Source organism: Heptranchias perlo, chromosome 14 (assembly GCF_035084215.1).
Source record: "Heptranchias perlo isolate sHepPer1 chromosome 14, sHepPer1.hap1, whole genome shotgun sequence".
NCBI classification, from domain to species: domain Eukaryota; kingdom Metazoa; phylum Chordata; class Chondrichthyes; order Hexanchiformes; family Hexanchidae; genus Heptranchias; species Heptranchias perlo.
Window position 1 is genome coordinate 46,129,306 of NC_090338.1, and position 72,089 is coordinate 46,201,394.

Genomic DNA, 72,089 nt, shown 5'->3' on the forward strand with positions numbered 1-72,089 from the left:
GAGAGGAGAAATGGATCCTGTATGCACTGGAGTGCCAGAAGGAGACTGAAAGCACAGAGCACTTTGACAGGGAGTGGGTGAAAGGCACCACAGAAAGAGCAACTGAAGAGGCTGTGAAGAGATAAAATTCTGCTGGAAGAGGTTTTAAGATGGTGAATGTTATTAAAATGTTGTCACTCCATCTCAGGAGGAGCGGAGTGAGCTGGTGTACGCCGTTGCTTCAAAAAAATATCAGGAGGGAAGATCTGGCTGAAAAAGGAAGCCCTAGGAAAGAAACAAACCTCCAGCCTCAGGCCCTTGAGAGAGCCTAGGGCAATGAGGGCAAAACTTATTGTATGAAATTCAATGTGTTAGTTGTGAAATATTTAAGCTTTTATGATGGTTGTTGGTTTTTGTTTGGTTTTATTTTTTATTATTATTATAATAGTTTGTATTCAGTCAATTGGATATCTGAGCCAATCGGCATGTTTAGTTTAGCAAATTGTTATTATTTGAGCAAATCATGTGTGATGCCTTTCAAACATGACACCATAGATGCAATCTTGGTGCAAGATGTAATGATACGTACAAAATATATTGTATAACTGCAACTGATATTATGGAACATGCATGCATGTTAATGTGGCCAGCACTTAACAAAGTATTTATTGCTGTAGAACAAGTTAATTTGGAACATTATTATATCACATTTAAATACTATTCACACAGGGCTGTGCCTTACATAAAGTAAGATATTATCCCAAACTGATTTTGTCAACAAACCTTTGGCACAAATTACAAATGTCCTGTTCTAATTCTCTTGAGAATATCCCATTTTACTCAGACAGATTTTGCAATGAAAGTGAGCAAGACTGACACAAGATGGCAGCAAAAAGCAAACTAGAAATACTTACGTAATGGTTATTAGTGTAGGCGTTTAGGAAACAAGGCAGATACTATTCTTAATCAGTTAAAATATAAATAATATAATGTTGAATTTATGTAAACAGTGCCTGGATAGTTGTGTCTTGCCTCTGGTAGACATTTCTATTTTTGGTTTTGATTTTTAACAAACTTTTCTGGAATGTTCCATGTTTATTTGTTAGTTTGGGTTGACTTAGTTACACAGTTCTAATGGAGAGATGGGGAAAATTAAATTTGATACTCAAGTTTATTTCCCCAAAGATTAGATCACATCTCTGAATACTGTAATTCCAAATATAGTCTGTATGTAGACTAGTTTTAACAATTTCTTTTTAACTGGTGCGTGTATTGATTTTAGGAATTAGAAATTGTCAGAAGAAACAAATGGTTATTTTAATGTAAATAATGCAATATTTTCAGAAAAAAAATTTAGTAATCACAGAATTCTGTTTAATTTGAAAGGTCTGTTATTGGTAGTTATTTTATGTGTCGGCTTTAAATTAGTGCTGAAGCATTGTTGAAGTCTGCAAAATCCTCAACAATAAAATCGAGATTTTCGGATGCCAGTTTACAACACATCTCCTGTAAAATAAGTAACAGCCTGTTCACAAATTGAAGACAGCACAGTGTATATTGCAGAAAATATTCATAAGTCATAATGATAACACATTTTGTGTGTTGTTTACAAAAATATCCTAAGCTTATATTTTATGCAGTTCAGTTTTTTTTGGCGGGGTGGGGGAGGAATTAAAGCCTGTTTCACAAAATCACGTTGAAACAAAACTCTATATTTCATGTGGTCAGGTTAACTCAAATGACATTAAAATTTCTTTTAGAAATTAACTGAAACCCTGTACTGCACATGTTCAGGCTAACACATGATGAAATTGCTCAATCATATATGGCAAGTGCATCTGGGTATGATTATTTTACTGATAAAGTATGTTTGTAACCAAATTAAAAAAGCACAATTTTTCCCACTGCAAATGGTGCATGAATGGATCAATTCACATTATTCCCACTGTCGGGACCTTTTTTAAAACTCATAACAAAACTTACTGACCTCAGAAACGAAAATCCAGAAATATCTTTGTAACCTCAATCTGACACTAGTCCAGTTTCCAAGGCGAACCTGTGTTCTACATGAATCAAAACTTATGAATTTTATGTACCTGCCATTTTTAACAGTAGTCAGTTCAAAATCAATCACATTACCTGAAATATAATTGAAGCAATGGAGAAGTAAAATAAAATGTTACAACACAGAAATCGAGCATAAGGCCATGTCGTAACCACCTCAGTTGCAGATAAAAATATTATGATTTCATAACTTGCAGCTGGGCAAAATTTTATCTCCATTGCAAAACTTATACCAGTTTTGACATGTTTTAATTCACTTCAGTGGTTACATAGGCCCGATTTTGATCTAACCCACCCAGTGAGAACTGGGCAAGTTCGGGTCAGAAGCCCTATTTACAACCCGTCCGATTTTACCCACCATTGAACTCAATGGGGCATAAAATCAGGCAGTAAATCAAGCATCCGGCCTGAACCCGCCCTGTTCTTGCCAGGCAGGTTAGGTTAAAATTGGGGCTATAGATGCTGGGACCTTTAGAAGGGGATGTTTCCCCTTGTGGGAGAGACTAGAACTAGGGGCCACAGTTTAAAAAATAAGGGGTCTCCCATTTAAGACGGAGATGAGGAGAAATTTTTTCTCTGAGGGTCGTGAGTCTGTGGAACTCCCTTCCCCAGAGAGCGGTGGAGGCAGGGTCATTGAATATTTTTAAGGTTGAGTTAGATAGATTCCTGATTAACAAGGGAGTCCAAAGTTATAGTAGGTAGTCGGGAAAGTAGGGTTGAGGTCACAATCAGATCAGCCATGATCTTATCAAATGGCAGAGCAGGCTCGAGGGGCCGAATGGCTAACTCCTGCTCTTAATTCGTATGTTTGTATGTTCGTAAGATGGCAATTGAGGGAAAAGTTACTTTTCGAGAACAGAAGTCCTATAAAACATCTTCAACTTTATTAGATTCAAAAATTGGATCCTGAACTCCCCCGTTGAACTCGGTCAGTAAATGCACTGTGTTGTAGTGAACTGTACATGCCACAACCATCCTGAATTCAGTCCCTAATCTGTGCTGAGTCACCATAGCTGATCGCAACAGTGCAAATGCTATAATTGGCTTGTGTATCTCCAGGCTAGGGAGGGGAAAAGTTGGCCAGAGTTCCAATTACCAATTCCATATGCAAAGTGCTCATGTGTGGACTTCAGGTAAGGCACAATTGTGATGGGCCTCCACAATTGAGAAGCCTTCTTGTTTACATCAAAAATAGCCATTGAAGTTACTGGAAACTGCTGGCACCTATGGAACCATACCCCAGTACATGTCATCTTCAAGAAAGAAAAGGGGATATAATATGGAAAATATTGGGACCAAAGATATTTTGGTACTTTAAGGCCAACATTTAGCCACTGTCTGCATCATGGTTTACTGATAAATGGAAGGAAAATCAGGCAGGTTCTGTAAAGGGTGTTTGAACCTCCCCACCAGATCTTCCTTTCAGCACTCTACCCTGGCAATGCTTAGAGGCCAGGCAGTAAAGATGAAAATCAACCCTATAAACTTGCAAGTAATTCCTTTATTCTTCTATCTGAAGGTGGATGCATGAAGGGATGGGAAAATTAAAATTAAGTTGTGTTTGTTTGTCTTGCAAGCATGGTACCCTATAATCACTTGTTTAGTCTTAATTGCCATGACATCCCTCAAAATGCTGGGTAAAGTGATAAGGTTGACCACTGATGCTTCCTGTTTAAAATCTACTTCCATGTTGCTATTCCTACCTAAGAATGATGTCTCAAGGGCTGGCTTAGTACAAAACGTATTGGTGCTAAGTGTTATCACTTCACCCAAATTTCTGAACAACAAAGGGATCTCAAGTCAAAGCAGGAGGCCTAACTATGAAGAAATACTTGTGTTCATGCACGTTTTCACATATATTTCAGCAATATCTCAAAGCACTTCACATATAAAGAATTATTTCACTGTGATAAGCAAATGATTACAAAGTATAATGGCTAGACAATAAGAGAAAACATACAAGTAAAAAGCTAGAACAAAATGAACAACACTACTGACTTCGCTCTTAGATCTTTTTTCTCCTTTAAGGCAAAACAGTGGAATATAAAACAATTTTTATTAATACAACTCTGTTTTGATTTCGGCTTTTCCAGATATCTTTTCCTATGCCCAACATAAAGTACAGCTCTTACAGGCAAGTCTATGCTTTCCATGAACTAAAGTGAGATTTTATGTACAAAATAATCTACAATAGTGTGCCCAGGGTGTACAATAGGTCCTTTTATTGCCTCTGGAATACATGTAGGATTGCCACTACATGCTCATCAGACGATGATTCTGATCAGTCACACTGGGCACTTTCATGACATTAAACTACTAGACAGATTTATTCACGGATAGTCATTTAAACAGTAACAGCGAGTTGTTGAAATCAGTGCAATCAATGCAGCAAGGATGTTAAGGCCTTGGAGAGGGTTCAAAGGAGATTTACCAGAATGGTACCAGGGATAAGGGACTTCAGTTATGTGGAGAGACTGGAGAAGCTGAGATTGTTCTCCTTAGAGCAGAGAAGGTTAAGGCGAGATTTAATAGAGGTGCTCAAAATTATGAGGGGTTTTGATAGAGTAGATAGGGAGAAACTGTTTCCACTGGCAGGAGGATCAGTAACCAGAGGACACAGATTTAAGGTAATTGGCAAAAAATCCAGGGAGGAAATGAGGAGAATTTTTTTTAATGCAGTAATCTGGAATGCATTGCCTGAAAGGGTGGCGGAAGCAGATTCAGTAGTAACTTTCAAAGGGAACTGGATATATACTTTAAAAGGAGAAACTTGCAGGGCTATGGGGGAAGAGCAGGAGAGTGGGATTAATTGGATAGCTCTTTCAAAGAGCCGGCATAGGCAAGATGGGCCGAATGGCCTCCTTCTGTACTGCATGATTCTAACTGTGAACCAGTTCATGAAAGGGTTAAATAGATAAAACCTCAGTTAGGTCTAAACTTTAGCTAACTGGTACACCAAAGTGTTAGATTCTATATCCATAACATCCTTCTTAAATAAAACTATTTTTGAAAATTACATGAAAAAGAAAACTCCAAACTACAGAGAGACTCAATTTTGTCACAAACTCTATTTTCTAAATTTTGTTTAAAATACATAGTACATTATCTTATGTCATAGTCATAACATAGTCTGGTATCCATAAATACAGTAGGAAGTTTTACTTATGCATTAGAAAAATTTCGAGGAATTCTGTGAATGCAGCAAATTATGTAGTTTTGATCTTTTTTTGGTGAAACGGGAAATACAATATGTGAAAGATGGCCAAGTTAGACAAGGCAAGTTTTAGACATTTCCAAATTCTCCACCTGCCTATAACCACAACAAATATCCAAAAGAGGACATGGAAAAGCCTTGCTTACATGCAAGAATGACGCATTCATTGTGAGTTTTTACAGGCATGTTTTGCAGTAACTGTACTATTTGATAATTTGTCCTTGGCCTCCACTTTTGCAATTAGATTTGACAAGTGATTCTCATTAGAAATAAACAAAATACTGTATGCCCTACTGAACTATCAATTGTCATTTGTTGGTGGACCTGTTTCCTGTAACACCTTAAAATTACTCTGTGTGAACATGAATGTGCGTACTTAATGTCTGTGCTGAGCACTTGGCTTCCCCAAACAAAGAAACTCATACCAGGTACAGCTGGAGTCTTGGCAAATTAGTGTATGCAATTCTTTCACTATTTTTAAGGAGACGTTAAGCCATTTAAAGTAGACCTTAAAAATCCCACAAATATACAGAGTCAACTAGAAACTAACATCTCCATTAAAATATCAGAAAAGGATTTGCATATAAATACACTAAATATTTAGGCATTAATGTCCATATAACATAATTTCAAGGCCAAATGGTTTACAATTTCCAGTTGTTACAAAATTCAGTCTCAGACTCATCCTAATTTTTTACTTCGCCAAACATATCAGTGAAATAAAACAGGAAAAATCTTTTTATTAATATGTAGAAAGAAACCACAAACAGCTTTGCTGCAGTTGTGTTTTTGTGTCCTTGCATCGTAACATTTCAAAGATCGTAATGAACATCGTCTGTAAGATTTTAAACGTTTTCTGCATGCTTGGATTTTCAAATGTGACTTGAAAAAAATGTCAAAAGTAGTTTAGAATATGGATCTGCATAAATCAAAGTGTTCAATTTGGATGTATAAAACCAATATCATATCCTGTCCAGTCAGTGTTTCCCCAAAGGAAAGGTTTGAGGGAGTGCACATTTTGTCTAAGTCGATGTACTAACTCATCTAATCAGCATACATAGTAGGCAACAACCCTTAGGTTTTCAATTAAAATTAGTGTCAGCTTCAGCAGATATCCTACCACTTAAAAAAAAATAAACTCACCAAGAACAAGTAATACAGTTCCTACCGGTTATATCAGGCATGCTGATGCTCACGCGGTTTGCCTAGGACACCCAACTCTATGATTTTACTTTTGCTAAATAAACTGCTATAAAATCTAGTACTTCTAAATTTAGGAAAATAACTTGCACTGTTCAACTTCTAAGGTTTCCAATAGGACAAGCCTTAAAAATGAAGGGGCGCCTTAAAACTCTTGGCTTTGCAATAGATGAAGTGGTAACAAAAAAAAACTGAATACATGGCAGTTTACTTTTACACAAAATAGGTTTCCTTTAACTGGTCTTGTACTTTTTTCTAAAAATCCTGTTATGCACAAGCAAAGGCACTCAACTACGGGGCCCCCAACCTTTATAAGGTAAAAGCAAAAACATTTGAAAAATGCAGGCATTTGTTACACGATCAAATGTCACATGATCAAATCTCGAGGAATACGCCCAACCAGAGTTGGCAACCCTAGGTTTGCCCGCTAAATGAGGTAGGTTAAAACCCTAATAGGTTGTTTCATACTGTAGTTTACTAAGAAAATTGCATTGAGTATTTTTATATTGCACTCAGAACTTCAGATGTTGGAAAGAGCACTCTTGCTCTGGGGGCTGGTTATGAAATGCAAAAATGTGTAGCCAAGGTAACCTTAATGAGGTCCGAGGAGTTGACTGAACAGCTGCTTCAAGACCTCAGTTTGCCCGATATAATTGGAGCTTTTAAATCGGTATAAGTGATGCCTTTGTAATTAAAGTCTCACAGAAGTGGCTACCGCTAGTTGGCTGGTATAAATGGTTAACCGCAATAACCATGGGTGGTATAAGAAGGGGACTGTAATATATTTGGGCTTTTTGCAAAATTAGCTAATCATTATGTCATGGGGGCGATATCAGTCTTTGATGGGAGTACAAAATGGACAATAATGAATCGGGAGCCCATTTTACGGCCTGTCCAATTTTCTTTGCTAGACTTTCTCCTGGCAGATGATTGTTCACAGGGTGTCTCTGCGGGTGGGGTTGACGGATGGCTCTATGTTCAGACAGAGAAATATAGCCTGTAATCTGGGTTTGGTTGTTCAGATTCTGTTAATGTGGCTGAGAACACGAAAAGGCTCCATGGGGGTAGATTCATCTTCAAGTATATGTTTTGGTTCAGGTTCAGCGTTATTAGGCGAGTAAGTGAAGTGATGCAATTTTATTATTTTGTGAATTGAGGAGGTGTAAGGCAAGTGTTTTAAGTCAATGAAATCTGCTGTCTTGATCATTTGCTGCCATTTAATTTCTAGTTTCAATAAATCCAATCCATGGATTATAGTTTAAATCACATATTCTGATAGAATGGTATTTCTTCTGTATTCTGAAGAGCAAGGAAGACATGCATCACTTGTCCTATGAGGAGAGATTGAGTAGAATGGACCTATATTCTCTGGAGTTTGGAGGAATGAGAGGTGATCTCATTGAAACGTATAAAATTCTTAGAGGGCTTGACAGGGTAGATGCTGAGAGGCTGCTTCCCTTGGCTGGAGAGTCTAGAACTAGGGGCCATAGTCTCAAGGTAAGGGGTGGGCCATTTAGGACCGAGATGAGGAAAGATTTCTTCACTCAGAGGGTTGTGAATCTTTGGAATTCTCTACCCCAGAGGGCTGTGGATGCTCAGTCGTTCAGTATATTCAAGACTGAGATCGATGGCTATTTGGACACCAAGGGAATCAAGGAATATGGGGGGCGGAGGAAGTGGATTTGAGGTAGAAGATCAGCTATGATCTTGTTGAATGGCAGAGCAGACTCGAGGGGCCGTATGGACTACTCCTGCTCATAGTTCTTATGTTCTTATGCCATTTCCAGCAAGCAATTTACAGCAGTAAGGATTATTGTTTGACCCTAGGCAATGCTACATTACCAGTGACGATACAGTGACACTTGATTTCATAGGGAGTGAGATCTCACTTACAGGAGTGGTCTTTGGTGCAGACCATGAGAGTAATATCTGGTGGGAGCCCTAAAAACGTAATAGTGAGTTTGAATGAGATTGTTTTCAAAAATAAAACAGGTGAGAGAGAGAGACCCTGACAACAGCTGACTGAGTGAACTGGGTGATTTCCTTAAGTGTTGTGAATAGAAGTTTCAGTTGCTTTCTTTTAATTTCCTGTCTCAACAAACAGCAACTGTATTTTTTTTAATAAATACTCTACCAACCACAACACTGGATAGGGGAAGATTATTTTGGCATACAGCATCTCATGTCATATGAACTTCTACTGATTTATTTGTTTTTATTTTTGTGTATATTATTCAAGGCAGATCATCTCAATGTTTGGGAAATGGGAATGTAATACAACTACAATAAGAAGTGATCTAATGAAGTTGCAGTTAAGGCACATTGGTAGTGTATTGTAGAAATTGATATAGGAATGGTTGGTGCTGAACCTTGGCACCAAAAACATGTCTACATGAGCCATCCTTGAAAAATTTCTGGTTAAGATGATTGGTAATTTAGTGTCAATTCATTCCAAATGAGAGGAAGTTTGTGCTAAGAACTGAGACTGAACTTCCCTAACATATTTCCTTTCGGTTCTTATCCAATAGAGAACATAGTCTTTCATCCCATTGGTCTGGGCTGCATTCAAACCCAAGTCCCAGAGGTGAAAAGAGAATGTCTGAATTGCTGGCACCACCCAGTTTTGTAATTGTTTTTGAGTATCTAAACACTATTTAAAGGATATGTAGTGATTCCGATTATTGTAATATTTCCTAGAAATATTTAAAAACTGTCATTAACAAATTTCAAGCATTAACTTTTCATTTGGTGGTAAAGATTGTAAAACTAACCAAATAAATTCCTCAAGGCTCAGTCTGTTGTATGATGCTATATAAAATCTTGGCAAACAGTCTTGTCTTTAACCTGTTTATAAAAAATATCATTAGCATTCACCAGGGTCAATTCACAATATTTGGATAACTTCATGCCAGGAATACTCTGACATTTACTTTTGTTTAATTTACTTGTACTGTACTGACTTTGATTTGCAAAGCTCAAAATTCTGGTATTTACAAAGTCTGAAATCAAGGCCATATTATCATTAATCTCTTACAAAAGATGATTTTATAGGTTTTCAATTAGGTTATCCAGTAAGTAACTGAGCCACACAGACCAGGTTTGCGTTTTGGCCTGCATTGTTAGCTGATCTCAGTTAGGGTAGGGGTAGGTGTACTACAACTGGCTTCAATACTCAGGGTGAGGGTGAGGGTGAGGAAAGTTTACTAGAGTTCCTGCTTACGATGTTTATGCAATGATTCCAACTGGAAGGGTGCTTGTGAGAACATTGAACAAGGACATAACCAGGCTTGACTGTGATGCCCTTCACAGTCAAATAGCCTGTGAATAACTCATTGTCAAGGCTTACATGTAAATAATGGTCACTTCAGCAGAGTTCTAGTCCTGCTATTCTGCTGCTAAACGGTGAACAAGCCCCATCTGGAGTACTGTGTGTTAGCCTCATCACCTAATCATCAGAAAGGTGTCATTATGCTCAGGAGGCTACAGAAAAGAACAATAAAGATGATTCCAAGTAGGAGAAGTTTGAGTTTTGAGGAAAGTTTTAAGGAAGTTGGGCTTCTTTAACATAAGAGGGCACAAGTTGAAAATCAGGAAACTAGGAACAAGAAGGGAAGTCAGATGAAACATTTATCACTCAAAGGATAATAGACTTATAGAAAAAAATACCAAAGGTCATTGGAGCTGGAGTGCTAATGGGTTTAAGAGGTAATTAGACTAATTTCCCAAGAGAGAAGGAATTGAGGGATGTGGTGAGAAGTATACCTCTGAAACATCCCAACTTATTTGGGACATGCAATTTTAGTGCCTGCATGGATTTCTGTTAGTATTTCTAGTTTTGACAGTCAAATACTATTTTTCTTTCTCTTACTCTCAAGCAAGACAAATAAAGAGCATGCCATAGAGGAGTGCCTTTCCTAACAACATCTCTCGTGCAACTCAAATTGCTCTTTCAATATAACTCTTACAATTGCACAATGGTTGCTGGAAGATGCCCATTTCCATGGCTTGTTGTTTCGTAATGTTGCCGACAAGCAAAGGAAAGAAGATGAAATAGTCCTAAATAAAGGTACTCAAGTCCAACAGCTAGATGTGAAGGAAAAAAAGAGAAACTCACAAAACAAAAAGAGATGGAAGAGAAAGAAGACAACAAGAAAAAGAAAAACAGAAAGGGAGAAAAAACTTTCATACTGTACCAAAGGATGCAGTATGGACTTTATTTTGAGAATGGCACAAGTGGCAGCAAGATATTCACTGCCTGTTCACATCATTGTGAAATTGTTTCGCAAAGTTTCACACATGTATAAGTTAAATAAATGCATGGCACACTGCTCAGGGCAGTTTTTATTGATTGAATAAGGCTGAGAAGAGGGTCAGCTCTTTGTAGTCATTAAGGTGTTGATGGTGATACGGTGGGTTCCAGAGGTTGATTTTAGCTTTAACTTTTTTTGCTGGGGCTTCACAACAGCTGCCTTTACACTACAGCCTGTGCCCCTCTCAATCAGTGCAAAACCACCAAGTGGTTTCAGTGCACTAATGTCCATTTAACAATTTTAGACTGCACTTTTGATGCTATATTATCTGTACTGATGTTTAATTCAATTTCCCACACTGTCAAGCTTGGTATCTCTTCCAGCTAGTTCCCTCAATAACGTGATCACCAATTACCATTTAAGCAAAATAGTTTAAGAAATCAACAGAAAGAGACATAAGCACAAAAAGGATGCTGGAGTTAATCACCTTTGTGTCTGATTCTTAGAAAAGATCTTAAGGACATGTCTTTTGAATAAGGAAAGTTAATCTCATACAATTTCTGCACACTGGCTTTTTTGTTTGAGTAATATTAAATCCATGTCACTCGTTAAAATTAATTTATGTATCCCACTGAAAATATAAGAAGTTTATTTCAAGTTTATCATTTATATAATACTAATGATATAATTGTTGTATGCGTCATGCTTTTGCTAATTTCAGCTTTAGAAAAGTCTCAGCTCTTAACACCCACAAGTCAGTATCAGATGGATAAAAAAGACAATAGGAATTAACTAGTTTGACAGATTTCCAGAATCTAAATTCAGTATAAAATTTATCGCATAACTAGGGCTACAGATTCATAATTTACAAATGCGAAGACACAAAGCAAGCCAGAATTACTCATTTCTCAGACATTTTCTCAGGCACAAGAAAGACAAATTACAATAACATTGCCATTTAAAGTGCTGTTTGAATGCTGATCTCATCAAAGCATTTTTTTTCTTTTATATATATTATGCATTATCCTTTGGATCCTAAAGAAGCATTCCTGTATCAACTGACACATGTAACAGAGCTAGGAGTTTCTGGCTTAACTTAATTTTGTTTCTTTATGATGTCAGTTTCAAAAACCGCGAGTTTAAATCTGTTCCTTGTGTTCTGCAGAGGAAATTCAACACACAGAATGAGAAGGTAGTGGAGCAAAAATAAATATTTTTTGGCTGTGTGAGACTTAAATGAAGATAGAAATTCTATGCACTTGTGTAATTTAAAGCTTGTCAGTTTGCTTTCCCTTTTTGTGGCTATAATCTCTAGATGCAGAGATTGTCCATAGGGAGAAGGAGGAAGTTAGTTATTATAAACAACCTCTGAGGCAGTTCACTCACGTTCCCAGGCACAAAGCTGGCACTGGTCACCGACCCTCTCAATTTTAATGATTTCCACATGGATGAGGGGAGTCTCAAGCCAAGCCTACAATATCGTCGAAAAACTCCAAATTTAGAAGAAATATGAAAATTGCCAAATACGGCTTCCTTAGTGGGTAAAACAAGTTGTGTGCTCAACTGCCACAGGTCAAAGCAAGGTTCATATGACTTCATGTGACCAATAGGATTCATTCAGGGGTCTGTCAGTTGTGGCATGTAGCAGCATTGCCTCTTTTTCAGTTCATATAAGGTAAAAGAAAAGGGTTTTCCAAAGGAAGCAGCACAGAAAAGTATTCAAAAGGCCCACATCATTTAGAAAATTCCAGAGTTGCGGCTCTGTCCTCAGCGGCTGTATTTATTTTCAGGAAGAGAAAATTCAGGCTCTGTCCAGTTCTAACAGGTGTGACCCCACAGCCAAGCAGTGACAATAGAGGTATGTAACCGTTACTCCCTGTATCTGCAGAACTGAAAGGTACGATGTCTAAGAAATCTGAACATTGTTTACACTTAAATTTAGACTTTAAGTAATGGAGCTTGTACACCACATAAATGGTGTTAAGAGTCTTAAACACTTTTATTTTATTGACAGTAAAGAAAATAGAATTTTTTTTTATTGCTTCTGCAGGATGATGCAATCTTACAATACGCCTATGGCAATGAACAATTTAGCGCTTTTCAAAACTCATTTATCCACAAGCTCTTATTGCAGTTTCTAGCCAACGTGGAGTCATATTTTCCTTTGGTTTAGTATTTGATAGCTCAAAAAAATTCTCTGATGACTCCCATCTGTTTTATGCATCATTTGCACAATGTAAAAATGCTTTTCAGAACTCAACTAGACAGATTATTGTACAAATTGATGCACAGCTTTATATTATCCAAGAGACATTAGATTAAAACCTATGTAGAGTTTTGTGCTAATGAATAGGTTAATGACACTAAAAGATTTGGAAAAGTAATTTTTCAGTTGAAATAGGATCCTTAGACTCCAGGGTATATGCAAAGTTTTATGTTAACACAGAGTGTAATACACAGGGGTGGTTGTCTCTGGAACAGAATACTAATTCCAGATGGTTCCAGCTGTCTGCAGAAATAATACTGACTTTCGGCCAAGGCACAGAGCTTTTTCTCTTATTTTGATAAAATAAACAGACTTGCATAATTACTGCTTAATAACTATTATGTGTAATAGCGATAGACCAAATTTGCTGATCTGTTTAAATGAATGCTTTTTTATTATTTTAGTATTTATTGCCAATGGTTTAGTATCTTAAAATGCTATAATTAAAATGGAAATAATACAGCAACCTAATTCAGAAGTGTTGTTAAATGTCTCCTCTAAGTACACAAAATAACTATGATAATACATGCATTTATATTTGTGGATCCTTAACTGAAATATTAATTACATCTCTGAAAATCACTGCGCTCAAAGGAGAGCAGATGCTAGAATATACTCAATATGTGCTTCCAGGCTGAAGATAGCTGAAGTTGTGCACTGGACCACAAATTAATGCATTGTCTGAAGAATTCTCACCATTAAATTGTGGTGCATTTAGGACAAATTTCTCACTCAAATTAAATAGTAAAACTATACATAATAAAAACAAGTTCTGGCTGCCTAATCCTCTGTAACTAAAGACATGCATTCTTCTGCTGCCTCTGTTATTCCAGTCTTGCCTCGAAGATGCTAAGACAGAACAGATGAAGAATGGGAATGTTATCAGGGTCGTGGAGATTAAGTTCTTAGACTTGCAGTTAAGGCTGCACTGTCAAGGTAGTCCTTTAGGTATCTGGCATTGCTGTGAGCCTTGGCAGTTCTCAGTGCTGCTACAGGATGGCAATAAAAAAAATTCCAGTTCCAGCTTGAAAATATTTCAATAACTAGATCAATAAATCAGTGCAGTGGGACTCAAAAACAAACTCCAAAAGGTGAAAGAGGATAGCCAAGGAGCATAGAAGTGAATGCGCTTGCTTCAAATCCCTTTGGTGGAGTGCTTTAGTCTCACACTTGTGACAAGTTTCACTCATTTTCAAATGGACTGTTAAGTTGAATTTATCAGAACAGCAGAATGTTTGACCTTGTGGGAAGAAAAAACTGGAACTGCTCATCTTGCTGCTCAGAATGGAATAGCATAGATGTACGAATCCACACCTTGTTCACTTGCCTTCTCTAGAGGTGGTGACAGGGAGACAGGACTCTTTAAGAATAGTGGAGAAAAAAAGAATAAAGACTATCCTTTGTACATTGTATTATTAAATCTTTTACTTTCCAATTTCATTCCAACTGGTGAACTTGTTACTAGATAGGTGGAAGTGCTGCTTCAATTTTGGTGTCAATACTGGTTTTAAATTATTACTTTTTAACTCATGCAAAGAACAAATTAACTATATCTGCTTTAATTGTGTTTTACGCTTTAAATGCTAAGTAAAGTAAAATAAACTTTCACTGAAAATATTATTGTACTATTGTAGGGTGCAGTTGATTTGAGTTTGAAGTTGGTAAATTTACTTTGTTAGCTCAAATGCCCCTGAAGGCCTTTGTAATAATATCAATTTGTAAATCCTAATGGGCACTTTTTGGTCAAAGTGATCCTGTTAATTCCAACTTTTCTTTTCACGCCAACTGTTTCACCTTTGCTCCTCTCCCAAAGGATTCGACTCCTTGTTAAAGAATAATTCCAAGGTGGCAGACATTCCCCATCGCCTTTCCCAACCCAGGGGGCATGAGGCCAATCCTAGGCTTTCTACAGCTAAGATCAGCACAGAGTGAGGATGAACGTGGGGTTTTTCTGGTCTGTATGGCTCAGCTACTTATCGGGTAAACCTGCAGAACCACGGGGGAAGCTAATTTCAACTTTAAAAAAAATATAAAATAAGAATCATGGAGATTTCAAAATAAAATGCATGCATTTCATAGTGTTGAGCTTATTTAACTTTTGCATAATAATATTATAGATACTGACATTTACACAAATTATCTTGTTAGTTTTAGCTCAGTGAAAATCCCCATTTTGTGCAGTAATACACATTTGTTGTTTTGTTTAGTTCTGCGCCAGTGCATTTTAAATATGCAAATTAAAACAGTTTTTGCCACACTGCAATTTTGAAGGCACCATTTTTGACTGCAGTGCCAGGATGAAAATGCCACATGCACCATTAATAAGCGACTTGGCCATGTTATGACAGCTGAAGATATATAAAATAATATTTGTGAAACTTCAGGAGGGAGCACACTCAGTGTATATATGTAGCACCAATACCAAGATATTTTATTAAATTGCTCATTTTTTATTTTCCACCAGCAAACAATTACAATTTTATAAGCAATAGTCAAAGGAGGTTAAACAATGGGGCCCCGATCTTTACCTCCTGATGCTTGTCCATCAGGAAGCATTTTATTCAGCCCTTAGTGCCAGATGGTGTTTGTGAAAGATTTCAAGTACCTTGCTTTAGATTTTTATTTTAGACCTCTACTCCAAATGAAGGATGTACATTTGATATTTACACCTAAAAAGGTTTATTAAATATTGCTTTAAAAAACTGCAGACTTATTTTCATCCTTAATTTGTAACTTCAGTGGAAAATGAGCTAAATTCCAAAGAATGCTGTGTGTTGTGAAAGCAGGAAATGTGCTGGGAGACTGAAGTGGCCTCCTCCAGATTTAAGCTGATTCCTGTCTAGATGAATACAACAGATCAGATGGCAAGTTATACCTTAAAAGGCAATGGTTAGATTTAAGCAGTAGTTTTGCTTTTATTTGCATCTGTAGGTTTCACTGTGTTTCAGTACAGATTTATTACTGTTTCTCAGTTAATTGTAATTAATAATTATTGATCCAATTTATCGCCATTTTCTGCGTAAATTTCAATTAAGAATTTATTCTTCCTGCTGATCTTATCAATATAAAGATAGGCACGATGATAACATTTGACAGTAAAGCCAGCAAAATAACATGATAGGATAATGAGAAACTTATTACCTGTACATTTATTTTGTTTTCATTGCAACATTTGCTCACCCCTTTAAGATAAAATGTTGGTAGAAAAAATTGATTATTTTACATTGAAAATGCACAGTATTCTCACCTCTAAAGATGATAACATTATTTTATGGTCTGACATGTAGCTTTAAGTTGAGGTTTAACATGTGGAGTGTTTAATGACCTACCTTATCCAAGTTGCTCTTTTAGTATTCTCTCCATTAAAACTTTAAGTGAGATCAGTTAAATAAAGTCCCATACTTGGGACTTCTTTGTTTTAACAAGGATTAATTACATATACAAAAATATTTATTTTTTCAGTTATAGAATTTATTTTTTTGGGTGTTATATTTTTCCATTCTGGGCTTTGGTGGGGATGGGGGCGGGAGAAGGGGCAGGAAGGGAGGAATGACAATGGGCAGGCCACTGTGGGAGCTAGCAGAGGGGAAAGCACAAAGATGAGGTCCTCTGTGGTCTCAGGCCATTTAAACAGTGTTGTGTGAGTGACTGTATCACACTTTCCTACCAATTGATAGTCTTATCAACATTGCATTGAGTTCTGACAATCTTCAATTGACTGTACTCCAGAATGTGAATTGTCACTGATGAATACAGGAGAAGCAGCATCAATCAATCTTATTGAGAAGGCCAGATTAAGGTGCCATTAGAACAAGTAATGAAGTGAATTATTTTTGATTGGAATTATCCAATACTATTCTGCGCAATATCCAATTATCCAATACTATTCATCCAAAAAAATGGGATTTGATAGTTAAGAATTATCCTTTACTAGCACCAAGTATGCACAAGCCTAACCAAACTATGTCTTTCTGTAATTTTTTGTAACCATAATGAGCAATTTTTTTTTGTTCTCTTCAACAAATATTTGAATGTTGATTTTTTTAAATGATGACCAAGGAGCTTTTTATTGTTGATATCCATCTTATGTGGAAAAAATTACATCAACTTTAGCAAAGCACAGAAAAAATTTCTGTTATCAATGGTTCTAAAGTATGTTCTCTTGTGCAAATAAAAATAATAAACGTTTAAAAATATATTGGTATTAAAATAAACCTTACCCATCTTAATTCATTTTCACATCGGGATTTATTAAGGATTGAATTGTTGGGGTGATTTTTTTCATGTATTGTTTTATTTCCTTAGTTTTCTGGTGTTTTTTTCTTTTCCTAAGGTAATACAACCTGCGATCTCTGGATAAATCTAATTTGTGATCAGTCCTAGGGACTGGCAGAATTACATTCTAATTTCTAAAAATCTAATTTTACTATTTTAATTTGTACCAGGACAAAGCTATGATTTAGTCATTACTTTGAATTGCAACACAAGATTTTTCAGCAATATAGAACTAATATACAACGTAGTTTTCACTGCAGAGATATGCAAACCTCCCATTTTATTTAACGGTACCAGATAGGAATAGCTGCTTACAGTTGTGAGAGTCCGGGGGCCATTTCCTACAAATTATCTATTAAGTTAAAGGTTTTGCTTGATTTTTAAATCACCATTTCTCCACCACCAAAAGGATAATCTTATTTTAGCCATTGTAAAAATACAAAAGGCTGAAAAAACTCTTTGAAGATACATACCCTCTACAGCACCAAAGGACGAGGTTGTTGCCGTGAATGTTGAAATCTCTCCTATGATTACATTTTAAACAGCAGTGAAAACAATATACGAACAGTTATTGACACAAAAAGTTCAATGTTGGTGTAAAAACTAAAATAAAATCAGTAATTAAAAATCTACATTTCAATTTGCTGAATGCTTGAGAATAATGCATTATTAATGTCAGGACTAATGTTTTTACTGTAAGGGTGTATGCATCTGGTGTGGAACATAATTATTTCACAACATAAATCACTGATACATCAGCTGTAACCTTTACCCTGTTGTTACCCAACCTTAACCTATTGACATTGTCCAAGCATACATCTATTCCACCTAAGCTAATTTGAAAATGCAGTAACAGTCAGGAACTCTGCACTCTATTAAGCTCTCTCCATGCAGACTTCCTTTTTGTTCTTTACCGCAAAGTTGCATGCAAAGGAACAATTAACTTTAAACTGCAGTAAAATTCCTTCACATAAAATGTTACAACATGTTCTGTAGCATGGGGCTTCCTTAAGGGAAATCACATCCCTTGGTCTTAATGCTTTTGTTTTAAAGGTACGCCAATTAGTGCTTAGTATATATTGTTTTAGGAAAATCTCCACAACAGTACAGTGTCTTCTCTGTAACTGGACTGTATAAAGCATGTCTATACCTTGCATTTGTAAACCAGTTAAAAAGTAAATCCTTTAACTACCCCTCCTGTCTATGTTAACATTTAGGATTAGTTCCACTGGAAATTTTGGAAGCAGAGAAATGGATATAGGCCAGTTATATAATACACAGTTTGTATTAAAGCAAAGTAGTTTCAGCTTCACTTCAATGGAAACCGTGCATTGTAAATCAGAAGGAAAATCACTCAAATTACATTTAGGCAAATGTTATGAGAGCAGCTTCATGAAACTCAGTTTTGAAACTTAATTTTTAATCTTTTAATGTTAGTAAAGAGCTGACTGATTTGTTGACTTCTTGTTACCGTGAAAATTTAACCGACATGCAGATGCTTGTGCACACAAGCATTAATAGCTCTTCTTCCTAGCCAAACAAAAACAGAAAATGCTGGAAACATGTAGCAAGTCAGTCAGTATGTGTAGAGAACAGACAAGTTAACATTTCAGATATAGCCCTTCATCAGATTAAAAATTATATCTGAAACCTTAACTTGTCTATTCTCTCCACGGATCCTGACTGACCCACTGAGTATTTCCAGTATTTTGTGTTTTTTTATAAGCAGAGGTGGCTTCAAACTAATACTTGTAGTGTCACGATATTTCTAATGATCAAGAATTCCATTCATTAGGGCTGATTTTAACAATAGGCAGAGAACAGGCAGGCTGTAGATGGAGTGTGCCCTCTGCCTGCCTGTTCTTGCCACTGTGAAGCTCAAGTCATTTGGAGACTCATTTACATGTTCTGGGAGGGCAGGAAATCGTCCGGCTCCCATGCTGAGCTGGCCGATAATCAGAGCTTTTGTGGGGAGGCAACTCCAGAGTGGGAAGTGGGGGGGGTCTCAGATGGACTGGCAGCCCCTGGTGTTTTTGTAAGCGGTCTCCAGCAGTACTTTTAAGGACTGCTTGTTAGACCGCTCATCATTTCGTACAAATGGGTGGAGGTTGTACGTTGCACGCTCCACCTGTTTGTACCTCACAATTGCAATCAGGGTCCTATGTATGTCAGGACCCCGATTTGCATATTACAAGTGGCCTCCTGCTTGAAACAGGTGGGCACTCTGGCCGCCCATCTAAGGACTCTACCCAAGATGGTGGCAGCTAGAGTGTAAACTACCACCCCATCGGTTCTATTAAGTATCAAATCAACAAGAAACTCTTTAGAATCTATTGGGATTCGTTTGGGGGAAAAGGCTCCAGCACTGGAAAAGTTGTTTTACAACTTGTCTAGATGTGTGAACTAAAGGGTTAAAGTGACTTTTCAGTCAGTATGAGTCTCAGACACAGTTTGTTGATTCACCCTCAGAGTGTAATTACAGCTATTTGTGGTCAGTTGACTATGAAAATTAATCTGTTCTGGTAAATTGTGGATGATATCATTGATTTATTTTTTAAGATAAAATGTCAGACATACTTTAGTTTGTAAAGCTTAAAGAGTGAAAGAATTTTGTAACTCACATATTTTAGATTTCTAAACTTTATTATTAGTGGACTACATTTCACTTTCAAGTTTTATTGTATGGAATCATTCTTATAACTCATTATCCCTAGACAAAAATTGTGCAGTTTAAAACACATTTAACAAGTCTCAGATTAAAATGCTTCATCTCTCCATCTCTCAATCCATTCAAGTAATGTTTGTGAAGTTAATTATTCTTCTGCTCTGATGTTGATGCATCCAAATACATGATAAAAATCATAAAATACCTTCCATGCATGCTAGATACATTTCCTAGAAAATTAGAAGTTACAGAACATAAGGAAGTCATCCAACCCATTGTTCCTGTGCTAGATCTCCAATTGGAGCTATCTACTGTAATCTCATTTCCCTGCCCTTCCCCTATATCCTTATATATTTTTCCTTTTCAAATACCTATCCAGTTCCCTTTTAAATTGTTACATTCTCTGCTTCAAATGCCATTTATGGTAAAGAATTCCATGCTCTAATAGCCCTTTGTATGAAAAAAGTCTTCTAACTTCCCCTTTCATTCTCCTAATGATAATCCTGATTCTAAGACCTCTTATCACTGATTCTTCAAGCAATAGAAACAATCTTTCACTATTTACCTTCTCAAAACCTTTCTTAATCTTGAAAACCTCTAATAGGTTCCCCTTTACCTACTCTATTCAAAAGGAAAAAAAGCTCAATGATTCTAGTTTTTCATCATAACTATAACCTCTTATTCCTTTCTTATAATGGGGTGCTTAGAACTGTATGCAATGCTCTGAATATACAAATTCTATATTACTTCCTTGCATTTCCAATTAGTGCCCCTACATATAAAACCCAGAATCCCATTTGTCATCTTATGACCATGTCTACCTGCGCTCCCACCTTTAAAGATTTGTGTGTCTGCACCTCTAGATCTCTCTCTTCCTCCACTCTACTAAGAATCCTCTCATTTGGGATATATTTCCTTTCACTGTACTTTTCTCCAAAATGTAATGCCTCGCAATTGTCTGCATTGAACTGCATCTGTCATCTATCTGCCCATCCTGCGAACCTGCATATGTCCTTCTGCAATCTCCTGCTGCCTTCCTCAGAATCTATCATGCCCTCTAATCAGCAAAGTTCAATATCATTCCTCTTGTGCCTATATCCAAATCATTTATATACATGGAAAAGGAAAGAAGTACCAGCCACAAATTCCTGGACACATCATGACCTATGTCTAGCCAATCTGAAAAACATCCACTTACTCTTTGTTCCTGTCCCCAAGTCATCTCTCTATCCATGGAGCTACATTCTCTTTAATACCATGTATTTTATCTTTTGTAACAACTTTCATATATGGAACCTTATCGAACACTTTCTGAAATCCATATATTCAATGTCCACTACATTCTCTTTATCTACATCTGTGATTTCCTTAAAAAATGTAATAATATTATACACCAATCATTTTACAAAATTTATTTTAATGTGTATATTGCAACCCATAAAATTACTGGATGAAATGAAAAGTTCAATTGCTTTGAATAATGCAGTGAAAAAACAAGTAAATGTATTGCAAAGGAATGTCGACCAGTGTTTATCACTTTTATCACTAGTGAACTATTTTCCAGCCTCAAATCCAATTACTTTATGTAGATCCTGTCTTATATTACAGGTTAGACTTGGAACTCAAATAACTGTTCATAGCTGGAATGACTAGACTGAAACTAATACTCTATTTAAGATTACAATCCTTGGACCTTAGCAACAATCAACTGGTGTGGATGGTATTAGCAAATTTTGAACAGTATTTGCCAGATCCATTTTTTAAAATATCTGGATTCTTGATGTCATTGTAAGATACATTGTTATTTTAATTTTCTGCTGGCAACACATTGATAGATGTATGCATTGTCACTTGGAATTTTGTTCTGAGAAGCTTTGTGTTTATGAAAAACACTGAATTTCTCCCACTCATGCAAACTAACATCGCTGTCTATGAATTATACTTGTGAATAACAATGTCCTGTGTATGTCTGTGATTTTGCAATGCAGCAGATACAGTCTTTTCTAAATATAATTTTTCAAATCTAAGTTAAACATCTTTTCAGATGACAGAATGAATTGCATGATCTGAAATCATGTTCAGTGGAAAAACGTACTGTTCTGTTTTTAACTTAGCCGAAAATGAACAGCTACATTCCAGATAGTTGACCTTCAAGTTCAACAAAGCAAGTTCAATAAAGATTAAAACCATCTGAACAAAGGTTTGCTGCACTTTTCATTTAATTTCCCCTTACAACTGGTTATAGAGTTCCTGAATCTGTGGCTATAAATTTATTTTAAAATTAAACCTAAGGTACAAAAACTTGGCTGCGAAACAATGCTTTTCTGAAATGCTGGGATAGTATCACCTCTATGGCTCTGTTGTTAAGCAGAAGTCTTTCAATAATATCTGCTTAAACAAACATAATAATTAATTCCTGTTGATTGTCGCTTTCATTTTATTCCTATTTGCTTGTTCAACTTTTTTCTGTCATAAACATTTCTTAATTTCAACTTTCCTGGGTTATATATCCATATTAAAAGCTACTCAACATGGCTTTTGGAGTGTCAACTGGGAAGTAACAAGAGGCATTTTCAGGGATCCCTTTTCTGTTCCCTCAGTTCCTTGTTGTCTTGCTCACCCTTGTCTTAGCTTTCCTATAAATTCTTGGATATATATTGCAAAGTCATGTAGATCACTTATGCAAGTGGAAGCTCAGTGCATTCAGATTAACAAATGCCAATGGCTTTCTTATCAAGTTTCTTTAAAAATTTCTGCTTAATTTACATATTTCCTGAATATTCATTCTTCTTGTTATTTTGAATAGCAGCGAGTAAATAATTAAAGGCCTCCAATTTTAATCCAGGAATAAGAAAAATAAATGATAACCTGGTGAAAAATTTGCTAGTTAGTTTTAGGAAGAGAAGATTTTGAAATAACAGCATAGCAGTAACAGAAGTGAATAGTGCACAGCAGTTTTCATCCAAGAGCATGGTGTGGTGGCCATTAGCAGTTATATCAATGGAGGAAGAGAAGAGAGAGCAGCCAAGAGCATAGAGAAGATAAAGGATGCACAACTCATAGCAGAAACTATCACAACAGAGTAAGCTACCTGGTCAAGACTGGGAACAATGCATGAGGGGCACAGGGACACCAAGGAGGCTGTGTTTGAGGTGTGCCAACTGGGCAATGAGTCCTGCAGTGACAGCCAACCATCTACCAAACATTACCAGTGGCAGCAAAATCATTAATACCTTCAGCTTTTATATCACCGATATTATTCAAGCACACACAAAGAACATCATGGAGTCAGCCACTTTGTCTTCTGGACATCTGAAATTTTATTTTCTACACAATGGAAGAACAGAAAGCAAGATATATTAAAAGTGAATTAATTCAATTAACTTTTTTATGCTCATGAAGTATGCATTTAATATATTTTCCTGGTATGTTTGTGCATTTGTATGCCTTGATCTTCTCCATGTTGCTTGTGTGAGTGTGCACTACCACTAAGTGCTCATCTAACTGAGGGAGCAGTGCTCGTATGTGATTCCGTAGGCAATTGGTAGGGTGCATAGGATTCAGAAGATCCATTATCTATATCTATGTCTGATCCTAATTGACCTGTATTGGTGCCAGAGGTTTCCTTTGCTGAAGTGCTCTAGATGATGGCTGGAGGTTTATATGATGGCATCGGCATGCGTGTCAACCAGCTACTCCTGTGATACTGTACATCTCTCACAATGCACAGTGGCCTATGAGTTCTCGAAATCCTCCTCACATTTGCCTGTAACTGTTTTCCAAGCAAAATGAGGCTGCCTACTACTACATCTTGGAGTTTGGACCCCAAATCCTCCATAGTAGCACAATGGTAGTATTTCTGAAAAGTGCTTCTATTGTGCCTATGACCGGCAAATGTTATTGGTGTTGCCAAACAATAGGTCAGGTGACTATTGTTCATCCAAATCACGCCACCTTCCAATGCTTTATGTAAGACCTTCTTGCCACCACCTTATGCTGTATCAGTCTCCTTATGGAACCCGGCCCACTAAGGTCCCCATTTAGCTCAGGAGTGGTAATTAGCATGCTAGAATTCCCCCCTGAAGCACTTGGCTTCCATTAATCTCCACCATTGCTAACCCTTTAGCAATAGTGATCTTTCCCACAGTATGTTTATCTGCATTAATGCAGGATATAGGTGGGGGTGATGATGGTTAATGGTCTTCAGGTGTGCTTTATGGACCACTGGATTATACTTGCTCTGTAAAGAGAGCAGATGGGATATTAAGAGCACAAATGACAGTAACCAGATGGATAAGTGTCCTTGTCATTACTAACATTTAGTCATAATTTGCATGTATGGACATGTAAATATAACATATAACTTCTAAATCATAGAATATATAATTAATATGGTACATGCTAGTAGTTCCATGCACTCTTCTAATCTCCACTGTCCCAATGTCGTCGAGATTGTCCTTACTGAACAAGTCAGCTATTTTTTCCTCCTAGGTAGTGTATTCATTATTGGTTATAGGGTCCACCAGCTGCTCCATGCTGGTCTTTAACATCAGAGCAGTGGGAATTGAGATGGGGGTGATTTGGCCAATGAAAATCCCATTCTTGTCATACATTTTGTCTCCTATCATGGTATGTATAATGCAATTTGTATATCCCTGCTATTTTCAATTCTATCATCTCACTTATTACATCCTTGATAACATTTCTCTATATCAGTACAACACTTTTTCCATTTGTTTACAACTGCTACTTTCCTTCATGTCCAGTTTTACAGCAATATTCATGCCTTGTCTTTTTAAAATCATGCAATTCCTGCTGGACTTCACACAAGGTCCTCCAGTTATTGGCACTTTGTTGACCTGTTCTGAGGCAAACTGCCATGCTTGTTGGCTTCTTTGTTTCATTGTGATCCATTTGACCTCAGCAAAACAGCAGTTACCAGCTTGTCCACGGGCTGATTGAGGAAACTGGACTTTTCAAACTTGGCAATGAACCATTTTGTATTAATTTTCCACACTTCACAGCTTCATTATCAAACTTTACAACATTTATATCAGTTAAGTGACCTATTAGTTGCATGATAAGTGTTAAAGAATCATTATTACGGTACTGTTGTAGTTGACTTAGTGGAGTAGATTTTGACTTTGTACGATTTTGAAGTCAATGGATATAAAAATCGGGAGAGATGTAAAACAGGCAGCCAAGTTGCTATCATCAGTTCTACACTATCACACCAATCTACACCGATGTGTTTTTTTTACTCTAACAAAATTACATTCTCATGAAACACACATTCTCACAATTTCTTTTGATGGTTGTTAATTTCCACTTTATCAAATAGAAATAAATATGGTGCAATGTAAGTCATCAGAAACAAACATTCCAATTGTCTCTGAATAAGATCCATGGACATTACTACTGAAGTCCTGGAACAGGCAAAGAAATTTCGTTTCTTTTTTATTGTTATTTTTGCAGTTCCAAGTGCCAAATGCATTTCGGCCAAACTGTCTGGATTCATTCAAAAACTGCCCTGCATCCAGTCCTACCACCTCTAAGGAAACAGTTAGAGCTTAAAGGAAAAAATGCCCAAAGCAAAGGTATCATTTTGCCCCCTTGCAGAGAAACTTTTCAAAGTCAGACAGCTTTTTAAGTTTAACATGTTATACCCTTTACAAGTTGTGGTATTCTAATTTATCCCAGTAAAAACCACAAATTCCTTAGATCCTTTGGCATCCTTCCAATAACATGATTAAGGCACTCTGAATCAGAGTTACTGGAATCTGGTTTTTACCATATATGGAATTGATTTTCTTTCAGAGAATGGAAAAAGTAATGGTATTTTTAGTTAACATTAGGCTTTGTATGAGATCATCAATAATCAGACTTGATATCAGAACCAGACTCTTTTTATTGCATTTTTGTATAACTTGTCTATTTTTGCTGCAAAATCATTTGCACTGCATACGTTACCTAATAAACTAGAACAGCAGATTCTTTTGATCCTGTTCTAATGAACATGAAAGAGCATTAAATATGAAAGTGTTACCTATTTAGGCACATATGAACATACACTGCGCAGTATTGTTAGCCAAAAAAGTTACTTACAAGCAGACTTGCATATTAAAAGACAAGACTGCCAATACAATTACTATTTAAGGAAGAGAAACTAGGGCTTGGAAACAATCAGTAAATCAAAAGGAATTTGTTTATCAAGGATCAAAACTTGATATAGTGTATTTGGATTATACTGTGTATTAACTGTATGCTTTACAAATAATTGCAGTTTTTTTTTAAACAGAGGAATTTTCAGTGTAAACTTCAGCTTGTGCATTTCAAGTCGGCAGACTGACTGCGATTGGAAAGCTAGTAAATGAATACAATAAATAACACATTTGTTAAAAAAAAAATGAAGGCCTTTGAACATATTTAGCTTAAAATTCGACTTTATAACGTTCAGCACTGGAATTATTTCAATAAAAACATTTTGCAGACATTATATGATAGATACTCTGCAAGCTGCACAGGAAATTTAAGATTCAAAGAGTGCTCAATTTTACTGCTAATAACCTTGGTGTGAAGCATGGGATTACGAAAAATTAAATGAATATCTCTCTGAGTGAAAAAAAATAATTTCAATTAAAAGAAATTAGTAGTTGCCTAATGAGTATTTAGTGCCTGACTAGTTACTAGGGTAGCACTGGTCAGTGAGAAAATTCTTCATTCATGGAGTGCAGTATAAATGATATAGTACACATTCAGAACCATTTACTAATAGTTAGCATATACAACCACCTGGTGTCTTCGTTGGAATATGGGTTTGTAATGCACCCATTTGTTACTTAATGGTTCAACCTTGGTTTCCTATTTCAGACTTTAAGTTTCGCAAAGCACATTACAGCCCTAATATAGTTATTTGATTTTGTGACATTTATTTGACCACAGAGCCCTGTTTGTACGCTTAATTAAACAAGTTAATCTCCCCACTTTGTAAGCAATACCTTTTGTAAAATGAAAGCTCCCATACTAAGTTGTATAGCTGATGCTGAAAACATTGCTAGGTGTCACTTAATATAATACGTACTGTAATACATCACTCAGACTTAAATATCTAGATATTCTGTCACTTAATTAACCTTCAATCTGTTATATTGTGACAATTTTAAAAAGTGTCCGACTAAGGCTGCAAATGACTCATCTATGTCAAGCTATACATTTATGCTCCCACTATACCACCAAACATTTACTATTTGCGATGCAAAATTGTACAGAACCTGTCATTAACAGGCCACCAAACTAAGCAGATGGTTGGAACTTGTGCAGAAATCCCATTCATTGTTAAAACAATACAATCCACCATTATGAACAATGTTAATATCTCTGCTATTTAACAAAACAAAATGGATGCCTCTGAAAAAATGTAACTAGATGTTAGTCCTTCTTGTTATAATTGAGGCCAGATTATAAGAATTTCTATCAGTTTGCATAATTCAACTGTACAAAATTCTTCAGGAAAAGGTATACATAGCTTACTGAGAAATTCAGATCAAATGTTTGGAAAATTATATTTCTCAGATCTGTGAGGATTATATCCACTACGCACCTTATAAATCACATATCTGACTAAATATTATTACCAGCTATCTTCAGTGATTACAAAGATTTGTATTAGGACATTGAGCAGTTGAGTCTCCTTGCAATAACCTGTTATTCTGTCCGTCCGTTGTGTTCTGCCCTAGGGCAAGTCCTAACACAAGTCTTATACATGAGATTCTTGAGCCATTTACTACGGAAGAGTGGCTGATGTGGTTTTCCATTGCCTTCCTCATGGCTTTTATCTTTAATGTACCTTCTCCTTTGTGGGCTCGAACCAAGGCTAAAGAGCCCCACCTGCGCTTTAAGATACGGGTGGCCATCTGCACCCATCGGATGCAAATACCCACACATCAATCCAGTATTCAAAGCCAACGTTCCAGTCTCTACTTGCCAGGGCTGTCTGGAAGAGGCCTAAACCCAACCCTTCTGACTCAAAGACGGGAATACTACCCCACTGCATGTCAAGTCAATATTTAGAGTCCATATTCTAGCCTTCACTTGGGCTGCCTGGAAATGGGGTTCAAGCCCTTTACCTTTTGACTTGGAGGCGGGAAAGCCACCACTAAGCCAAAGGCTCACTCCGAACTATTACAAACCTATTATAACAAGCTTTTCACTTAGTCTTATCTGAAAGTCTATTATAGTTGGAGAAGCTCAATTTCTGATAAAATGAATTCCTGGTAAGACACTGGTATTCATCATTTTGTAATGATTAGACTGCATAGAATTGAACATTCTTGTCATTATATTCAGAAGTGCGAAGTACATATCCAAAAATGCCTGAACTTTTATGCATGGGGATTTTATATATATATATATATGTATATATATATATATATATATTACATATTTCATGTAATTGTTTTGAGCTATCATAACAACAAAAGGCAGTTTGAATCTAGCATAACATGATGACTAAATTTATAACAAAGCCTTGTAGTCTCACGATGCATTCTGTTTGAGATAAAACTTAAACGTTTAGTTCCAGTGCTTCTGTTTTAAGCTAATTCCTTTCCCCTGCCCTGATCTCATTTCCCATCCAGGCCTGCACTCACTTCCCCTGACTGTTTTAGATCCCTTGCTGATCACCATTTTGATCTCGTCGCCAGCCAAAGCAATAGCCAAAGTTTCATTTTCCTACACAGTTGAAATGTCACAGGCAAAAACCTCAGCTTCGTTCCACATGGATGTTACAAGGATGCAGAGTGAGTCACATTAACAGCATTTATGCCTGTTGACGCTAATTTGATTGCCCTTGAAGTTATTATTTTGTAACTATGAAAATAAATCATTATCTAACAAATATTAGATTTTACTTAGCCGTTGGTAACAGCACATGGTGTTTCAGAACTTATTTAAAAAGGTGCTTAAATTTAATTGAAGCCGTGAACAGCAAAGAACAAACACTTCCTGAGGGATGGTGAGCTGCTGGTGTTCTCTTATTTAACCAACAATGTTATATATCATGTGTGATGCAGCATATGAGTTATGAGGCTTTCACTTTTATCTAGCTGTGACAAATTTTGTATAAGCCTTTGTAGATTTAATTTGGAGGGTGGAAAGCACTACACCAGCTGAGGTTCTTACCTTGTCGCTCTAGAGAAAAAATATCCAGACTGCCACAAGATCCACTCAGTAGCATTAACTATGCTGGTTGTTCAAGGGCAGTTAACATTGAGTGCCCAGATGTGCCATGGGCAAAGATAAAACCAGCCATTTACCACTGCACAGTCATTTGCAGCGGACCAGTGATCCCTCCCTGTGGGCAGCAGGACTTAAAGGGTCACCCTGCTCCTCCAGCCTCATCTCCTAAATCCAGTTGGCAGAGCTGAATTACACTTATGAAGAGATTGTAAGAGATAGTAGGTAATCTAGTAGATTAGAACAGTAAATTAACAATGCTGTTATGGAATGTATTACTATAGCTCTTTGGCCATGTTGTAATCCTTAGAAGGTTAGCCTTCTATGTTATATTGTAGCTTGTAGTAGGTAATGTGTTACATCATGGCTGAATCCTTTTGAGGTAGTGCCCTTTCTCTACTTGATAATCCCAGCAATAGGAGAGCACACATAATGCTCTTGGCTTTACTTAAGGATGACTGAAGCATTCATTCTCAGTGGGGGGATAATGCACCAAAAGATATGCAAGATCACAATTACACCCATTCAGGATTACAGGCAGACCTAGGCTTCCACGACACACAGCTGCATTAATGCTAAGTTAATGAGGAAGAAAACAAATGGCAAGAGTTATTCTCCACCTATGCAGCTAGCCTTCTGAAAGAGGTTAATGACAGCTTTAAGGAATGTTTTATCTCCATTATGTTAATTGAGATTTGAAATTATTTGCAACAAAAATGAACTTTGGCTGTTCACCATTTCAACATTTTTGTGCTGTCTCTTTTGGGACTCAGAACTCTAGAAATAATTGTTTTTGGCAAAGCATAGTAGTGCATAAGAAACTGATTTAAAGAAAAACACAATAATGTGGTTTATGAGTCTCATGACAAACAAGTTTTAATACTTCACATAAAATATGTGGTTCCCAATCCTAATAAAGCGACAATGAAGTCATAGAAAATCTTGGTGTTGGTGATTTAAAACCTAGAAATGTGAAGATGTCTTTTTGTCAAATGTCTTCCCTTACTATGGTCTCTCATCCAAAGATTTCTTGTATTTATATTTATATTATTTTTTATCAATATGAAGTTATTGTATATCATTTTAGATGTTACACGTGTTGGTTGTTTGTGAGATATTTTTAAGAATCTCCTTATTCAAAGCATTATTCAACAGTCTCAACAAATAATTTGGTGCCATTCAGATGTTAATCTAGCCTGCTAATATAATTAACATTCAACACAGGCAGTAAACATACACTTTTTAATTTAAAATAAACCTTATAATGATTGGAGAAGTATAGCTTTTATTCAGAGTAACTGGTCTGAAAAGTCATTCAGCTTTATTGCTAGTGAGTTATGGTATCACTCATATGCATTCAATTAATGCTCTACTTCACCCAATATTGAATATACTAGGCTTAAGGTGACAATTGATTTAAAAAAAACAAATCAAGCTTGAATATCATCCAACTGAAGTTGTCACAAGAGCTTTATGAATTATGACATGTCTCAGATAAGGTAGTGACTCTAAGATTATAAAATAGTGAGAGTAACTAAAGTAATTAATAATGCTCATCAAGACATTAATCTTATGATGAATATATATCCCAGTTTGGCTATATCTTAAATGCAATAGCCCTGTTAGGTGTGTCCAATCCATTTGCAGTGACCGTGCCAGAAACCTTTAACAGTTTCCTCTGAGAAACAGGGAATGCCATTCCTAATTATCAGAGATGATTGCATTTAATTAGGAGACTTCATGGTAACTGGCACAAAATTATGTACAAGAGATAGTTTATCAGACTTAAAGATGTCCCTTCAAACAAGAGCCAGTCCTTGCCAAAATACATGGAATCTGCTATCACTGATCAATCTTTCCTAATACTGGCAGAATAATAATACTGTGATCTGAAAAGTAGAAAATTTATATTTTAAACAAAAGTATTTTTTTAAACTAATGTCTTTTGAAAAATATTTATTTACAAGTGTAACTTTTTGTCATTAACTTCTAGTGCCACGCTTATTAAAGAATACAAATGTTTTTGATGTACTTTATAGATTGATGATGACATTACACCATAAACAGAATTAAGATTCATGGAAGTGGTTGAACTGATTCAGTAAAAGAGTAATAAGGTATGTGTACTATTTTTCATTTTCACTGTTCAATAAGTTAAAGTAAATCCACCAAAACACAGAGTGCCTGCTTGTAAGCTTCACTATTTTAATTGCATATTATATTTTAGTGTTCTTGCAAACTTCCAACCTTTCCATTTAGTAGCTCTTAAATAAATGTGGGCTACCTTTAATTCTGTAATAAAATTATCAAAATATGTTGCCCTTTTGTCATGTTTTCCAGTAACTAATCAAATCTTCTCTGGAGAAAAATATTCACTGAATAGGAATAGACTGTATTTAGCTAGTTGTCTTTTTTATGAATTCCAATTATTTCTGTGGACTTTATCCATCTACTATTATGATACAAAAGACATGACATATCCCAGCCCCCATTTCATAGATAGAATACACATGTGAACTGTGGGAAAGCAGTGAAGGGGTCTGGTATGGGAGACTGGAATTAAGAAAAGAATAACATGAACTCCTGGGCAGTCGAAGCGTAAAACATTTCCTTTCTTGGTGCTGAAATTTACTATGTCTAGGTCTGTGTATGAAAAAGGATGGGCTTCACTGACAGCTGCTGTTTCCTATCACTGCACAGGGTTTATAAATCCATAGTCTCACAAACCTCAACAAACGTCCTCAATAAAGACTCTGTATGTCTCCTAAAAGTTCAACATAAATAGAATCTGGAGCCTGCCTTTTCTTTCTTTTTGTGCATGATCATTGTATTATAACCAAATGATATTCCTTTTAGTATTTGAAGAAAAACATGTTAGCAAAAGCTTTCTTTTAAATGCTTGATCTGAATCTTTCTACCTATACATACATTAGCCATTCACTATAACATACTGATGTGCTGTGATTTTAGAATATACATTGTTTGTGACTTACTTATCAGGAAAAAGAACTGTTCATTCTAATGTCCTTTAGTTTCTCAAAGGCAGTATGCTAGAGGTGGTTACCATACCTTAACTATAAATAGATGATGACATATTTTGATAGTGGGAAAATATGATTATGTGTGACATTTTCGTGAAAAACCATACAGAGGTGGTGCATTCAGATGATAAAATACAATGCACATTAGAACAGGCCATTTCCTCAATTCATGTGCTATTATTTGGCAAATTGCTAGTGCTCATTACATAAATATATAATAAAGGAAGTCCTGTATCTCATGAAACAATGTATTAGAATCACAGTCATACTGTTTAACATTTGTTTTGTTGACATGTTGTACTAACATAGTATGAGAATTATTTAATAAAGGAAACCACTCATTCTCTTACCATGGTACAAACCTTTACAGCTTAAGTATGAACAAATACGTGTAAGATAGTATTACAATTGTACCATTACTCCAATCTTTTTGTGTATGATCACTAATATGTACAAATCTATAGGGTAGATTTTAACTTTCACCACCAGGCAGAAACTGGCAGTAGCAGATTGGCTGCCCATTATACACCCCGCCCGTTATACTCATGTCCGTTATACACCACGCCCGTTATACACCACGCCCGTTATACACCACGCCCGTTATACACCACGCCCGTTATACACCACGGCCATTATACACCACACCCATCACACTCATGCCCGTTTTATACTCACACCCGTTATATACCCCGCCCATTATACTCACACCCGTTAAACACCCTGCCCATTATACTCATGCCTGTTATACTCTCGGCCATTATACTCACGGCCGTTATACACCCCGCCCATTATACTCATGCCTGTTATACACCCCGGCCGTTATACACATGCCTGTTATACACCCCGGCCGTTATACTCATGCCTGTTATACACCCCGGCCGTTATACACCCCACCCATTATACTCATGCCTGTTATACACCCCGGCCGTTATACACTCTGCCCATTATACTCATGCCTGTTATACACCCCGGCCGTTATACACCCCGGCCGTTATACACCCCGGCCGTTATACACCCCGGCCGTTATACACCCCGGCCGTTATACACCCCGGCCGTTATACACCCCGGCCGTTATACACCCCGGCCGTTATACACCCCGGCCGTTATACACCCCGGCCGTTATACACCCCGGCCGTTATACACCCCGGCCGTTATACACCCCGGCCGTTATACACCCCGGCCGTTATACACCCCGGCCGTTATACACCCCGGCCGTTATACACCCTGCCTGTTATACTCTTGGCCATTATACTCACGGCCGTTATACACCCCACCCATTATACTCACGCCTGTTATACACCCTGCCCATTATACCCATGCCTGTTATACACCCCGGCCGTTATACACTCTGCCCATTATACTCATGCCTGTTATACTCCCCATTGAAATTAAAAAGTACACCATAGTGTGTTACAAGTCAGTGTGAGACATAACGGCCTGATTTGCCACAACATTCTGGCAGCTGTTATATAAACATTACACACATCATGTCCTCATCCTGCTTTTTTAACTTCACTTGCTGACATTTTCAAGTGGCATAAATTTAACGGCTGACCCTGTGTGAAAGCTACACCCACAGAATAGCAGAGTGACAGGCTGGTTAAATTCCCAGTTATGTTTGATCAGGAGGACTGTGTGAGATGGACAGCTGTTGGTTTTATACCAGTAGATTATCTGACAGCGCCAAAGCAGTAAGACTCAGGCCAGTTTATCAGTGATGGTAGGGAGAGCTCAGTTAAAAAAACTCTGTATGCTTCAATCTGAAATTATATAAATTCTAGATAAAAAGAAACCCCCAGAAAGTCTAATGTTGCTTTTCAAGTTAGCCATGTCAGAATAAGCAAAAGATGAAAAAGAAAAAGGTTAAAGTCTTAAAGCCTAGTCTAGGATATTAAACCTAGAAAAGCTGTGATAATAAATTAGCTAATTTATAACATTGAAGAGAAAATGGTTTCGAATTTTTAAACAAATTTGTAATAATTAGATTATGCTATTGACAGGTATGATTGTAGGCAGATCTCAGGGTGGGGGTTGAAGAATTGCCCTTAATGAGTGAATTTACAATGCTGTTAGTGACCAAAGCAATTATCCTCCTCATCCCCATTTGGATTGGCTAATGGTGGCAACATGATTTCTAATATCTGGAATTTTATGGAGCATTTTATACAACAGCATTTCTCCTTCTTCCAGAAGGACGACGAAGTATTGTCTTAAATGTTAATGGTTCAAATACCTAGAGACACAAATTAAGAATTAGGAAGTCAGGAGTAAGAAAAGAAATCAGGCAGAACCTTCTTTACGCAAAACGTATAGGGTTTCAAAATGACTTAGCAGGGAAGACCATATAAAGGTCTTCAAGAGACAATTAGATTTGTTTCTGGAGAGAGAAGCAATTTATAGAATAGAATCATAGAATCGTTACAGCACAGAAGGAGGCCATTTGGCCCATCGAGCCTGTGCTAACTCTTTGTAAGAGCAATCCAGTTAGTCCCATTCCCTTGCTCTTTCCCCGTAGCCCTGCAAATTTTTTCTCTTCAAATGGGATTTGGTGATAAGCTGGTAGGGCTTGAGATCAACCAAAAAAAGGGCGTGTTGGTTCTAATGACTTTTTATTTGCTCCTACAAATTTGTATGTTTTACTTTATATAGCTACAGTTAGAGTTAAATCAACTAAATTCCTCAATAACTACAAGGTATAACCATTGAATAATTATGACTATAATTAAGTACAAAATCTTGGATGTCTGTCTTTAGCAAGTTCAAAACGATGGATAGTTCAATATTGGTTCCTGTTTCTCTGTTATTCTAAAGAAATTAAATTAGTTTGTAGCTACTTTAATAAATTGGATATATTATCCACTTACATACAAATGCCTAAAGAAAATCAGCTGAGATATTATGTAAAATAACATGGTACAAATTAATTCTAAATCAAAATATCTTCACCTCAATTAATGTAAGTTTATAGAAATAGTTGACTACTTTTATTTAGAAGCTTGTGTTTATCATTACCTATTTCTCCTGGTAAGCGATGAGTTTCGGTAGGCTGTGTATTTTTTTTAAAATATTTTACTTTTAAGTTAGACGCATGCAGCATTAGTAACCTACAAAATAGTTCCTGTTGAAATACTTTCCAATTTACAATTTAGAACGATGGATTGATACAATTATCAAGCTGCTCGCTTAATAACCCAATGAGTTAAGAACATAAGAACATAAGAAATAGGAGCAGTAGGAGGCCACATAGTCTCTCAAGCCTGCTCCGTCATTCAATAAGATCATGGCTGATCTTCTACCTCAACTCCACTTTCCCGCCATATCCCTTGATTCCCTTAGTGTCCAAATATCCATCGATCTCGGTCTTGAGTATACTCAACGACTGAGTATCCACTGCCCTCTAGGATAGAGAATTCCAAAGAATAGCAACCATCTGAGTGAAGAAATTTTTCCTCATCTCAGTCCCAAATGGTCGGCCCCTTATCTTGATACTATGACCTCCAGTTCTAGACTCTCCAGCCAGGGGAAACAACCTCTCAGCATCTACCCTGTCAAGCCCTCTAAGAGTTTTATATGTTTCAATGAGATCACTTCTCATTCTTCTAAACTCCAGAGAATATAGGCCCATTCTACTCAATCTCTCCTCATAGGACAACCGTCTCATTCCAGAAAACAACCTAGTGAACCTTCGTTGCACCCCCTCTAAGACAAGTATATCCTTCTTTAGGTAAGGAGACCAAAACTGTGCACAGTACTCCAGGTGTGGTCTCACTAGAGCCCTATATAATTGCAGCAAGATCTCCTTACTCTTATAGTCCAACCCCCTTGCAATAAAGACTAACATACCATTTGCCTTCCTAAGTGCTCGTTGTAGCTGCATGTTAACTTTCTGTGATTCAAGTACAAGGACACCCAAATCCCTTTGACTACCAACATTTCTTAGTTTCTCACCTTTTAAAAAATATTCTGCTTTTCTATTCTTCCCACCAAAGTGGATAATTTCACATTTCTCCACATTATACTCCATCTGCCACCTTATCGCCCACTCACTTAACCTGTCTATATCCCTTTGCAGCCTCTTTGTGAATCTAGTTCTAGAATCTAGGGAATGCTGGAAGATCAAAACCAATGCATCCACTATCTCTGCAGCCACCTCTTTTAAAACCCTAGGATGTAGGCCATCAGGTCCAGGGGATTGTTGGCTTTTAGTCCCATCAATTTCTCCAGTACTTTTTCTTTACTAATCTTAATTACTTTAAGTTCCTCACTATCATTAGACCCTTGGTTCCCCTCTATTTCCAGTATGTTTTTTTTACATCTTCTACTGTGAAGATAGATACAAAATATTTGTTTAATGTCTCTGCCATTTCCTTATTCCCCATTATAATTTCTCCTGTCTCTGCCTCTAAGGGACCTACGTTTACTTTCGCTAATCTCTTCCTTTTTACATACTTGTAGAAGCTTTTATAATCTGTTTTTATATTTCTTGTTAGTTTACTCTCATATTCAATTTCTCCCACTTTATCAATTTCTTGGTCATCCTTTGCTGATTTCTAAAATCCTCCCAATCCTCAGGCTTACTACTCTTTTTGGCAACATTATAAGCCTCTTCTTTTAATCTAATACTATCCTTAACTTCTCTAGTTAGCCATGGTTGGGTCATTTTTCCCATGGAGTTTTTATTCCTCAAGGGTATGTATATTCGTTGAGAATTATGAATTATTTCTTTAAATGTTTGCCATTGCTTATCTACCATCATATCTTTTAATCTAATTTCCCAATCTACCTTAGCCAACTCACCCCTCATACCTACGTAATTGGCTTTGTTTAAATTTAGGCCCAAGTTTCGGACTTAACTATTTAAGGGTCAAATTCTGCACCTGCCTGGCAGTTGAATCCAGCAACTAATCTTTCTTCAGCATTCATTGAGGTAATAGAATATTTCACCTTGTGGGATAAGAGAAACAGACAAATGTTGGGCACTAAATTGGGCCGTGTAGTGCCCATTGTTTCGGCGCTACACAGCCTCTCTGACATCCAAGATGGCGTCTTGGATGTGCACGCATGTTTCCAGCGTGACGTGCGCCAGACACCATCTTGGTATAGGAGTTAGCGCAGGCACAAATACCGAATGCTGGAAGCATGTAAAGTAGGAAGAAAGTGCGTGCAAACAGTGTGCAACGCTGATTTAAAGTGATAGACACCATTTTGGACCTTAACGCTCAACTCAACGCACAGTCTTAACCCCGACCATCTGAATGTGTCTTACAGTGCCTGAAGGACCCCCCCCCCACCCACCAGCGCTATTTAAAGGTGCCATGCAGGTGGTGCAGGTTAGTTGTTGGATTATTGCTTCTGGCTGCTGGAGGAGTAGAAAGTGTTTTTTGAAGCTCCCTATTGTTACTGAGAGTTCCTACACTACTTTTGAGAGTGCTTTGGCAGGTACTGCTTTACGGGTCAGAAAGCCACAACCATGGTTGAACAACATTCCTGCCAACCATGGGCAGTCTGCTAGTGCTCCCACTGGGAATTGAGCATGACTGGGAGCATGCAGAGAGGCCACGCACAGCAGGTAAAGCTACGAGGAGACAAAGGACAAGGAGGCCCTACCCAATGAGGGCCTTCCGGGATCAATTCTCTTACCTCAACATGACCGAGGAGGATTGCATCCGACGCCTAAGGTTCACCAAGGAAGCCGTGACCGAGATCTGTCAACTGTTGCGGCCACAACTGCAGCCTCAGAGCAGGGCAAGGACAGCACTGCCTGTGGCTGTGAAGGTCACCATGGCGCTGAATTTCTACGGCTCAGGAGCATTTCAGGTCTCTGCTGGAGACATGTGCAACATCTCGCAGTATGCTGTGCACTGCTGCATAAGGGAGATCACAGACGCACTGTACCAGATGAGGAACAGGTTCATCTCCTTCCTCTCCACAGAGACAAGCAGATCGAGCGAGCACGGGGGTTCGCTCACATTGCTGGCTTCCCCATGGTGCAGGGTGCCATTAACTGCATGCACATTGAACTGCGTGCCCTGCACATCAATTCGGCTGTCTTCATCAACCAAAAGGGCTTCCATTCCCTCAATGTGCAGCTGGTGTGCGACCATGCGCATCGAAACATGGAGGTCAATGCCCGCTACCCTGGGAGCCCTTTGTCATGCGGCAGTCCAACGTGCCAGCTCCCTTTCACCCGACTCGGCAAATCAAAGGCTGGCTACTGGGCGATAAGGGCTATCCCCTCACACCGTGGCTCATGACACCGGTCAGGAACCCACACACACGTGCACAGCAGGCCTATAATGAGAGCCATGCTGTCACACGCAACATCGTGGAGCACACCATAGGCCTCCTCAAACAACACTTCCGCTGCCTGGGCTGATCTGTAATACCCTGCAGTACTCCCCTGAGTGGGTGGGCAGATTTGTGGTGGTCTGCTGCATGCTGCACAACCTCGCCATCATGAGGGACCTGCCTTTGCCACCAATGCTTGGAGAAGACCCTGAGCCAGAGGTGGAGGAGGAGGAGGCTGAGGAGGAGGAGGGGGTGGAGCTGGAAGAGGAAGTGGAGGAAGACGCAAGGGTGCAACAGGAACCACACGCCTTGTCTGCAAGGGCTCTGCGTGCTCGCCTGATCCGTGCCCGCTATCAATAATTTGAAGTACATCCCCCAACTCACCAACAATCCTACACTCCCCACCTTTCCGCTCACACAAGACAATCAAATCGCCCTTCATCTGATTACACATTGGTGTCCCTCTCAGCTCATTGCATAAATAAAAACCACCACCAAATGCAAAATCAAAGTCTCATTTATCAATGAATAAATGAAATTATGCAAACATAACAGAACTATTCACCCTTGTGCATTCCCTTAGTGCCTTTTGTTCGTGTGCCTTTACCATCCTAGTGCTCCTACGAGGTTCTTCCCCAGTGGCTGGAGCATGGGTGGTGGGAGGCTGCTGGCCTTCAATGGAGGAGCGTGCAGATGGCCATGGAGGACGACTTCGAGCAGCTCTGGGCCTGGAAGGCCCGGCTTTAGACTGCACCATCGCAGCATGGGCTACAGCAGTCTGGCCTGGCTGGCCGATAGGCAACAACAGGGGCACTGGAGTGGCGGGGTGGGAGCAGGAAAGCTGTCATCCTGAGAGAGGACAGCAGGTCCGACCGCCATGGTGCCACTGCCACTGTCCCAGGGCGGTGCCTCAGCAATCCTGGTGATCAGCTGGAGAACGGATTGCTGGAGTGCTTTGACGCCCTGGAAGCCCCGTTCCACAGTTGTCCCCAGACCCACGATAACAGCCTCCAAGGCAGCAGTCTGAGCTGTAAATGCAGCAGTCAGACTTTGGATGGCAGATGTTTGTGCTGCAATGGAAGCTGTGACATCAGTCATCAGACGCTGCATCATGGTGGGTTCCACAGATGCGCTGATGGAGGTGACCACCCATTCCATGTTGGAAAGGATGGGCTCCAAGCTCTGCACAAAGCCCTGTGCCAAGTTGAAGCTGGACTCTTCCATGCCCCTTCTCATTATGTGCAGGTTTTCTGGCAGGTTTTCCAGTGCCCCAAGCATTTGGTGGTGTACGCCCATTAGCCGTCTTCTGTAGCCTGGCCCATCGAAGTCCTCATCTGACTCCTCTGCAGCAGAACTAGTGAACGACCTCACCCTCCGGCGAGCTGGCACCCGTGGTATCCATTCCCCCCACCCCGGTTCCTGCGCACTTGTGCTCGGTGTCTCACCACGTGCAGATCCCTCCTCTAACCTAACCTCTAAAGGACGAGCAGTGTCAGTCTCTGAGCTGGTGGAAGCAAGTGTCAGATCAAGTGATGGTCTGGCTTCAGTGTCCTCCTCCTCCTCCTCCTCAGACGGTGCCGCCACGTGTTCTTGGGTATCTGCAATGACAAAGAGAAACAGGTTGAGTTGTGGAGTGGGGAGAGGAGCAAGTAAGACCTCTGTGCTGGCAGCATGTGCAGCACATGAGTCAGAAAAGATTATGGGAGGAGGAAGATGTGGAAAAGGAGAAGGAGCATATTAGATATGCAGAGATCCCCTTCATCGGGACCTCCAGCAAGGCACGTTGTGACGGCTGCAGCGAAGGCCCGCCCAATAATCCTAAGCACTGTCTCCTCTAGGGTTGTGAGGACATGTAAACCTGCCGGTCCACCCTCAGGTCCCTCCTGCTGCCAGGTGTTATGTGCCACCTTCTCCTGCAAGACAGAGGACAGTGTGTCAGTGAGTGTCCTGCAAGGTGTGTGGGTGATGTGCCTGTCATGGTCGAACAGCTGCCAGTTTGTGTGACTTCTGGGTGGTGGTTGTGTGGTACAATGTGCGGGTGAGATGCAGCATGCCAAGTGCAACATTGCATATGGATAGGCAATGTTTGTTGGTGGGGCAGTGGTACAGTTGGTAGGATGTGCCATTGACACTTGCATTCACTCACCTTGGACGCTCGTGTCAAATCATTGAACTTCTTTTGGCACTGCACCCACATGCGTGGTGCAATGCTCCTGGCATTTATTTCCTGCGCCACAGCCTGCCAATGCCTGCAGAGCTGCAGTCTGGAGGGTCTCCGGCCACCCTGCGGGTACATGTTGGCCCTCCTTTCATCCACACCTTCCACCAGGGCCTCCAGAGCATCATCAGAGAAGTGTGGAGCCCTCTCTCGTGCCATTCCATCTATTCTCATGGCCATCTTTCCCTCCTCCAAGTAAGCTGTGTACCTGCCATTTGAAATGTGTGCAGGCTGCTGATGATGTGCGTTGTGCACGCCCCATTTTCAACTTCCTCATTCTCCACGCAGCCTCACAGCAGTGCGGGTTGCACTGGCTGCACACAGATGTCATGATAATTAGCAGGCAGCACGAAGTTCACGTGCTGCCTGCGTAGGGTCCATCGGGCGCGGGATACTAGTGCATCACGCTACCCCCGCCCGAAACTGACCACTATCCAATTTTTCCCCTGTTGAACTTGGGCTGGTCCTTAAAGGTGGTCTGATTGTAGACTCAGAATGATCAGAGGTTAGATTCCTACTGAAGATAAGTGCACAAATAAAGATGATATTCCATTGAGAAGCATGGTACCAGCAGCTTTGCTTTGTGGGGTCTTGCCCCTCCCGCCCCCATTGACCTGCACCAGACTGAGTTAGCTTCATTCCATTAAGCTGATTCAGAGCCTATCTCAGAGCAGGTGAGATTTGAGACGGTAACCTGCCCACTTTGTACAAGCATCAAAGTTGTCAGAAAGCCCATGACTCCCTGGCCGACTATTCTTGTTCAAGAGAGAATGTGTGGGAACACAATAGGCTTAGCCAAAAAATGGGGAAATGGTGGAGGAAAATGTAAATTAAATGAAACAGACAAATAACATTTTTTAGAAGTCACTCCTATGGTGGGAAAACTAGCAGTGAACACTGCTTAGAAGCCATACTTTAATAAATGGTTATCCGTTGCTTGTGTTGCACACTAGTATCTGTTATCTTACTTTTCCTTAGTAGCTACTATTTTGAAACCTCAGACAGCAAAATTTTTGTTACACATTTTATTCTGAGATTAAGATAGTTGATATAACAACTATTACTTTATGACAATATCACATCCTTTTTTCAAAAAAAAATGACTTCTTTATTTAAAGAGGAAAATATTCCATTCCATGTAAAAAGGGATTCTGTTAAAATCTATATTCAGCATCCTGGTAGCTAAATATATGCAAAAGTACAATGTTTATTATTTTTTTTTGTCAGCTTTATTCTTCACTTCTCTTATTGTCCTTATTTCTTTCTTCTCCTTTAAATCCTTTTCAATTCATTTTCTGTATAATTTTCTTGCTTCCTTCCGTATTTTATACAAATGCTTTTTATTTATTCTTTCTCCCTATTAACTTGGGTTTTTTTAAAATTCCGCTATTGTTTTTATTTGAATTTTTCCAATTGTTTGCTTTTCGGTGTTTATTTTTTTCATCCACTTTAATTATTTTTTCTTTTGTCCTTTCTTCTTGCACATTTACCCTGCACATTCCGAACATTCAGCACCTGCTTGTGTTAAGAAGACCACATAAAGTTGGAGATGTGGCTTCTTTTATACTTAAGCTCCTTCTGATTCTATTTACCAGGTGACCCTGTGCAGTGCAGCTGGTTCAACGTTTGTGTAATATTTTTCTTCAGATCTTCATTTTCCCAATTAGCTAATTGGATCTGTAATAGTTGCAGCCATAATGACAACATACGGCAATGATAACATACATCAATAAGATAAGAGACGGACAAAGGCAAATAAGTAAGCATAATTCTAATCAGTGCACGTTTGTTAATCAGGGGTCTATAGCCTGAGGATAATATACAGCAACATACTGCCATATGAGACAGATACATAAATATTACTAAAATAAAAGCAATAGAGTTGTTTGGGAAAATTTGGTTCTGGTTTTTACTTTATTTTTCTTAGCACATACTTGGGATCATGATGTTGTTGCTATGAACTTGTCTCTGGTTGATATATTTGAGTTGAGTTAGAACTAGAGAACTTACTTTAGCTCGGGTGTCTTCTTACAGCTTGACAGTTTCTTCAGTCTCTCTTGCAATGGGGGTAGAAAAGTACCCAGATGTCTTAACCGAGCTTCTACCTCAAGCATTGAAATCACCAAGTTTTCTACTTTTTGAACTGAGGTTGTTGCATATTTTTGTTTATCTTTCCTCTCGGAAACAATTAGCCAAGTGCTGTCACGCAAAATCATATTTTTTTCAGCTGTCACCTGGCCTTGAATTCTTTCGATTAATATTGAAAGCAATAATTGCTCGGTCAACATTGATTTGGGTAGTGGACATCATTTGGTAGATTGCTGTTTGTAACTAAAATGTTTGGAGTTGAGAATTCTGGTGGCTATTGGTCATGAAAAGAGAACCATCGATAGGCTCATATAATCAGCCCTACATATATTCACATCCTAATGGTCTTAAGGAGCATTTATTCTCAGTTTAATTAGTCTATTTAGTCTAAGTTATACATATATGTCAGTAATTCTTTCTCTAGTAGATGAGGGTCTAATCTTATAAGTGATATCTTTGAGTAAACTAGATGCTTTAGCTATTTCTTGGGTCGACAATGCCACCTATTTTACACCCAGCTGAGTTACTACTTTCTACCTCCACCACACAGAAGGTGCAGGAGAGCAACTGTGGATGCCTGAGTACGAGTTTTCATTAGAGAAACACCGCACCTCCTTTAGATGCTTTGCTCGATTGGCCAACCAAGATCTTTGTGTGAGAATACGCAGTGTGCCCACACACGAACTGTTTAGAGTGCAATTATTTTGAAGTATATATCGGAATGGTCCTTTTAAATATAAGGATTCTTTTAAAGGTTATAAATATTTATACTGCTAATGGAACAGCTGCAACAACTTAAATATTCCGTTTTTTAAAAAATGGTAAAAGCTTGTATATCAACTAAGAAAATTATTGAGAGAAGGATGGAAACAACCTCTCTACGATGAAGTAGCTTTAATTTCAGTTTGTTTACTTTGATTTATTATCTAAAGTAATTTTCAAATGTATCAAATTCATTTAATCAGTACTAGGGCCATATTAAACTTGAAGATTTGTTTTATATGAAAACCTTAGTCAACATAGCTCAGTGGTGAATCTAAATGTTAAAAGCCTGTTACAAATGAAAACATCATATCCTATGTTTACATCTGATGGGTCCAAACCGATGGTTAAAATATGCAAACACCAGGATTAGTGCTTGTTTCAACTGTAACAATATATACTTGAAGTAAGCATACACATGCGTTACACTATATCTGCAGACCACACAGTATAATAGAAAAGTATACATTTTGGAGTTATGGAGTCTGGGTCAGCTGAAAGTAAGCACCATACATAAGGTGACAATGACACAGCAAATAAAACAGGCAATGCGCTTCTCCAAATTCCACCTCGGTACAAGGACCTGGACTCTTCAGACTGTTAACTATAAAAATTACTCCCCAAATTCTTACAGAATATGTAATTGGACAACTCTGTATTTTACTTCTTTCTAAAAGATTCCAACAAGAATTAAGGGAACCAGGAAACAATTGACAAACTGCTCTTCCCTGCTAAAGAGTTTCCATACACTGATATATATTGTATACAGTCTTCTGTGCCTGGATATTCTCTCTGGAACAATTGATGCAAAGTAGATCATCTGGACTGGATCCATTTTCAAGTCATCAGACCTAGCTCAAACTATAAACGACAGAATTCTTCTCTGTAGGTAAGAATCATGAGAACATTGCCCTTGCTATTCAGCGATGACCATGGAAAACATTGGTCCTGAAGGGTTAATGACACAACCTAAACTATCTGAAGAGCTGGTCATAAACTAGCTAAATCCTGGGAGAAATACCAAATCCCACATGTGGAAAAACTGGTGTCATGCCCCAGTGAGTCAAAAAACTCTGCACAAGAGTGTGGGAATGAAAGGAAAAAGCTGCAGCAAGACATTAGATGGAGAGGACTAGGAATTTATATACGTGATAGGGGTAAGTGTATAATTGAAGATGTTTAATGAGAGCTGGATTGCTTGACTGATGTTCTCTAAGTTACCTGTACATATGTGGTCACTTGAACACCAGTTAATAATTGAGAAATAGAACTGATTATTCAGGAATATTGGTTTGGGTTGAAACACTAACAATTTGCTATCACCATACTATTGTTTGAATAGCACTATATTAATTGTACTAATTTCTTCATAAATTAGTATCTAATCTATCCTCCGTTTCATGTATGGTTACTTTCAATGCATGAATAAAATGTTATTGGTTTTAATACTGACTTATAACTTAATCCCAAATGTTTTAAGTAGAACATTTCACCTCTGTTGACACTAGCATTCAGTTGAATAAGCTGAATCCATGAGTACAGCAAACTTAAATTAATTTCCTTGCACAACTCTAATCAAATCTGCACTTTCTTTCCTAATCTCATTAGGAGTGGAAATTTAAACTTCCCCCTCCCTTTTTTTTTTAAAAAGGTGTGACCACCCACGACTGTGCAGTAATGGGCAAGGAGCCAGGACTAACTAAGAGGGCAGCCAATGCACATCACCAGGTCAAAAGATCATCGCTTGTGAAACTCTGGGAAAAGGATCCAGTTAAAGGCAAACTTCATTCTTCCACAATCTGCCTTCATGGTTTACTTTTGAACAGGAAGCAGAATCTTAAAAATAATGTAATACATAACAGATTGCGCCGTAAGTAAATCACACTGAGCCTAGGTTCTCTTCACAGGTACTGAATCTAATTATAAAGTGATTCAAGTAAATGACAAGATGCTGCCATTGTTTCACGTATTCTGTGTTTCACATAGTGCAGCTCACAAGTTGTGAACGAGAGAAGGAAATTTACTGCAGCACTTTTTAACAAAGCCAGCTCCTTTATGACCTGCAGCAACAAGAGATATTAGTCTGGCTAAACCATAGCAGGCAGTGTTTATAAATTAAGACAAATGAGTTATTCTTAGTAAACAAACCTTGATTGTATAGGAATTGCGTTAGTTATTTAGTAATTTGATAAATCACCAATTTAACAGTATAAAATTGTTTGGTATCAAAAATAAGCGAGAAAGAGGAGATGTGCTCTGAAAGAATCCCACCAAAAGATGAATTTTCTATATGTTTTGCGGTTGTGTTTTCGGAATGATTGAATTCATCACAGTAAGTCAGCTAAGCAACTGCTTCAGACTGGAATTTGGCAAGTATTTGGCCTATATGACTAAAAAAGTTACAGGAAATATTAGAGTTAATTAGGTCCTATATAGTTACATCGAGTCTACAGCACAGAAACAGGCCCTTCAGCTCAACTGGTCTATGCCGACGTTCATGCTCCACACGAGTCTCCTCCCACCCCTCTTCATCTAACCCTATCAGGATACCCTTCTATTCATGTCTCCCTCATGTGCTTATCTAACTTCCCCTTAAATGCATCTATGCTATTTGCCTCAACTACTCCTTGTGGTAGCGTGTTCCATATTCTTACCACACTTTGGGTAAAGAAGATTCTCCTGAATTCCCTGTTGGATTTATTAGTGATTATCTTATATTTATATAAGATAGTCACTAATAAAAGACCTCTAGTTTTGGTCTCCCCCACAAGTGGAAACATTTTCTCTATGTGTACCCTATCATCTTAAAGACCTCTATCAGGTCACCCCTCAGCCTTCTCTTTTCTAGAGAAAAGAGCCCCAGTCTGTTCAGCCTTTCCTGATAAGGATATCCTCTCAATTCTGGTATAATCCTTGTGAATCCTTTTTGCACCTTCTCCAATGCCTCTATATCCTTTTTATAATATGGAGGCCTGAACTGTGCACAGTATTTTAAATGTGGTCCATCCTAGTGACATAATATTGAATAAGTCAACAACTTGCATTTAAATAGCACCTTTCATGTAGGAAAACATCCCAATCTGCTCAATGTCACAAGGCATTCCATACTCTCATTAAACCACAATGTTGCCTTGAATGATGGGTCTGTGAAAAATGAAATCTACACCAACAGAGTCACATGGAAGCAAGTAAAATCTAAAAATGTTTGCTAATCTCTACTCAAGTTTCAAAATTAAAAGCAACTTTGAATACTTGGGCCCCAATTTTTAACTGGGTCAATTTTTGGCGGGTGAGTTTTGGTGACAGTTCAACCCTCACTGCAGCAGGAAGAGGCCTGCTGTTTTTAAACTCAAGAGCCTCATTTAAATGCCACCAGCCGATTTACCACCCATTCCGAGCGGGAAGCGGCGCGAATTCCTGTGGCCCGGAGGCTGCGATCAGCTGCCGAGCTGTCTCATGGGTGTCCCTGCAATCTGGGGTAGGATCGAGATCATGGCAGTGGAGGCCTAAGATTTCTTTGTGGGGCCCGGAGCAATACTCCTGCTCCTGATCCCACAGGAACAGTTTTTAAAAAAATTACATTTACCTTTCTGCCGCTGGGCGAATAGTGTTAAAATAGCCCCATATTCTTGTGTCTGCTACAGAATGTAAATCATCCTTTCTTTATACTTAAAGGGACAAATTTGTATTTTTGTGATCACTAACCTTGTATGTGGAAGTAACAACTATTCAACAATAGTGTAAATACTGGATGGCTTACAGACTGGGGAATGCCAGGCCCTATAATATCCAATGGAACTTGATGCTAATAGGAGATTCTGACAGCAGTTTATTTTTGTTTAAAATGCTCCTCCCATCATCTGAATCTTTTTCAACAGTGATCTTATTCAACAACTAAAGAACTAAATTTCCTTGTTGTGGGCCTCTAGAATGAACAATCGAGCATGAGGCCTCATGTGCATCGGCCAGAGGTGCAGTGCTGCATCTCTGGTCAGTTGTGAGTCTGAGATGAAGCACTGTAGCTCTGGAGGATGAACACTGCAGCAATGGCCTTGAACAGAGAGCTGGACAGCACCACATAGCATGAAGGTAACATTCTGTGTGTTTTTTTTGTTGCATTTATAAAGTGCACTTGGTACAGTTGGTGGGCTTTTCATTTTTTTTCTTTAGCCAAAGATTTTGAAGCAAATGTCACCAACGGTGCATTTATTATTGAACAGCACAGTAAAGGGTACACTTAAAGCTATAACCCTTTGAAAGAATTTTCTTGTGAATTTTATGTAATTAAAAGAAAAACAGTTATCTCTATGCTTGTCAATAAATGTATAACTTTAATGAAAATTGCATTTTAAAAGAAAAACTATTTAGTGATATGAGCAGTGTATTCTTTGATTGTAAGCTTCCAAAAGTCTAAGGACTGGGCTTTTTAGAACTGTTCGTGTTAAGGAAGAACTGCCCTTATTTTGTCATATACAAACTCATTAAAATAAATATGTCCAAACTACAGTCAGACTTCATTAGTACAGACCCATGGGAATATGCAAAATATTTCTTATCAGGAGGTCATCTTCTCATGGTTCGAGCTCTTTTCCTGTTCATAACTGAGCTTCTGCTGGGACCAGAGAAAATATTTGCAACAAGAAGAAATTTGCAAGAACGAGATCACACTGTATATTTTACTGACTCAGCTGTTAAAGAACAAAGAGCATAAATGCAGTACATTATGCCCTATGAGAGAATATTATGATAGCATTCTGAAAACAGCCAGTCTGTTTAACTTGAAAAGGATGTCACTCACTATTGTCATAGGAAACTAGCAATTTGCAGCAATCAATCCTGAATGTTATTCTTCCCACAGTATCATTGTATTGCACATCTTTCATCTCTTTAATTGATGGCGTCACAGCTGCAATATTTCAGAATTTAAGTATTGCTACAGGATTCTTAACCAGTCCAGAGCATCACTGAGAAACATCAAAGTAGTTGATGAGAATGTGTTGCTAGCTACTCCTCCCAAGTACAAAAGGGTCCCCTTTCTAAGGAGGCAACTTCCAATCCACTTCCTGGCCTCATTCCATGAATCAAACTGTAAACTCAAAATTCAATGAATGATTGCAAAGCACACACACACACTTAAAAAAAAATCTTTCCAATAATGCACACTATCTTTGTACAGCTTGTTAAAGAGAGAAAAGAAAAAATAGGAGTTTAAGAAAGAATTGTTCTGATTTATAGAAGTGTTTCATGGAGATAATTACCCCTTTGAATGTAGTAAAATTAAAGCAGGATAATCATGAACATTAATAACCATTTTCCTCCTAGAACTCAATCACCAACATTCAAAATGAGAGATTTTTAAAAAATCTGTAATGGTTATTTTTGTTACTTTGTACTGAGGAAATGATCAAATTCAAATCTATTAGTAGTAAACCATAGGATATCAGACTTCATAAAGCAAACTTAATTTCAAAGTAATTAATATTCAGGTCAAGCATGTTCCTACTCATATTTTACAAAACTGGCGATTAAATGCCTGCCTACAATTCTAGGATAAACAAACATGGTGGCGGTAAAAGGGAAAGCTACAAATGTTGGAAATCTGAACTAAAAGCAGAGATTGCTGGAAGTGTTAAGCAGCTTAATCAGCATCTGAAAGAGAGAGACTGGTTAATATTTTAGGTGAAACTATTTATAAGAACCCAGAATATTTACATATCTTTCTCTTTCAGATGTTGATTGACTTGTGGCTGTACAGTTCTAGCATTCTCTCTATTTTGGGGATATAAAGGTAAATTTTGTGAAGCAAGCCACCCGGGAGGAGCTTCACTCAACGGGAGTGTCAGTTAGGGAATGGAGTATGGAAGTCAGTGTATTTCATTCAGGCTGTTCCCAATCTTCCTGTGATTAATTTTAATGGGGAGTTACCTTCACAATCGATTCTCCAATCCACGCACCCACTGGATGAGGCTATATGTCAGGAGTGAAGCCTCAGAAAACTTTCCTTGTATAATAATGTATAGAACTCCATACAGCTCGTAACATGTTTCAGTGGGTAGTATATTTTTGAGAGCTCGGAGTTTCCACTCGTAAATCAATGCTTTCTTAGCAATGATCCTAAAATCGCTAATATATTTTCCACTAACGTTATAGCATGGCTTCTGCATGATATAAACATTAAGAGCTACATCCACTTTGTCAGTTTTGTTTACTTACTTCCTAAATAAATCTACAAAGGGAGTACTTGAAGACTTTCTGTCCTATAGGTAATGAGAAACAGAATGCAGCACAGTGTTTCTCTTGAGAATGTTTTGTTTCTCCACAGGCCTTCGCTTCCGATCTTCCACTGACCTTCTCCTCAGGGTCCAGTTTTCCCAGGAATCCCTTCTGTGCTGATAAGGGGATTCCTGGAAATACTGTTCTTGGGGGCAAGGCTTGGCAGCTGTTTAACATGAAGACCACTGAAGCTGGGAGTTCATAAGAAGCCTCCGGATTACTGTGGGAAAATTGACACTTTTGAATTACATTTGGGAGAATGCACTCAATGTGTAACATATTGTTTTTCCCCTTAATTTAATACAGATGACATATAAATAAAAATAAATTATGAATTACTGAACCAGTATCAGCTGTTTGAAATTATGTTCAAAAAAATCAGTGTGCAGAACACCCACTTCAGCAAATACTAGTTTTCTAAACAATCAACACAATTTCTTTCATCTGAAGAAATAGCTTTAAAATGCTAAAAAAAATTCTTCCTACAAGTCAGAAAATTGTACAGGCCTCCATTCTGAATTACACTTTGCTACAAAACTTGGTGGTTAAAAAAAATTAGCCAAGTGATAGACATTAAATTGTTTATACTTACTGTACCAAGTCTGTTTGCCCATCACACTTCATGTCACACTTTCACTTAATTGGCTGATTTTTTTTAGTCATTAACTCAAAACATAAGAGGTAGGGAACATACAAATCAGAAGTGAGGAATGTGACCAGAAAGCAACCAATGAGGACCCAAGGACATATGGAAACAACAAATCAAGCAGAAAGCATCAACCATACAAGGAAAGAACAGTTGAACTATTGCTCCAAATATTTCTTGAAACTATTTTTGGCTGCCATTTAAGTTGGGGACTTATTAGTGGAAACAAGGTTTCTAACAAAATGAAGATATATTAAAAAACATGTACAAGAGAATAACGAAAATTATCTCTGCAGCAACATTTTCTGTGTTCGATACATCGTTACAATGTTTTCCATTGAAGGCTAATGCCAGTGTTAGAAGCCTTGGCTTGAGTTCCTACAGCTCCCCAAATCTATCACTGAAGAGATTCAACAAGGTAGCGGGCAATGGTTCCTGTATGGCATTTGTGCCAGAAACTTCCAGCACTTTTTAAAAATTGACCACATTACTGGTTGTTCACAGTGCATACCAGGACATGTTGTTTGCAAGTCAAATCTCCTCCTGTGCATGGAAAATTACTGAGAACAACCAAACCCCCACCCCCCTCCAGAGAACCATTGTCAGGAGCAGTGAAAATAACCAGAATTTGTTTTTGTTTGTGTAAAACATTAAAAACAATGTAAAGCATGAACTCAACTTTTTCAGAGACAAATTTGAAAGCAAAAACAATGTATACTATCTGTTAATTAATCTTCCACAACCATAGTCTCAAATACAGCGCTGGAGCTGAACACAAACAATTTAGGAGAAAAGCAGTGAGTGGGGAGTCTTCATATTAAGTAGTGTGTTCTAAGTGGTTATACCAGCTGTTTTTCTTTTATTTATGCTCCTCTCAGAACTCAAAACAACCATGAAAACAAAATGATTTATGGAAACCATGAAAGTTCTGGAAAGACTACACCATTAGTCAAGATTGGCGGGAGAGTCTTATTAAAATGTCCTGATGTAAACATATTTATTTAAGCAGAACCTTTAAATATTGTTGCAGAGATATGGTAAATCCAAACTTTTAAAAAATGTTTTATATATTTCTTCAATCTAAAAACCCATCCTCTAAACAGATGGACAATAGTGATAAAGAGCTGTTTCCCCACATTACATGCAGAAATGTGTTTATTTATGTAAATGTAGTATGAGCGTGGAACAAACATATTCATTTATTTACCATCAGTGCGTAAGGAAAACACTACATCTAATTTTTTTCTTGGAGGGGGTGGATGAAACATTCTTTCCACTTTTGTCAGCTGTTCTCAGCATTAAGTACTCCCGGGCCATATATAGGCTAACCAAATGCAGAGTGACATTCCTTCAACTCCACCCCAACAGCATATCTTAATCCCAATGTCAGAGGAACACCCTTTAATACACCTGTATGAATATTTCCATTTTCCACACCCACCAACCCTAAGGCCTCACTGACTAAGATTAACATCAAGTCCTAAATTATGGAAGGTTTTTACCATTGGACCTTCCCCAACAGAACATTTTAATATAAAATGCATGGTTCCAGTTTACAACAATGATGAACTTTCAGCATTGTTAATTCTAAATACTTTTTAGTTTAAACATCAAAATCCTTACCAATAATGTTTTTATTATATACTGAAATATTGTGACGAGAATTAGAGGGAGTATTAAAATATAGTCATGTAGATGTTTCTGATGGAGACTTCATGAACTGACACATTCTGTCCGTAGGTTTTGTCCCTAGACATTCTCGCTTGGAACGATTAGTTGATGCAGGGTAGAATTTCATCCAGATCTAAAAAAATAAATGTTTTCAATATCAGCATAAATACATGATTTCATTAAATTTTACAGGAAAATAATTTCCTCTCCCAAAAGAGTAGGATTGCTTAAGATGCAAAAATATCTTTGTGCAGACAGTAAGAATAATATAAATAGAATAATTTTGACTGAGTGGAACATTAATCCACTTCACACACTCGCTCACAGACAAAGTTCAATTTTAAAAGGTTCCATTTCCTTGGCTGATCTGAATAAACTTCAATCCGTTTCAATTGGAGACCGTTGTAAAACCCCAGATCGTGAATCCATCCTTCAGGTTAACTGACTTAAACCTGATCTCTGATAGTGTACTTTTAGTCATATTTTCCAAACTGCATTCTGGGAATCCAAAGGCACAGAAAGTATTCCATTAATAAAGGGGGTTTCAGGCTATGGTACACACCCCAGTCCATCATCGGCATCTCCACATCATATATTCAAAAGTGCGAGATTAGCAAGATGGGAGAGGGATCTGGTAGCAATAACAAAAGCCTAAAGATAAAAGAAACAGGAGATGAGTGTAAAGGTCAGACTAGAGTAGGGACAAAAAATAAACAGTCAAGGAACAAATACAGTTATAAAACAGAAGTATAAAAGGACTATTAAAAATAAAGTAAAAGGAACTATTAAAGACAAATTAAACTGCCTGTACAGTAATATACACAGCATCCTAAATAAAATGGGGAAAATGGAGGCAATAATCCATAGTGAGGAGCCAGATGTAGTAGGAATAACAAACATGGCTACGTAAAGACAGGATTGGCAACTAAATATTGCAGGCTATAACAATCAGAAAGGACAGGGAAGGAAGGGGGGCTGGAGTAGCTGTATTAATTAGAGGTAACATAATGGCAGTAGAAAAAAGGGATATAACAGAAGGATAAAAACAGAATCCATATGGATTGAAATGAAAGATAAGAAGGGTTTGATCACGCTAATAGGGGTATACTACAGACCACCGAATAGTGGAAAGGAGGTGGAGGAAGAAATATGTAAGCAAATATATGAAATTAATAAAGGACATCAAATAATAATCATATGAGATTTTAACTACCTCCAAATAAACTGGCAAGAGGAGGTAGGTAAAGTGGTACAGGAAATGAAGCTTTTACAATATGAGCAGGACTCTTTTCTTACCCAGTATGTATAAAGTCCAAGAGAGGAAGCACTGCTGGATCTAGTAATGGGAAATGAACCAGAATAGATAAGAGCAGTAAGTGTAGGAGAACATCTAGGCAATAGCGATCATAACATAATAAGGTTTAAGCTAAAGACTGAGAAGGACATAAGTAAGACAAAGACCAAATTAATAAATTGGGAAAAAGCTGATTTTAATAGGATGCAAATGGAACTAGGGAAAATAAACTTTACTGACAAACAAAGAGATAGAACAGCAGTGGGAAACATTTAAAATGGTGATCAACACAGTCTAGGAGAAATAAATCTCAATAAAAAGTGAGAACAAACTGCCAGTAATGGCACACCATGGATGAATAAAAAAATAAGGGCAGAATTGAAACCAAAGAAAAAGGCATAAACTAAGGACATAGACAACAAAGGAGAGGATGACAAAAGGGAATACGAAAAGGTTAGGAAAGAAGTCAAAAAAACAATTAGGAAGGCAAAGAGAAACTATGAAATTAAATTATCAAGGAATATAAAAAGAAATAGTAAAGTATTTTACAGACACATAAATAACGAAATAAAAATCAGGATAGAGATAGGACCACTAAGGGATGCACATGATAAACTCACAGGTAATGACAGCAAAATGGTAGAAATATTAAATAATTACTTTGCCTTAATATTTATCAGTGAGACTAAAAGTGGGCAGGACATTAGAAGAAGAGAGCAAAAAAGATAAAAAGGCATTTAAGATAGAAAGGGGGGAGATAATTGATAAACTTAGAGAGGATAAAACCCCTGATCAAGGTTTGATTCCGCACATAGCAAAAGAAATTAGGGAAGAGATAGCAGAGGCACTATTACATATATTAAAAAATTCTTTAGAACGAGAATAGTGCCAGAGGACTGGCGGACAGCTAACGTGATTCCTATATTGAAAAAAAGGGAGCTAGAACAAGTCCAGGGAACTATAGACCAATTAGCTTAACATCGGTAATAGGAAAGATAATGGAATCCTTACTCAAAGATGTCATAGCAAAACATCTAGAAACCGAAAATATAATAAAGAATAGTCAGCAAGGATTTCAAAAGGGAAGGTCATGCTTGACCAACCTTATTGAATTCTTTGAAGAAGTAACAGGAAGGGTAGATAGGGTAATGTAGATGATATAATATATTTGGATTTTCAAAAGGCCTTCAATAAGGTACCACATAGTAGAATCATTGCTATGGTCAGAGCATGTGGAGTCAGGGGACATGTAGCAGAATGGATAGCAAGCTGGCTACAAAACAGAATGTAAGGAATCTTACAACACCAGGTTATAGTCCAACAAATTTATTTTAAAATCACAAGCTTTCGGAGATTATCTCCTTCGTCAGATGAATGAATGAAAAGGTTCTCAAATCGCATATCTTATACTATGTTGGGACAGCATCACACCAATCAAAAGGTGTCGTTGTTATTCAAACAGGCCAGTCACGGAGAACAGCACGTCCCAGTACACTCGATATACATTGTGTCTATTACACAGGCAGGCAGAAAGAAACTCAAAATGGCAGAGAGAGAGAGAGAGAGAGAGAATTTTAAAAAACATATAAATTTTTTCCCCCTTTTTGCTGGTGGGGTTACGTGTAGCGTGACATGAACCCAAGATCCCGGTTGAGGCCGTCCTCATGGGTGCGGAACTTGGCTATCAACTTCTGCTCGACGATTTTGCGTTGTCGTGTGTCTCGAAGGCCGCCTTGGAGAACGCTTACCCGAAGATCGGTGGCTGAATGTCCTTGACTGCTAAAGTGTTCCCCGACTGGGAGGGAACCCTCCTGTTTGGCGATTGTTGCGCGGTGTCCATTCATCCGTTGTCGCAGCGTCTGCATGGTCTCGCCAATGTACCATGCTCCGGGGCATCCTTTCCTGCAACGTATGAGGTAAACAACGTTGGCCGAGTCACAGGAGTATGAACCATGTACCTGGTGGGTGGTGTCCTCTCGTGTGATGGTGGTATCCGTGTCGATGATCTGGCAAGTCTTGCAGAGGTTGCCGTGGCAGGGTTGTGTGGTGTCGTGGACGCTGTTCTCCTGAAAACTGGGTAACTTGCTGCGAACGATGGTCTGTTTGAGGTTGGGTGGCTGTTTAAAGGCGAGCAGTGGAGGCGTGGGGATGGCCTTAGCGAGGTGTTCGTCGTCATCGGTGACATGTTGAAGGCTGCGGAGAACATGGTGTAGTTTCTCCGCTCCAGGGAAGTACTGGACGACGAAGGGTACTCTGTTGGTTGTGTCAGAAGACAGAGAGTAGGGGTTAAAGGTAATTACTCAGACTGGCAAAAGGTGGAAAGTGGAGTTATACAAGGATCGGTGCTGGGACCACTGTTGTTCACCATTTATATAAATGATTTGGACTCGGGAATCGGAAGTACAATTTCAAAATTTGTGGACAACACCAAATTGGGGGGTATAGTTAATACTGAGGGGGACTACGACAAAATACAGGAAGACATTAATAAACTTGCAGAATGGGCGTGTAGTTGGCAAATGAATTTCATTATAGATAAGTGTGAGGTGGTACATTTTGGTAGGAAGAATAAGAAGGCCATAAACTCCTTGGATAATAAGAGTCTAAATGGGGTAGAGGAGCAGAGGGATCCGTGGTACAGATACATAAATCACAAAGTAGCGGCTCATGTTAATAAGTTCTGGTCTCCATATTATAAAATGGATATAGAGGCACTGGAGAAGGTGCAAAAAAAAAGATTTACTAGGATGATACCAAACTGAGAGGTTATATCTATCAGGAAAGATTGAGCATGCTGGGGCTCTTTTCTCTAGAAAAGAGAAGACTGAGGGGGTGACGTAGTCTTTAAGATTACAAAAGGGTTTAATTGGGTAGACATAGGGAAGATGCTTCCACTTGTGGGGGAGACCAGGACAAGGGGCCATAAATATAAGATAGTCACTAATAAATCCAATAGGGAATTCAGGAGAAACTATTTTTTAACCCAGAGAGTGGTTAGAATGTGGAACTCACTACCACAAGGAGTAGTTGAGGTGACTAGCATTTAAGGGGAAGCTAGATAAACACAAGGGAGAAAGGAATAGAAAGATATCTTGATGGGTTAGATGAAGAAGGTTGGGAGGAGGCTCGTGTGGAGCATAAACACAGACATGCATGTGTTGGGCCTATTGGCCTGTTTCTGTGTTGTACATTCTATGTAATTAACTTCAGAAAAGTTTAAAGACTGAAGAATCATTTACAGGCAAATGTTAGTGCTTGCTAATATTAGTCCGTCAATGTCCTACACTGCACTATGACTGGGCATGGTATATGCTTAAGAGTTTCCACATGGTGGGGGTAATTTTGACTTTGTGCAATAGTATTAAATGAGTGATTAGCGAGTTGGCAGCCCGTTTTACATCTCTCCCGATTTTTATTTCCATTGAAGTCAACCGGAAGAGATGTAAAATGGGCTGCCAATTTTCTATCACCCATTTTACACTACTGCACAAAGTCAAAATTACATCCAGTGAGTTTCTGATTTCAGCTTGGCTGTCGTGGGGAGGTGCAAGTTTAAACTGGATGCAATATTACTGGGATATGAAAAAACCTGAGGATGAGTGAACCTAGAACATTATAGTAGAACATCTAGCATGAGAGCAACATAATATCTTTTTATGCAATGAATGATAAAGTATGCATCTCAGATTGAAAGCTGGCTCCTTTATTTCCCTTCCCTTATTTCATACGCCAAAATTATGATTTCTTGAAGGTTTCTGTTACTTTTTCATTTTTATACACAATTCAATAAAATCCATACCTTAAAGGAAATGGAATATTCCTTCCTGATGTTTAAGTGCATTTGAGAATGAACAATCATGATTTTATTTTAGGCATTGAGATTGTGTCTAAGCTTAAATTAATGTTATACATCATATTATAATATTCAGCACTTATGTTTTATGGAACAATGTACCTCACCAGAAAATATTTTTATTGAATTGGAAAACTTTTTGGTGGGAAATAAGTCTTCAGAGACAGAAATAATGGCAGTCCTTTCCTGAGCCTGAAAGACCCAAAACTTACAAAGAATGTTACCACAGCATTTTATGATGCATTTTTTCATTCATGCAAAAGACCCTGTAATTCACCATCACCAGTTTATTTAACGAGGCCTTAAACTCCTCCTTAATGTTAGAATGCTATATTGCTACTAGCCATTATTTGCCATTCCACGTTTGTGATATGTTGAATAGTCACATGGGATATAACAGTCCTGTAAGCAAGCAGATTACTGATCATGCTCGCAAAATGAAAATAATTACCCTTCAGTCACAAAACCAATAAACTTATCCTGTGAAAAATGTCATCTGTCAGTCATATTTGTTAATTTATCAACTGCTGAAATGCTTGTGATGATTATAGCTCTCTATTAAAAAGGACACTAACATAATACAATACCCAACACCTGAAATTCTAATGATGCCCTTGCAAGTGCTTTTAGAACAAATGAGCACTACGTGCTGATAATGTGACAAATCTGGGGATGAAGTAATATAGCAAAACACCGGATTTTCACCTCTGGTACTAGTGCATTTCAAAGAAGAATCCTAAGTGAAATTAGTTCAATTGAAGTTTGGTTCTAATTGAAGAGATAACACCATTGAACAAGAATATCTTCATATCTGGCACTAATAAACACAAAAGATGAGTAAAATGCATAATTCTAATCAGACTAGACTGCAGTATCTTCTGATTACATCCAATTATGTTCCATATTGCTTATTCCCTCCTGGAACCAACATGAATTTTTTTCCTAAGACTGCTGCCATCACATCTTTTGATGCCAGCACCACTTTCATTTTTGCCAAGTAACTGAAATTCATTCCCCAATGCTACAGGGACTTCTATTTCCAAGGCCACTGGTGCTGCTGATGCTCTTCCTGAAGCTGTTGCCACTTAATTCTTTAAGGCTCAACATTTCCCCACCGCAAGGCCATTCTTATTTCTCTCCATGAGGCCAATTGACACTATTAGATCTCTTGTGTTTGCTGCCACTTCCTCCCTGAAACAGTGGTCACTTTTATTTCTGGGGCAATCAATGCTTTACCCCGCACTACTGTTGCTATCTGTCTCCACATCATCTTACGGTTCATATACGATATATTAAAAAGGGGATGGAAGACTCAGGGTGGTTGCAAAATTAGAAAAGCATAATCTAGGCTGTGTTCCATCACTTTTTATATTACTGTTTGGATTGACTCACTAATGTCCTTTAGGGAAGGAAACCTGTCGTTCTTACCTAGTCTGGCCTATATGTGACTCCAATCCCACACCAAGCCACTCAGTTGTACCAAACAAGTGGAAAGAAAAACAAAAATGAAACCGGACGGACCACTTGGCTGTGACCTGGGCAGGACACGACAAAGGCACACCCAGCTTAGTTGACCCTGCAAAGTCCTCTTCATTAACATCTGAGGACTAGTGCCAAAGTTGGAGAAGCTGTCCCACCAACTATTCAAGCAACAGCATGACAGGTATGATTCTGTGAGTATGACTATCAACCAACATTCCAGACTCCTCCATCACCATCCCTGGATATGTCCTGTCCCACCTGAGGTAGCGACACAGTAGTATAAAAATGGGAGGAGGGCGGATGGCGGGGAGGAAAGAGTGGCTCTGGGAGTCCTCAACATTGACTCTGGACCCATAAAGTCTCATGACTTAAAGGTCAAATATGGGGCTTGGAAATCTCCTGCTGATTACCACCTACTGCCCTCCCTCAGACGATGATCAGTACTCCTCCATGTTGAACAGAATTTGGAGGAAGCACCAAGGGTAGCAATGGCACAGAATGTACTCTGGGTGGGGACTTCAATGTCCATCAGCAAGAGTTGCTTGGTAGTAACACCACTGACCGAACTGGTTGGGTTCTGAAGGACTTAGCCCCCAGGCTTGGCTTGGAGCAGTGGTGAGAGAACCAACATATGAATAACTTACTTGACCCCCCACCCCCCCCCCCGCCCCACTCACCACCTTTCAACCATCTACCTGTTACGAATGTCCATAACAGCATTGGTAGGAAGTGACTACTGCACAGTCCTCGTGGAGACCAAATCCTGTCTTCACACTGAGGACACCCCCCATTGTATTGTGTGGCACTCTCACCATGCTACGTAGGATAGATTAACAGAGCTCAAAACTGGGCATCCATAAGGCACTGTCGGCCATCAGCAGTAACCTCATGGCCCAGCATATCCCTCACTGCTCTATCATCAACAAGCTAGATGACCAACCCTGATTCAATGGGGAGTACAGAAGAGTATGCCGGGAGCAGCATCAGGTGTACTTGAAAATGAACTGCCAACCTAGTGATGCTACAGCACTGGACTACATGCATGCTAAACAGCATGCTATAAACAGAGCTAAGCGAACCCACAACCTACGGATCAGGTCAAAGTTCTGCAGCACTACCATATCCAGATGTGATTGGTGTTGGATAATTAAGCAACTAATGAGAGGAGGAATCTCCATAAACATCTCCATTCTCAACAATGGCAGAGCCCAGCACGAGTGCAAAAGACAAAGCTGAAGTAATAGCAACCATCTTCAGCCAGAAGTGCCGAGTGGATGATTCTTCTTGGCCTCCTCCTCGTGAGGTCAACACCTTCACAGATGCCAGTCTTCAGCCAATTTGATTCACTCCATGTGACATCAAGAAATGGCTGAGTGCACTAGACACAGCAAAGGCTACGGGCACCGACAATATCCCAGCTGAACTGCTGAAGACCTGTGCTCCAGAACTAGCTGCGCACCCTAGCTAAGCTGTTCCAGTACAGCTACAACACTGGCATCTATCCGACAATGTGGAAAATTGCCCAGGTATGTCCTGACCACAAAAAGTAGAACAAATCCTACTACCCGGCTAATTACGCCCTATCAACCTTCTCCCAATCATAGAATCATGCAGCACAGAAGGAGGCCTTTTAGCCCATCATGCCTTTGCCGGCTCTTTGAAAGAGCTATCCAATTAGCTCTTTTTAACTCCCCTGCTCTTTCCTCATAGCCATGCAAATTTTTCCTGTTCAGGTATATATCCAATTCCCTTTTGAAAGTTACTATTGAATCTGCTTCCACCACCTTTTCAGGCAGTGCACCGTAGCTGCAGTGTGTACTATCCAAATGTACTGCAGCAACTCCCCAAGGTTTCTTCAGCAGCACCTCCCAAATCTGTGACTTCCACCATCCAGAAGGCAGCAGGCGCATGGGAGAACCATTACCTGTAAGATCCCTTCCAAATCACACACCATCCTGACTTGGACATTATCACCATTCCTTCATCGTCCCTGGATCAAAATCCTGCAACTCCCTACCGAACAACATTGTGGGAGCACCTTCACCACACATATTGCAGTGGTTCAAGAAGGCAGCTCACCACCACCTTCTCAAGGGCAGCTAGGGCAATAAATGCATCCTTGCCAGCAATGTCCACATCCCAAGATTGAAAATATACACATACACAATAAAAGTAAATAAATTATATATATTAAAAAAAACCAAACGTATTTAAAACTGCCCCCGGCCTAAACTCAAAGGAGGAAGTATTGAACTGCCATCTACCCATTTCTCACCTGAAGATTGGCAATGGAAAATCAGGGGGGAGGGCGCCCAGGGAGCCTCAGCTGGGATTGTGACTCGGTGCACAGCACCTGAAGCAGATGGGAGGCTGCTTGCGTATGCAAATAGGTTTCTTACTCCAGTTTGCAATTTTCAGGTACAAATGGGTGGATCATGTGCTGCACACGCTCAACCATCTGAAGCAGGAAATGAGTGGTACTTAAAGGGACCATTGGAAGCCCCTTGAAAAACAACTTGCAACATTTTTTTGTGGGGACTATTGCAGCCCACTGCCAGACACTGGGTAGGCCCCCTGATACACCTCCACCCACCTCCTTTCAATTCCAACTTCTGTCTCAGCTCGTGTCCAGAGCTGCCAGATTTTTGGCACCCTGGTATGGCGAGCTGTCTGCTAGCGCTCACTGAGCACCGGGAAAGCTTGCCTGAATTATTCTACTGAGGTCCGAACCTGAAAATGGTTCAGGCCTTCAGATACTGGCTTTGGACAGGCAGTGTGGACACTCCATTGTCATCACGCCCATTTAAAGCAGAAGTTATAAAATGGCCTCAAAATGTCTTTACATGTGTATGTAGCATTATGCTATATTCTATTTATGATGCTAATAAATTAAAGAAAATGCAGTTCAATTCTAATACAGTCACTATGAATCTAATTTTTTTCCCCAATTTCCATTCCCCCTCTAAGTGTGCTGGCTCCTATCTCATACCACGGATACAGCAGCCCTCCAGCATCTCACTTAAGTGGCCATTCTTCCAATGCAAGCCTAGAGACTGCACGTCCACAGACTGCTCACAACCAAGATGCGTCCTGTCCTCAACAGACATCCACATACGTATTTCCATCACTCGGTCACTTGTTCAGGAGGAAGAACTCTGGCTGATTTTTCCATTCCAGCCTAGTGCTGCTAAGGTCAAATGTGGGACCTTCCTGGTCTGAATGTCTCAGCAACACACTAGGCAGTGCTTTTACCAACTAAGCCATTTTATGCACTAGCTTCAAAGTCTTTCCCAGGTTAAAATTCTTTCCACATAGTAAAAATATTATAACTGTGTTTCCTACATTACGACAGAGTCTACACTTCTAAAGTTCATTGGCTGTAAAGTGCTTTCGGATGTCCTGAGCTTGTGAAATGCGCTACATAAATGCAAGTCTTTTTTTCTTGTTTCTGTGGCATTGCCCATGGTTAGCTAAAGGTTTGGAGCATGATTTACAATGCTTACTGTGGTCCAACCTTGCGGTTCTCCCATTACTGCTGTTCACTGATCTGCCACCCCCACTCGAATCAGTAGCCCAACTGCTTTCCTCTAGTCTCCCAAAAACTGTGTTATTGGTACCCAAACTGGGTACAGTCATTCTAATTTTTTCCCTCTGGTTTTGTAAGCTAATTGGCCCTAACAAAAATCCTGCAATTATACAGACATAAACTTTGCAATAGAAAGAAAGAAGAAAAGACAGAAAGGAAGAGTTTTGCTCAGGGCTGTTATAAATTTGATTTTAACATACATAAAAGTGTATTATAGGACCTGGATCGATTCAGATCCTAAGAAGTACAAAAAAAGACAGAAATACCATCAGGAATAACTCATCTAAACAATGTAATGTACAACACTAAAGACTGACATCAAAGACATTAGCATTCATAAGAAACCCAGGGGCCGAACTTCTGCCGGAGTTTGTGTGGTCAGTGGGAGGGCATCTCATTTGAATGCAGCAGGCAGAGGCAAGCACATGCTACAGGCACATCTTTAGTGTCCGCTTGCCCCATGTGGTCAAATTCTGGCACCTTCTTGTCATGTCTTTCTCGGCTGCCTGTATCAGGGGGCCGATCAGCAATTTGAAATAAATGCTCCCTTTCTTTGGAGTTCTAGGCTGCTTCCTTGGCCTGGACTCCAACTCTGGGACTCACTTTCACCTACCTGGAGATCGGAATGCCTTAACGCACTTGGTGGACTGACCTCCAGAATAATGCTGAGCCAGTGGAGTGGTAACTCCTGGCATAGGAAGTTCCCACCCCCTTGGTCCGCTGCCCCAATGGCATTTTTCTTGTAAGGCAAGCCGGAAACGGCAGAGACCCAGTGCAACTGAGGAATTTCATCTCATTACTGTGAAATAAAAACATACAAAATAACAGCCAACACAACTCAGCAGCATAAAACAAAGTCGGGAAACAAAATAGCCAAAGAGTTTGCTTTTGATTCTATTTGATTAGATAGTCACACTTACAATGCACAATTAGATAAGTGAGTTGACTACTCCAGCTGCCAAGTGAACCAGCTGTAGAAAAGATGCGTTGAGATGATAAATCCCCTTGAGAACTGAAATATGAGTACATTCAAACACATTGCTCTTTCTTTCATACAACATCTGGAAAGCTGATTTGTAATTTTTTTTTACAAATGTACAAAGTAGAATTAATGAAATACACAGACATAAAGCACACTATTAATTCATAATGTGATAGGGTTTAACTAAAAATAGCTTGATCTTAATTTAGTTTGGATTTTGGTACTGAAAAGCCACTGCAGACTTCAAAACGTTAACAGGATGCTTTTCATTTCATATCCAATACACTCACTCACTCACACACTTTATAGAATCATACAAAGCTACGGCACAGAAGGAGGCCATTTGGCCCATCGTGTCCGTACTTAACCCATATGCTCATTCATTCATTTACTCACTCACTTGCTCACTCAATGCAAGCATTTTATAAATTCAAAATTGAAGGCAAAAATATGCTCCAGAACACGGGTGCTGCTGGGTCATCTTCTTCTTTATAAAGCGCATTGGGGTGTGGATTTTCCTCCACGAACCAGCCCCAAATTGGGCAGGACAGTGACAGAAAACAGGAAAAAAATTGGGCGGCGAGGCCTACCACTGCATTCCTGTCCCGACTTAAATTTTCCCTCTGCTCTGTTGGGAAGGCCACAGACGATTCCTTCACCATCCACATGTAAATGCCAGCAGGGAGTGAGATCCAGCAAGCCACATGATTTCCTTGCCCATCACCACTGTCGCCACTGATCCTGGGGATCAAAAGAAGAGGGGTGGGCAATAGTTGCTGGGGTAGCAGCAGAAGGTATGCCGATGCACCGTTTGGAGTCGTGGACACCACTCCCTCAGTAGAAGGCCTAATAAAAAAATCTATGTCTAGATTTTCAGGGCTCTTCCACCCCCTTTAAGTGGCCTCCACCTCTGCACATTACTCTGACACAAGATGAGTAGCATAATTTCAGCAAGCTTGTATGAATTCAGTGTTTCTCCAATGCAGGAAGTGACTTTACGTCACTTTGGTTTCATGCCAGTTTGTTATGTGAAACTTTATAAAGACTTCCAGTTGTCCACTGAACCAACTTTCATTTTAAAAGTTACAGCAAGAAAAATGTCAACTTTACATTCAGCTCCTCTATTGTAAAAACTTGGACCTTGAAATTGCACCATGGGAGGCTAGTGTACAAACACTGAATGTGATCGTCTGAAATTCCTTCCGCTGCTATTTTAACAGATGCGTTAACCTGTTTACAATAAAAACAGAAAATGCTGGAGAAGCTCAGCAAGTCAGGCAGCTTCTATAGAGAAAGAAACTTATCTGAGGAAGGATGTCCTTGCCATGGAGGGAGTGCAACAAAGGTTTACCAGACTGATTCCTGGGATGGCAGGACTGATGAATCAGGAGAGATTGGGTCGACTAGGCCTATATTCACTAGAGTTTAGAAGAATGAGAGGTGATCTCATCGAAATATATAAAATTCTAACAGGACTAGAAAGACTAGATGCAGGGAGGATGTTCCCGATGGCTGGGGAATCCAGAACCAGGGGTCACAGTCTCAGGATACGGGGAATGCCATTTAGAACTGAGATGAGGAGAAATTTCTTCACTCAGAGGGTGGTGAACCTGTGGAATTGTCTACCACAGAAGGCAGTGGAGGTCAAGTCATTCGATGTATTCAAGAAGGAGATAGATATATTTCTTAATGCTAAAGGGATCAAGGGATATGGGGAAAAAGCGGGAACAGGGTACTGAGACGATCAGCCATGATCATTTTGAATGGCGGAGCAGGCCCGAAGGGCCAAATGGCCTACTCTTGCTCCTATTTTCTATGTTTCTAAATAGAGTTAACATTTCAGGTCAAAGACCTTTCATCAGAACTGGAAGATGTTAAAAGTTAAAGCTTTTAAGCGATTACAGAGCCAGAGGAGGGGGGGCGGGGGGGCGGAGGAAAGAACAAAAGGGAAGGTCTGTGATAGGATAGAGAGCACGAGTGATTAAATGACAAAAGGGATGATGGTGCAAGGCAAGGAAGGTGGTAATGGGACAGGTTAAGAAACAAAAGATTGATCAGGAGTAGCTGTAAATGGCAACAGCAGAACCATTACCACCACTAGCTGACTGAAAATTTCCAGCATCTGCAGTATTTTGCTTTTGAACCTGTTTAAAATAACTGGTTTAACATCTCAGTTAAAATAGCAGAGTGAGGAATTTCAGACAAAATGTTGGCCCAGAATTTGCTGTTAAAATAACGGTGAGGCTAATAGCACTCACCATTAATTATGCGCAAATCGCACAGCAACTTCAGGCGAGGGGCAGATGCGAAAATCCAAAAGTTGCTGTCTGAGATGTGCCAGTTCGCTGTTAGCTTCGCTAAATTGGCATCTGCTGTCTGACTCACCATTCAAATGCACTGAATGGCGTGAAGTTCCTGTACTTGCGTGCTAGATACAAACCAAACTCGCCACAGAAAGTTACGGCTTGTCCATTTCAGTCTAAGTTCCCTTTTAACGGTGTGGTAAGTGTGAATTGCTGACAGTCAACCACTCTGGCACTGAAAATTAACTATTACAAGTGTGGAGTTTCATTGCATCAGGTTTTAATTGCTGTTGGAGATTTTTTTAAAATTTAAAATTAAATTTTGTTTTTTAAAAAACTTTTCCTCTTTTCTCTCTTTCTTAATTCAATCTTTCTTTCCGTCTCTATTTCTCTTTCTGTAGCTGATTTGACATTTAATTCACCCACTCTAACTTACACTTCCTTGTTCAGTCCTTGCGCTGTTCATTTAACAATCCTTCAATCTGATTGGTTAAGGAGATACCCAGTTGCTTGCCCTGTTCACACAGATTGCAGGTGTGAGGACACTGCACCGTTTCCATCTCGCACTTCCAGCAACTTGCAGTGCAAAATAAACAGGCAAGCCTAACTAAGTGCGGGTGCCGTTCGTTGACCGGCCACAGCAAATTCTGGACTGTCATGCCTTCGTGCACTAATATCCCATGGTGTAATTTTGGAAACATAAAAATTTCACTGGCAGTCACAGGCTGGTAAGCAGAGCACTGCAGCTATATTTAAATAGTCCAATATTAGGGAAGTGCTGGGATATTGTTACCTCACTGGAGATTTTTGTGCACACTCTGATCCTGGGAAAAGTCAGGCACAGTCTGCTGCAGAACATCTGCTCCAGCGCTGGCCTCTTAACTGCTAGGAAAGTTTTCAGTACCATCAAAGTTTCTTTTTAAACATTTCAATCTTAACTTCTATAAAGCAATGATGTAACTGTTCCTTTTCTGCTAACAGGAAAAAATAGAATCTCATTCTCAATTAAGCATTTTAATTGTCTTATTACTTCATTGTGTTGAATTCCAAGATTGTTTTGTAAAATTAGCATATGTAAATCCCCCAATAGTTCAGTTGGTCAGTGCATTGCCTACTGTTGTATTGTTCAGCAAGGTCTCAGATTTGATTCCCTATCCATGCTGAGTTTTGCGGAGCTCAGGGAGGGAAGAGGTAGGGATGATAAAATTGGACTAAGCTCCTCTGGGCTATGAAGGAGGGGCATGGAGGGGAGAATCTGCCAATGCTGCCAATTCTGATTACTATCCAGCGATTCCCACTATAAAGTTGAGTGAGGCTGTATTCTCCATAAGTGAATAGCTTGTTGACAATTAATGTTTAGGCTTACAGATGAAGAATGCCCAGTTGGACAAGTTGAGCTGTGCTGGTCGAACCAAACCCCATCATCAGTCATCACCTCCAGAAGAGGGCTGAAAATTGGGAGGATTTTTTAAAACATTAGTACACTATCAGATTTGAACTGGATGCTTATCTTTCTTTGCTCTCTAGCAGCCCACGTTGATTGCATCAAATGAATAATTTGCAGCATCAGGGGCGATTGATGATAGAATCACATAATTAGGTCATTAGCTACTCGGTCATGCCCTCCAGTGTATAAAATGCAGTCATTTTGCTGGGCACTTTACTTTGACAACACCGTGGGTGACATTCCTCTTACTGCACTGACAGTAGATAAGAAGGTTTTTCTTCTGCACATCAGTGATGTCCTTCAGAAAGGGATTCAGGAACCTTGTGGCAGGACAAAGGTTTGTATTAAGCCATCCCGCCATTGTATACCGAGGGGCTGCAATCAGGGAAAAAAAAACCCAGGCAGAATGTAAAATTCAAATTGCTGTAATGAGCCTGTAATGAATCTGTAATGTACCTGTAATGAATCTGTAATCAATAATCTGTGTCATGAACTGTAATTATGTACAATGTGTTCATTGAACTGTACTTGATTTAACCTGCAAATTGTATAATCTGTATTGTGTACATTTGGAATGTGATATGACAACTGTATTGTATGTTTTGCTACAAATTTTATGAATAAAGTATATTTTTTGAAACTTGAGCAAATCAGTGCCTCCAACAAAGCCATCCAGGCAGAACCAGAGAAATAGATGGATGATTCTACACATCCCCTTATACTTGGTAGTCATTGTTTTCTTTTAAAATTAATGTTTTCCAGACAAACCATGGTAATAAGGAACAGTTCATGAAAAGGAGAAAATAAAATTCAAAAGGCAGGCTTCAAGGGAGAATTCTTCAATCAAAGCCCAACAAACCCATCCTGTTTCCTGCAGTGGCTGCGCTGCTTCTGCTATTTCCTTGTAATTGTCCTCCTCCTGTGCCATGGTTTGCCATAGGTTCACATCCACAAGTGTATCTCTTTCCACAGCCATGCTACTACCATTCGGTTAATTCTCTCCAAGACATATTGGGGCAAATTTTCATCTTCCCTGCATGGGTGGTAACCTGGCGGAGCAGATCGCCTGCCCATTATTGATTTCAATGGAATGAAGATTGGGCAGGTTGCACAATGGGTGTGTGATCCGTTACACCAGATTACCACCCATGCAGAGAAGGTGATCATTGACCCCATTGTAACGAAACTCCAAAGCATTCAAACACTGGGATGGTTGTTGCAGCTTGCTCCAACACTCCAACACAGAATGATTTTGTGTTAGTTAATGTAATGTAAACACAGAGGTAATTTCACTCCCAACGTATCTGCGGTAAACATGGTTTAATGTATCAAGGACATTGATCTTAAAATTAATTGCAACTGATTTAGTGACTGATCATACAATTATAATAATGCTTCATCACAGATTGCAGAAGAGATCACTTTCTGCAACACTGAGATCTGCTGCAAGACACACTCTGCAGTTCATACAGTGAAGTAGTATGTTTTCATCTACAAATGCTGGTGTTTAAATCCAAGATTTGGCCTTGAGTTTAATGAAGCATTAATGTTGCAAAATACCAGGTAAAAGCTAGATACACAAGATGGTTCCTGAGCACAAAATATTAATATAAATGTATCTAATTATTAAAGAGGTAAAGAATGGATTTGTATGGGAAAGAGCTATTAAAAGGAGTTTTCAGCACAAGGAAATAAATGTGAAAAATAATACAGCTGCACCATCCTTATATTTTATAAGAGGATCTAGCACCCCCTTCTGGAGAGAACAATTACATCAAAACAAGAGCTTTTTGAAATGTATGGTAATTTTTTGAGACTTATTTTTTCCCCTAAAGCCTTTACTTTATGCTGTGGTACAATTCTATGGGTGCCAGATGCCCTCTGGTATATCAAACAAGTGGCATTACTTCATTAAACTCATTTTCATATGAGCCTAAGTGTTGAGTGGCAGCAAACTATTTTTTCCATGAGGTGCATCACAGCAGAGCCTGATCTATCACTCAGCTGCTGTCCAAACCCACAAATTTTACAGCATAAACCCTGGCTCGTTTCCCCCTAGCATCACCGCAGCTGAGATCATCTAATTCAACAGACCAAGAAAGTGAAGTTTAACAATTGAACCAGTGCTGCAGTACGTGACAGCTTACAAGCAGTGATTTGTTCCTCATCTTATTTAGACCCCATGCTGGCACTGAGCAGCAGCAGAGAGAAAAAAGGAAGATCACCAATGTGTACTCAGCCAAGGTTCAACTTTACCAGAGTTGATGTTCAAAGTTGCAAATTCATGATAGTGGTGTGCACTGGAGCTCCAAGGAGAGGCAAGAAATAACTTACACTCATCTTTCCTCATACAATCTCAACTGTGCCATCAGGGGAAAATGTTAGAACTTGCTTCTGTGTCAGGTGTCCCCATCATATCTTTAGACCATTGTCCAATTAGGAGATGCTAATATTGGAGATTAGACGGGACAATGGAAGTAGCAACTAGGAGACATGTTGGCTACATCCCATGTGAGGTGTGAGTATCAGGTATTGGCCAGAACACAATGCAAGCACCCAAGTAGTGTTGCATTAACTATCTGGGATTGTCTAGGTCGCCCTGTTCATTTTATAATGTTACGGCAGAATGTCAGGTTAAACTGATTAACAGTTAAACCATCAAGATGGCTATTATGTCAATTGTAAACAATTTTACAACACCAAGTTATAGTCCAGCAATTTTATTTTAAATTCACAAGCTTTCGGAGATTTTCTCCTTCCTCAGGTAAATGTTTCAAGATCTCCTTGAAGCCTACGCATTTATACATATTGAATAATACATGGTGTTTACAGACTGCCCCTGCAACTGCCCGTTGCCAAGGCAATCACCGTGTTCAGACAGAGAGGTGTCATCTGCAGAACCCCCGAATACACATTCAACAAAAAAACAAACAGGGAAAAAAAACAGAGAAAAAAAAACACAGAGAGAGGCAGAAACATCCGGAAGGCAGAGAGAGCCTTCAAGTCTGGAGGTTTGGCAAGAAGGAACCTCGCTCCAATATACGTTCTGACCATTATGTGATATGACTATGTTAAAGGGCGAGGGTACTTTGGAAGAGGGATACAAAGTAACAGGTAGCAGACTTCTTAGTTAGAGTTCACGGGTTGGAAGTCCAACACCTATGGGGTCCAAGCTTGATCACCTTGAAGCTGCAGGAAACCAGGTTGTACGAGTCTATTGTATAACCATAATAGTTATTACACTATTGGTGTCTGAGTAATAAACTTTGGACAATACACCTGAATCATGAGGAGTCATTTAATTGAGTTAAAGAGATTTCCTTACATATTGGCGTCCCTGGGTGGGGTTGAGTTAAAGTGTTGAAAAGAGTAAGTTGGATTGCTAGACACGATTCTGACAGGAGGGGTACGGTTTGCGACAAAGTGAAATAAATTACTGGACCATTTCTCGGGTTATTTGAAGGGAGACCCTTGTGACTAAGTGGAATAAATTAGTGGACGGTCACAAGTTGAGTACAGGAGTGAAGGGATTCGCCAAATTTCACATGTCCCCCTTCCCCCTGCGAAGATTTATTGGAGTTATTAAAGAAACCCTGGTGTGACTGTGCTTTAAAAAATCCAGGGTCTTTCAAAATGGCTGCGGTCAGACACATGGCCAAGGGCCTGCAGCATTTGAAATTGGATTCTCTGACAGCTTGGCAGGCTCCGTGTTTCAGACAGGTTTCTTTGAACAATGCAGTTGCATCCACGCCCTGAGGCAAGCCATCAACGTTGCCGGCCTACACAATCAAAATTCGAGCAGGAATAATCCCAGGACTAAGGTAACCCATTAAGGAACATTCGGAACAATGGAAAGCAGTTATGGAACCGATCAGTACAGGTACCGGCCATTAATGTAAATGGGCCAAGATCGGGACCCTCTTTGTCTTATGTTTTCACGCCCAAATCGGACAATGGAGCAAACTGATGAGGCGTGACAATAACCCATTACCGGGAGGGTATAACTGGGGCATCCCAGAACCTCTCTCTCTCTTTTCTCTTCGCCTCGGTTCAGTGTCCTGCTTGCCTGCTAGCAACCAAGAAGGAAGGCCGTCCAGTAAACATCGCAACCACATGTCAACGGCAGCAGCAGGGCACAGGGGCCAGGCCTTTTCATCTGTTTCATCAGTGAGCATTATTTTTTTCTGGCCGTCACAAGACAACCTAGCTAGGTGCAAGGGTGGGAGTTAAAGGGGTATTGCTAAAATTGTGATTTTAGAATTTTCCCTCGATGTGTCCGTTTCTTCCAACCCCGTTAAGTGTAAGACTGTATTGCATTCATAGCGATTCCTTTTATCTTCTGTATAATACTGTTTACCTTGTAGTTTTAGTTTCTTTATTAATAAACATTGGTTTTCCTTGCACCAATCCACTGGTCTGTTCGTCTGTCCTTATTACCACTCGATAAGTCCTGAGCTCAGAATCAGGAAGGGGAAAGTGATTCGAAACCACACAGTGGGCAGGGCAGCTCAGGAAAACATAACTGGCTGACCTACAATAAGCCCCGGAAACAAAACCCCCTTACAGGAGGTAGGCGCCATGGCGGAAGAGTTAGTCAGTACTATTCAGAAATATGTGGACAAGAAGCTAGGAGCATGTAAATCATTACTGTCTGAGGTAGACAGTCTGGGACAGATGTCGGAATTACACAAAAGGTTACGGAAGGAAAAGAAAATTAAACAGCATGATTGGAAAGTTTTGATTATTCTGTGGCAAACGTAGAAAATAACCAAATTAACAGCAGAATTAGAAGGACAAAAGAGAGTGGCAGACAGGAATCAGAGTAGGTTGAGTGAGGTTGAGAAGCAGTTAGAGGACAAAAGCCAGCATTGCGAGTCTCTGTCTGGATCACCTTCTTATTTACGGATTGAGATTAGTGATAAGATCAGAAAATTGATGCAGTGTGTGCCAGAGCTGGGAGAAAGGAAAGGGCTGGTAGAACAATACTAAAGGAAAACCAATGAACTGA

General features: G+C 39.0%; 1 long non-coding RNA gene across 3 annotated transcripts; it reads left to right on the forward strand.

Annotated features, from left to right (window-relative positions):
* The first annotated feature begins 12,340 nt into the window (after nucleotides 1-12,340).
* Nucleotides 12,341-50,160, forward strand: LOC137332494 (uncharacterized). Of its 3 annotated transcripts, XR_010965676.1 has the most exons (5): nucleotides 12,341-12,565; nucleotides 31,187-31,264; nucleotides 44,222-44,433; nucleotides 45,196-45,414; nucleotides 49,867-50,160. It is a non-coding gene; the product is annotated as an uncharacterized lncRNA (long non-coding RNA). The 3 variants fall into 3 exon arrangements; XR_010965674.1 differs by lacking the exon at nucleotides 49,867-50,160 and having other exon boundaries at nucleotides 45,196-48,045; XR_010965675.1 differs by lacking the exons at nucleotides 44,222-44,433; nucleotides 49,867-50,160 and having other exon boundaries at nucleotides 12,342-12,565; nucleotides 45,196-48,045.
* Nucleotides 50,161-72,089: the final 21,929 nt, after the last annotated feature.